The sequence below is a fragment of the Nilaparvata lugens genome, chromosome 1 (assembly GCF_014356525.2).
Source record: "Nilaparvata lugens isolate BPH chromosome 1, ASM1435652v1, whole genome shotgun sequence".
NCBI classification, from domain to species: Eukaryota; Metazoa; Arthropoda; class Insecta; order Hemiptera; family Delphacidae; genus Nilaparvata; species Nilaparvata lugens.
The window spans coordinates 68,136,187-68,191,283 of NC_052504.1; the positions used below are offsets into that span (position 1 = coordinate 68,136,187).

The window sequence follows — 55,097 nt, forward strand, 5'->3', positions numbered from 1 at the left end:
ATTGACAGAACCGTTGACTGCTCGACCAGTTACTCGAAATTGATAGTTGATTATGATGAATAAAATGGAATACTATTTATTACTTATACAAACGTTAATATTATATTGGAATAAAATTATTATTTAGGCCTATATTATCTGCCATATTACTGGTATCTGCCATACCAATACGCTATAAATAAGAAACTAGGTACCCTACTGTATAGGGACACATTATGTTTGAATGCATGATTAAAATGATGTAGCCTGTTAAATTATTCAACTTTTCGAGTGATCCTTCTATAGCATAGGCAGAAGCTGTATGTAGTACCTTTTCCAGGAATAGTAACAATAAATTAATGAAAATCTTATTACTACGAAATTCTTGTTCAATTTATTGTGAAATTTTATTGGAAGTTCGAGGTATCCTTGAGGTCAAGAAAATCTCATGCACTTAGATTTAATGCAGTTTGCTGGACCCTGCAAGTTACATTTTGATTTTGTGAAATTGAACTTGGCGGTTAAACTGGAAAGCAGTTTTTACCGGCAGAAGTACTGTATCAGAAACCAAAGATATTTACATTCAGTTATAACAGTTTAATGGCTTTAAAGCTATTGCTATTCACCTGAAATTGAATAACCTAAAATTGAATAAATGAATAGAACCCAACAACTAGTTGATTTCAACTAGTACAGTAAATATAAGTTATATACATGATAATTATGTTGTGTCTTCGAAAAATAACAAACAATATCAATATTGTCCTTCTTAATATTCAACCAACAATTTGAATCTGAACTCATTGACAAAATAATCATCTACAGCTCTGTAGAAAGATGCCACTTTCGACGAGTTGGAAAACGCTACCTACGTTTGGTCAATAGAATTTTACGGCCTGGGGTGGTGGATTTCCGCGAGTAAACCAAGCTTGTCGTGTGCGTGAAGCGACAAGCTGGATAAAAAAAAATACCTAGTTTGTCGTCGTCCTAGTTTGACGAAATAGCCCAATTTGTCCCATTTTGTTCTGGTTGTGGTGGTTTTAAGGGCAGGCGGTTCTCTGCGCCCCCTGGAAAAGGTTAAAGTAATGCATCCAACCTATTGTGAGGTCCACGTTATAATGGAAGTAAAGAAAGATAGGAGTGCCCAGCCTCTTAATTAAATTAACTCCATTTGGACACAGCTCAATTCATCCCATCCAATTTTATTCAATTGATCAAATTCATGTCAATCAATTGAAATTGGAATTTAAATGATTAATTGGAATTGAAATTTAAATTTAAATTGAAATTGATTAAGTACTGGGATGTGCTCACAACTGAAAATTTCATTTTTTATTGTATTCTTCTTCATTAGTTTGCATTTAGAAGATTTAAATGTAGGCTGTATGACTTGTTTTTGGTTATCACATGTGTAATTGGTTTTAACACGAAATTATTCTATTCTTATCATTGTATTATTTATAAGAAGCATTACTATAATATTTATTATATAGGTACGGTATATATTTTTTTCCATTTTTCAGTATTGCTATAGGCTACTTCGTACTGTTTGCTTTGTGAACTCACAGCTAGCGCACAAGTTTAACTTTGCTGGCTGTGTCAAATCATTTAGATCTATTATAATGTACATTTTTATTATGCATTTTGTATGTATCATTCATGTTTTGTAACTATGTAATTTTGGCGAAATAAACATTCATTCATTCATTCAATAAATGATTAATTGAAATTGAAATTTAAATGATTAATTGAAATTTCATGTCAAATTGATTAAACTCATTGATAGACGAATATCTTTTTTCATAGTTTGATTCAAAACTTTGTTTTCATAACTGCTGAGATCAGATTTTTATTCTCATTACAAGCCTGAAAAGGCGGCTAATTTAGATTTAAAAAGCTGTGATACACCAATCTCAAGAACATAAATTGAATTATCCAGTAGGTATTCTATTCCAATTTATTTAAAAAAATAGAATTATGGAAATCCTATTTACTATATAGTTTTGTGAACAGTATACCTCGCGCAGATATAAACCACAGCCTCCACTTATATTGTCCATCAGAGTAAATCCTGTCTGTATGCATTATCGGCGAGATATCGGTGTGAAAACGGCTAATGGCTGTTGGAGGTTGGTTTAACAAAAAATGCTAACATCAAAGCTTATCTCCTTCAAGACATACTGGCAACAGGTCAGCCCTACACTAACTATATAATTACCCACAGTATGGCCATTGACTGTCACGCTTCTGATTGGTTAGCTCAGTATATGTTACTAATCTGCCATAAAGATTCCAAACAAACTTTTAAGTCCTATGTTATAGCATTGAAAATTTTGAGCTCATCACTTCTTTTACCAATATTGGAAACATACAATGAACTTACAATGGGTTTGATAATCATTTTCAAAGGGAAATTGATTATACTTTAATATAGACCGTAAAGATAATTTTAAAAACACTAATAAAGCTTATAACATCCTGCCCTGGGACTCCTCACAGACCACTTCTAGAGCTTTTGCGGACAACTTATTGAGAGCAAGTGATCTAGATATGCAGAAAGATAAATTCCAATTTTATTGTATTTCCTCATCCTATTTATTGGATCAAACTTCAAATGATCCAGTTTCAAAATATTTTTGTGGCTCAATTGAGTAGGCTATAACATTTTATGAAATATTCGACTGAGATTAAGTGCTGATTAAAGCAGACGTCTTGACTTCTCTGATTGATTCTCTTCAGTACCCTATCCATAATAAGTTTATCACGTACACCCTGAGTAGCTTCAGAGGTGGGTGATTGATACCCAGGTGTTGCTCCTGGATGACTTCGCTCAGTCGTAATGTGGGCGGGGAAAGGAGGCAAGTCGAAGTTCCTCTTCCTTCTTCTTTGTTCCTCAGCTGGCGTGAACAGCACCTCCTGGTGCTTCTGACGGCGTGAAGGTCACTCTCTTCTCTGATGACACCACTTTGATGTAATTTTGTATCGGCCTTACGGCCTCGGTTCCGCTCCAGTGGAGTAGGAAAAGGAAGGACAGAAAGGATAGGGACGGCAGACAACGGTCCGCTGTGCCCTGGGGAGAAGGAAGAATCGGGACGGCAGACAACGGTCCGCTGTGCCCTGGGGAGAAGGAAGAATAGGGACGGCAGACAATGGTCCGCTGTGCCCTGGGGAGAAGGAAGAATAGGGACGGCAGACAACGGTCCGCTGTGCCCTGAGGGGATGGAAAGAATAGGGACGGCAGACAACGGTCCGCTGTGCCCTGGGGAGAAGGAAGAATAGGGACGGCAGACAACGGTCCGCTGTGCCCTGGGGAGAAGGAAGAATAGGGACGGCAGACAACGGTCCGCTGTGCCCTGGGGAGAAGAAAGAATAGGGATGGCAGACAACGGTCCGCTGTGCCCCGGGGAGAAGGAAGAATAGGGATGGCAGACAACGGTCCGCTGTGCCCTGAGGGGATGGAAAGAATAGGGACGGCAGACAACGGTCCGCTGTGCCCTGGGGAGAAGGAAGAATAGGGACGGCAGACAACGGTCCGCTGTGCCCTGAGGGGATGGAAAGAATAGGGACGGCAGACAACGGTCCGCTGTGCCCTGGGGAGAAGGGAGGACAGGGACGGCAGACAACGGTCCGCTGTGCCCTGGGGAAATGGGAGGACAGGGACGGCAGACAACGGTCCGCTGTGCCCTAGGGTGATGGGAGGTCAGGGACGGCAGACAACGGTCCGCTGTGCCCTAGGGAGATGGGAGGTCAGGGACGGCAGACAACGGTCCGCTGTGCCCTGGGGAAATGGGAGGACAGGGACGGCAGACAACGGTCCGCTGTGCCCTGGGGAAATCGGAGGACAGGGACGGCAGACAACGGTCCGCTGTGCCCTGGGGAAATGGGAGGACAGGGACGGCAGACAACGGTCCGCTGTGCCTAGGTGGATGGGAGGACAGGGACGGCAGACAACGGTCCGCTGTGCCCTAGGGGGATGGAAGGTTAGGGACGTACGGCAGCCAACGGGCCGCTGTACCAGGGCAGGAGGTCGGGGACGTACGGCAGCCAACGGGCCGCTGTACCAGGAGCAGGAAGGTTTGTGAGCGGAATGCTGTGGTCTGGGGCTCGTCCGGCCTTTAAATACTCCCCCAAAGTGGAGGGGATGGAGTTGAGCCGCCGCCAGAGGCGGTGGAAATCGTCTTGATGCGCGGAAGATGGTGCGCCATCGGTACCTCCCTTATCTCCGCGGTCGGCTAGCATTGCTGATAGCCGAGCGCCTTTCAATAATATTATTTATTATTTTCTCGTCACAATTTTACTTTGTGACACCCCACTCCTACTTGGTGGGGGGGGGGTGTTCGGAGCCCTCTATGGCACCACCTTAAAAGGCGTGAGCCATCTAGGCATCACCTTAAGAGGTGTACACCTTCTCAGGCATCACCTTAAGAGGTGTATGCCGCTCAGGCATCACCTTTAGAGGTGTATGCCACTGCCTATGAGCTTCATCTATACCTGGTCCACAGGTACATATTTACATCGTCCATTTGATAATCGGACTTTTATGCGTGGCTTGCCAGCCCGTTTATGCTTACCAGGTGTTGAGACTCGGTGACACAACACTGGATCCTTATTCCTTGAGAGTCCTGGTCTGGGATCCTGGGACTGTGAGACTACTTCCTTGATGGTCAAAGACTGTGTTGGCTCTTCTACAACCATATCAATGGGGGGTGGTACTAACTTTTCCACATCACTCTCGGAGCTACCACTTGTATTGGTGGCTGGGGCATGAATCGTGGCCTGCCGTTCATACTCAGTCATCTCATCCCTGTGATCCATCACAATGTTGCCCCAGGATTCTTCCCTTGGAATATATGACATCTCTGCCTTTCTATCAATCAAGGCATTGGGTTCGACTCTGTTCAAACCAAACTGCATGAATATCCTTTTGTCGCGATCCTTGTTGTCCTGAGATTCGGATTGTACAGCTGATATTGTTGGGACTGCTGTTGTCTTAGTCCCCAATAAGAGAGATCGCGACATTATTAGCGGACTTGTAGGATTCAGTTGGGGAGGATCCCACTCTACCTCTCTCGTGAATGTGTGAATATTCACCCTGTTTTCACGCATAAATTCCATGCCTAATAGCAACTCTTGTCCAAGTCCATCCAGTATAGACGCCACTAGTGGAACTGTGATTTGTCCTATGGTGACATTAGTTGTCAGCTTCCCATTTAATGGGGTAGATCGTCCATCAGCTAATATTGCGTGGTGATGAGTTGGTACCTTCCTTATCATCCCTATTTTTTGGAGATATTCATAAACCTCATTACTCATATAATTAGCTTCAGCACCACTATCTAGCAATGCCCGACACTTTTTACCTCCGATTGTCACAGTAATGAATAGTCTGTTGTCCCTTGATGACTCTTCAATCACAGGAATCCTGTGTGCCGTTCGCATCACTGCTGTCTTGTTCGGAGTTTTATTCTCCTTCTGCACATCACAGACACATTTCAGTGCTCTCTTTCCGCTCCTTTTACATGGTGGGATATCGGACAGTGTGATCTCCAGTGCCCCGGTCTCTTGTATTGCCCACACATGGGTTCAGACTCACTAAGAGATGGTCTGTTACTAGTAGGGGTTATAACTGTCTCAACCTTGAGCCTTGTAATCTTTTTCGTGTCCTCAATCATGTGAACTCTCGAATTCTGTCTATTCTGTTTCTCCTCTGCTTTTATTTGTTCATACTCCCTCGCGAATTTTTCCAATTCGTTTATACTATGAACATCTGATTGCCGAATATACAATTTGTACCGTGGGAGGAGATTCTTATACACTCTCTGTAATTTATTCTCGTCTGTAAAACCTCCTCGGCGCCTCATGAGTGTCAGTACATCTTCGAGAAATTCGTCAAACGATTCACCTTCCCTTTGCTTCCTTGCCTGTATTAAATTCTCGAGGTCCTCCTCATAGGTGAGTGGGTAGTAGCGTGATCTGAAATCTGTCACAAAATTGTCCCACGATTTCCACTGGTCACGACGATTACGCATCCATAGAGTAGCTTTACCAACTAGTAGCTCAGGTAGCGCGACTAGTAGTTGGTTGCCAGTGAGCCCATAGGCTTGTTGTAGCTCGTCTAGCCTTTCTAAGAAGCTGGGAGCATCTGACTGGCCATCGAATGACAGTCTCCAGCTTCTTACTTTGTCACATACCGCCCCTGGGTCCATGAGGGGGTTTGTGTGAATGTTGGTTCCAACTTCAGCATGAGTACCTGTTGCTGAGTGTCCGGATTCCTCACTGCTTCTGCTCACTATTCCAGGTCTTGGGCTGGGAAAACGTACAGCCATCTTCTTATGTTGTTCTACTAACAACCTTCTCAACTCAGCAAGTGTTCCAGATGACACTATGCCCCAATCTTGTAGAAGATTGAATGCTTCTTCCTTTTTCAATTTATAGATCCAGGAAACTCTGGGGTCGGCTATCACCTCGGGGTTTATGTCCTCGACCGACTGATCCTCTGTCAGCTCCTGGTGTTGAGCATCTGAATCAGACTCTCCCTGTTCACTCATGATTCTTACTTCGTTGCCTCGTGCCCCACGTTGGCGCCAATCTATCACGTACACCCTGAGTAGCTTCAGAGGTGGGTGATTGATACCCAGGTGTTGCTCCTGGATGACTTCGCTCAGTCGTAATGTGGGCGGGGAAAGGAGGCAAGTCGAAGTTCCTCTTCCTTCTTCTTTGTTCCTCAGCTGGCGTGAACAGCACCTCCTGGTGCTTCTGACGGCGTGAAGGTCACTCTCTTCTCTGATGACACCACTTTGATGTAATTTTGTATCGGCCTTACGGCCTCGGTTCCGCTCCAGTGGAGTAGGAAAAGGAAGGACAGAAAGGATAGGGACGGCAGACAACGGTCCGCTGTGCCCCGGGGAGAAGGAAGAATAGGGACGGCAGACAACGGTCCGCTGTGCCCTGAGGGGATGGAAAGAATAGGGACGGCAGACAACGGTCCGCTGTGCCCTGGGGAGAAGGAAGAATAGGACGGCAGACAACGGTCCGCTGTGCCCTGAGGGGATGGAAAGAATAGGGACGGCAGACAACGGTCCGCTGTGCCCTAGGGAGATGGGAGGACAGGACGGCAGACAACGGTCCGCTGTGCCCTGGGGAAATGGGAGGACAGGGACGGCAGACAACGGTCCGCTGTGCCCTAGGGTGATGGGAGGTCAGGGACGGCAGACAACGGTCCGCTGTGCCCTAGGGAGATGGGAGGTCAGGGACGGCAGACAACGGTCCGCTGTGCCCTGGGGAAATGGGAGGACAGGGACGGCAGACAACGGTCCGCTGTGCCCTGGGGAAATGGGAGGACAGGGACGGCAGACAACGGTCCGCTGTGCCCTGGGGAAATGGGAGGACAGGGACGGCAGACAACGGTCCGCTGTGCCCTAGGTGGATGGGAGGACAGGGACGGCAGACAACGGTCCGCTGTGCCCTAGGGGGATGGAAGGTTAGGGACGTACGGCAGCCAACGGGCCGCTGTACCAGGGCAGGAGGTCGGGGACGTACGGCAGCCAACGGGCCGCTGTACCAGGAGCAGGAAGGTTTGTGAGCGGAATGCTGTGGTCTGGGGCTCGTCCGGCCTTTAAATACTCCCCCAAAGTGGAGGGGATGGAGTTGAGCCGCCGCCAGAGGCGGTGGAAATCGTCTTGATGCGCGGAAGATGGTGCGCCATCGGTACCTCCCTTATCTCCGCGGTCGGCTAGCATTGCTGATAGCCGAGCGCCTTTCAATAATATTATTTATTATTTTCTCGTCACAATTTTACTTTGTGACAAGTTCAATTCTTCAGTAGCTATTGATATATGAATTTCGAGTTGCATTACCAGGAGCAGAGGTTGAAATTAGAAGTATCACTAAAATAATATAAATGATAATGGTTATGGGTTATGATGTGTTTTCTTTTCTAATATTGCTTACATGTTTATTAAATTCATCAAGTACTGTATTACTATGGCTATAACAATTGGCTCTTCACAGTTCATATCCAATGTTGTGCTTTTCAAAACTATTTGAATGTTATGGAATATATTATTGTGATGAGAATGCCATCATATTTCCACAGATAGATATAAGAACTTCTTCAGTTTTTGTCAATAAAACAAAATTTATTACAATATCATGACATATTTAATTTAAAAAGTTGAAAAAAAATTGGGAGATTCAGATTACAGGTTACATTACCTACCTTTTATTTTCACTTGCTATCATCTGCAATTTACTGTTTCAAGTTTCAAAACTATATTGGGAATATGGAAAAACATGGAAGAAATTATATTGAAGTTAATAATCACAAAAATATGCTTTAATAAGTAAAGGAAAGTGATTTCACTTATAATCACCTATAAGCTCCATTAATCGTAAAATTCAAATATATTTGGAATTTTCATGGCAGTGGCAGGAGAAAAAATCCAATGTCCATACTGTGGGTTATAATAATAGTTACTGTAGTCAGCCCAAGTTGGAAGCAGAGAAAGGTCGAGAGACTATGTTTACTTTCAGTTATTAATTGCATGCGTTATTGCATGCAATGAATAGTCCCCATGACAGCTTTTCATAAGTAACATTGAGATATTAATTTGCATGCAATTGATAATCCACTCGACATCTGATTTATGATGAATAATTCAAAGTCTGATTTTTACGTTAATATAGGCATTTGAAGGGGACTCCTTTTCCTTTTGTATCATCCTTAAAATGCAAAAATTCAAAAAACCTTATGCATACGTCGACGCAAAATTCAAAAAGGAACATACCTGTCAAATTTCATGGAAATCTATTGCTGCGTTTCGCTGTAAATGCGAAACATATTAACATGAATATAAACAAAGAGAAATGCAAAACCATCGACTTGAATCTTAGAGCTCACTTTGCTTGGTCAATAATAGGATAATTTCAATGGAAATAATATTCTGAAATAACCTTTAATTATTATATTTATAATGGTACCAGTAGGCCTAACGTATACTGGTAGCATGGACAAAGTCTAGGATGGTCGAAGTTATCAACTTTTAAAGTGTCATTTCTGGTATAATTTGTGTTTCTCATATGGTAATATCTGAAAATTATTTCTTTTATTCAAAAATACATTTTAAATAAACCCATGACTTGTGTGCTCAAGTATTTTGATAGAATGAAGTAAAAACATGGCGGCTGAGAACTGTTTTTTTTACATATGTACAGTCACTGTCAAAAGTAAAAACGAAAATATTTCTGGCAAACTGACAACATTGCAAAGCTAGAGAGAGATAGCACCATTCACTTTGTTGCATGACAGACAAGGATAGCAACACTATTGTCAAAGATATTCACCATTATAATGTGAACCTCACTATAGATAGCAGGGATTATGGTAGGGATAAGTTTAAAATGATTGAAACATGGTTTTTCATGGAAGTTGAATTCTTACTATAATGAGGTTTAAGATATCAGTGGAAAATATAGGATAACAGCATTGCCAATTCTCTATTTTTTAAAATGGATAGCTGATTCTGGTATGAGTAGATTAGGAGCACCATTTTTGGTGAGCAGAGGGAGGCCTAGGTCCCCTTAAAAAATACCTAGCATATCAAAAATAATGTCATGATCATTGCTCAAAATGTCTTGACATTGACAAACAAAATCATTAATTGAAAAAAAAGATCCTATAAAAATGATCCAGCCACTGATGAGATGGAGATATCCTCCCCATAATTTTGATATGTAATATATCTACTTATTTTGAGAAAAGTAATATTCAAAAGAAAAGCATGTTTTGAGATGTTTTCTATTTATCAAAAAACTTGAATTCCTCTTTAATCCTTCAACCCTTAAACATTTTCAGCACTACTGGAATATCGGGGACTATATTCTACATACAATTATGTGGTTAAATAAGAAATTTGAGAAAGTTACAATTTTACACCATTTGGCAATGGTGTAGTCTCTTTAGATGGAAGGCAAAGTCTCAATTTTATAAATTTATTTTATAAGATCTTTGGTAGTCTTCTTTTCAATTCAAATAGGTTTCCAATCTAATGTACAGAGGGAATTGATACAATTTGAAATTTTTTTTTTTTGGTTGCCTGGATATAGAAATATTACATGAAAAGTAATACCATATTTTTTTTTGTTTTTATTAATTTGTTCAAAAATAGCCCATGTTAGTGAAGTGTTTTCATAAAGATTACATTCTACTACAATACCTATTCCTTACTTTTTGGCCACTCTTTCTATTTATCATTTACGGTATCTTATAATAAAATATGAACAAACTACTGTACGGTACTTGTTAAAAATGGATAACATTTATCTATATCAATTTTATTTACTATAATTTTAAATATTCATAACTTCATATAGGAAAAATGATGGATATAAATAAATCCTTAGGTGTATTATTTTTTGGGGAAAACCCCCGGACCCCTTCTGTTAGAGGTAATAAAAAAGCACCACAAAAGCAATAATAAGGGTAATGAGATTTAATAATAAGAGGCTGAATAGATGAATGTTCATAACAATCCCTGGCACTCAAGAACATAATATTTATCACAAGTCTCCCAATCCCTATAGTGAGGTCCACGTTATAATGACAGTATTTGATCGACTTTGGTTTTGCTATCCTTGTCTATCATTCGACAAAGCTGGTGGTACTATCCATTTCTAGGTCCAAAACGTTGCCAATTAAGTTTTTGACAGTGAAGAAATATAATTAAATAATTTAGAGAATCGGCATGGCTATTTTTCTATCTTTATCCACTGCCATTATAACGTTGACCTCACTATAAATTCATTATTCAAAATCACATACTTTTCGGATGATTCTTAATTTATCTACTCTTTATTGAAGCAGTTTCAGGTTTTCAAAGTGATGCGTAGGCCTACAGACAGATTGTGCTCAGAAGCAGCCTGTTTTTAAGTTGGCAAGAATGCTTCTACTGTTCTAGAAAAGCAGAAACAGACGAAAACAGATGAAATCTTTGTTAAATTTAGGTTATGGTTATGATATGTTGTATTTTGATAAACTTCTAATCTTGAAATAATTTAAAATTTCAATTACAATCAACTTTATATGATTCAATAGCTATAATTGTATAAAATGAATAGTGTTAGTCCTTCGCGAGATTCACATTCTCATAGAAGTCGCAAAAGAAAGAAGGAAAAACACAGCTCTTCTCATGAAGATGACTTTATGGATCACAGAAGAAAAGAAAGGGAAAGAATTACTTTGGTTGGTGTGGATCAGGTTTGGGGTAAATCGCCTGCCCATGTTGACGAGTAAGTATCCATTTACACTCTTGAAAATATATTTTAACATCATTGTTAAAAATGGATAACATTTATCTATATCAATTTTATTACTATAATTTTAAATATTCATAACTTCATATAGGAAAAATGATGGATATAAATAAATCCTTAGGTGTATTATTTTTTGGGGAAAACCCCCGGACCCCTTCTGTTAGAGGTAATAAAAAAGCACCACAAAAGCAATAATAAGGGTAATGAGATTTAATAATAAGAGGCTGAATAGATGAATGTTCATAACAATCCCTGGCACTCAAGAACATAATATTTATCACAAGTCTCCCAATCCCTATAGTGAGGTCCACGTTATAATGACAGTATTTGATCGACTTTGGTTTTGCTATTCTTGTCTATCATTTGACAAAGCTGGTGGTACTATCCATTTCTAGGTCCAAAACGTTGCCAATTAAGTTTTTGACAGTGAAGAAATATAATTAAATAATTTAGAGAATCGGCATGGCTATTTTTCTATCTTTATCCACTGCCATTATAACGTTGACCTCACTATAAATTCATTATTCAAAATCACATACTTTTCGGATGATTCTTAATTTATCTACTCTTTATTGAAGCAGTTTCAGGTTTTCAAAGTGATGCGTAGGCCTACAGACAGATTGTGCTCAGAAGCAGCCTGTTTTTAAGTTGGCAAGAATGCTTCTACTGTTCTAGAAAAGCAGAAACAGACGAAAACAGATGAAATCTTTGTTAAATTTAGGTTATGGTTATGATATGTTGTATTTTGATAAACTTCTAATCTTGAAATAATTTAAAATTTCAATTACAATCAACTTTATATGATTCAATAGCTATAATTGTATAAAATGAATAGTGTTAGTCCTTCGCGAGATTCACATTCTCATAGAAGTCGCAAAAGAAAGAAGGAAAAACACAGCTCTTCTCATGAAGATGACTTTATGGATCACAGAAGAAAAGAAAGGGAAAGAATTACTTTGGTTGGTGTGGATCAGGTTTGGGGTAAATCGCCTGCCCATGTTGACGAGTAAGTATCCATTTACACTCTTGAAAATATATTTTAACATCATTGTTATAAATGGTACCTAGGTTAATAATTATTACAGCCTATATTAAAATATTTGTTGTTTATTGATTTTACTTTATTAGTAGGGACTTATTTAAATGCTTCTTTACACATTTTATGATATATTTTCTCTGTTTAAAACGTTTTAGTAGAACCAACAACAATAACTCTGTCGAATGACATTTCACATTGCTGTTACTAAACAACGCAGTCAGAGTTTGTATATAGAGAGGGTTTTTTGTGTGATTTTTTTCTCTTACCATATGAGTGTTATAACTTCTGACAATTCATTGACCGAGCGAAGTGAGGTCTAAGATTCAAGTCGACGGTTTGGCATTTCTCTTAATGTTTATATGTTGCGCATTCACGGCGAAACGCAGTAATAGGTTTTCATGAAATTTGACAGGTATGTTCCTTTTTTAATTGCGCGTCGACGTATATACAAGGTTTTTGGAAATTTTGCATTTTAAGGATAATATAAAAGGAAAAAGGAGCCTCCTTCATACGCCAATATTAGAGTAAAAATCAGACTATAGAATTATTCATCAGGAAACTGCAACCACAGAATACTGTTGAGGCCATTTGAAATAATTGTATTCATTTGCTCATTGATTGCCAGATGGCAGGAGAGTTTCTATAATTTTATAACATCTATAATTGCTCAATCAATTTATTGCGCGGGCATCGGCCGGTTTGAGTGTCAGTGTGAATTTAGCTCTCGTACTGCTATATAGCATTCCCTGTCGAGGCTTTAAGATTCAGAAAATTCGTCCTGAATCCGCCTAAATATTCATGTCATTTAATATCATAGGAAATTCGGCCTATACATTTTTTCGTGTACATAAGTTGTATTATTTCGTTATAGGTGAAAAGTTACTCATGTTTTGTAAGTTATTAAAAGTGAATGCCAGAACGCAAGTTTAGTTTTTTGTTTCTATTCATATTCAAATCTTAGTGTTAAATATCCAGACCATAAATTCCATCTTGGAACCGGGAAACAGCAAGGAATCAACTTTAATAGTCGCACTTTCGGTTTGCATAATTTCACCCATCTTTTCCTCTCATCTATCCTATCCAACTGTCCACCTTTTACCTCAAATTGAAGTAGGCAAACAATTCGATTCAAAAATTTGGGATTTGTTGAGTACCTTTACTGACGTTCTATATGTTCTATGTATATGGTTTTTTCTGAATATATTATCCAGCACAACGATTTGATTCGTTATACAGTCCACATCAGAGTAACTAAAGCTTTTATTTTGAGCAATTTAAATTTAAAGAACCAGTATTTACGTACCAGATTCAGAATGGAAACTGTCAATCAAACGTCTATCTAACCAATGCTTTTTACATGGCCTAAATACTAGACACGTCACGTGACCTTAGGAAGTTCCAATCCTGGTCTTCTGATTGGCTTGCGGCAGTGAACGAGATCAATTGATCCGGATCAGTAAAGTGATCCGAACCTCCCATCAATACTATTACAATGCGGAACTTCCTAACAAGATGGCGGATTTTTGCGACAGGGTACTAGCCAAGTTTCCATACTGTATGTATACTGTGCTGCAACGCTCCGCTCTAAAGCTACCTATTCTGTGCTAAAGCTGGGTTTTCGTTTATGCGTAAATGCCGTCGTCGACCACGACCAACGAGCTAAAATATAGTAAACTATAGAGTGGCTGAGTGGCCGCTATTCCTGTTACGAATTGAACATTGGCAGCCATGACAGAGAGAGACAAGAAGCGGCGGAAAATTTGAATGGCCCTATTGATATAATGGAAACTTGCATAAAAGACAAGGTGCAAATCAGCTATATTTAATAAATACTACATTGAATTTTTATTGAGCATTTTAAATATATGTATTACAGTTGTTATGCATCCATAAAATTAATTGTTTTAATTGCTTTACTTGAAGCCTTGGTGAAGTTAATGTAGCCCAAGTTACAGTGTTAATACTGCTTAGCCGTACAAGTGCTCTACTAAGTTGAAATGCCATACCGTAACTGCAAAATTATGATTTTGGAAATTGGACTATTTTTATGCTATCTTGAGTAGGGAATTCGAAAAAACTAGTTTATGAAGACGTTTCTTTGATACCAGCTTACGGTACTTATCTACATTAAGTTCAAAACAAGAAGGCAAAGTATGATAGTCAAAAAATAACAAACTAAGGCCGGTATTAGACGGTAATATTTCTGTCATATGCAGATAATATGAAATAAGTTGTACGAAATCATATTTTCATGTTAGCGTATACTATTACTATCTAATACCGGCCTAACATGATCATATAATAAGCTGATGTCTATAGTTCATTCCAGTCAAGTTTGCAATACCATCATCATCATAAATATAATAATTAGTCATAGAAATCAATTTAACTCACAAAAACACACCTATTCCTGCAGTGGCAGACTGACAATAGAGGCTCTTCTTGCCTCTCTCTGTCATGGCTGCCCTTAGTTCGCGTGTAACAGTCATATTGAGAGCGCTGAAAGCTCACCAGCAGCCGCTCTTTGGTTTACTATATTTTAGCTCGTTGACCACGACAGGGAGAGAATCTCAGATTGGGTAGATATCAATTTGTGTACTTGACCTGAAAGATTGTGTTCAATTATGTTTTAATGGGGCGGGTTGAACTTATACTTTTTATATTTTTAAATGGCAAATGTTGATATTATTAGAAATGTTTAATTCTGTAATAATAGAGACAAATGATGATTTGATCAGCTGATATACTTCTGCAGTCGACGACGACAAGCATTGTTGGCATTCAAATTGTCCAGATGTCAAGTGTGCTAAAACAAAATCAGATATATCAGGAATTTAATAATAGCATTGCAGTTTCAAATGGTGATTTACTTTCCTTGCCCTATTACCATAGGTAAGGAAAGTATTGCTTTCCGAAAAAATTAAGGTACCCCAATTTCTAAATTTCTTACGTTTCAAGGTCCCCTAAGGCCAAAAAAGTGTTTTTTTGGGTATTGGTCTGTATGTGTGTGTGTGTGTGGTGTGTGTGTGTGTGTGTGTGTGTGTGTGTGTATGAGTGTATGTGCGTCTGTGTACACGATATCTCATCTCTCAATTAACGGAATGACTTGAAATTTGGAACTTAAGGTCCTTACAAAGGTCCTTACTTAAGGCTCCAACAATTTTGATCAAATTTATACCTGAAATAGTCATTGATAAGCTCTATCAACTGACACAAGTCACATATGTGTGAAAATTCCAGGAGCTCCGCCCCATCTATGCAAAGTTTGATTTTAGATTCTCAATTATCAGGCTTCAGATACAATTAAAACAACAAATTCCAAGTGGAAAAGATTGAGCATAAAAATCTCTACAATTAATGTTCAGTAACATTTTCACCAAAAATTTTAAATAAGCTCGAAATTAGAGAAAATGTTATTATTTCAATTGCAAACTGTTGGCAACTGTTGATTCTATTAGATCATTCACTATGAAGAGATATCAGATCTCGTGTGCCTGTTATTGTCCTGTCACCAGCTGGCTCAGATCTTTGAATAGTAAACTAGTATGCACGGAAACACTAGCGTCAGGTGATCAATTTTCATAGCGGCAAGGGAAGTTGTGTGAGTGTGCGACACCAGATTTTTTCTGTTGGCATCAAAATATTGTTGTACAGCGTAGAATGGTGACTCCACTTATATTTTGCGTCACAGTGTATTTTTTTATTTGATTATACCATTATACAGTATTGCTGTTTAGAGCAATTTGTCTGTCGAGACCTAGTACTATAGTGAGGTCCACGTTATAATAGCAGTGTTTGATTAGCAATGGTATTGCTATCCTTGTCTATCACTCAACAAAGCGGATAGCGCTATCTCTTTCTCACTTTGCTCTGTTGGCAGATCGTCTTTCAAGAATGTAGAATTTATAATTAATTAACAAAATATTTTATCTCAATTATGAAAATTCATTATAAAATTACTGAAAAATATATTTTCTTGCTTGATAAAATATATTGATTATTTTAAACGAGAATGAACAGTTAATACTGCATCAATAAACATATATCAGCTACCTTCTATAGAAGGCATTGACATGACAGAGAATCGGCAACGTTGCTCTCCTATCTTTCTCCACTGCCATTATAACGTGATCCTCACTATAGCACATTGTAATCAATCCCCTGACTTATAATGAAAACTTCATTCTAATTTGAAATTTAATATTGGATTGTTTTTCTTTTTCAGTTCAGACGATAATATTGCTGTAATTGATGATCGTTTGAGAAAGAAATATGTAGACTCTGATTTTAATGATGAAAAAAGAGAAAAGAAGAAAAGAAAGAAAGATAAAAAGGTAAACTTGAGTAGGTTTTTCAAGTCCCTGGGACTTTAATTTCCTTAGAATACTTATTATATTCATATTAAAATACTTATTTTGGTCTTCTACTGTTGATGATAAACGATTTGCACCTAGATGGTTCTAGCTTGATTTTTCCTGATAACACCACCATCATTGGTCAGGGCATGATGCCAAATTCGAAGCTCAGGAGCTCTTTTCTGAGGCCAAGATGTGGTTGTCCAATAGTAAGTTGAAATTGAATGAGACCAAGATTCAGGAAATTATGTATTCTCTCAGCAGAACAGATATTCTTGATGCCAAACCTGTGACCGTACTTGATTTTTGTATTGGTAGCAAATTATCATGGGAGTCTCATTTACCAAAGTCTGCAAGAAGCTCTCAAGAGTTGTCATCTAGAAGATGAGGCGACTACTTAGTGTTGAACGCCTGCTGTACCATGCAGTATTTGCCTGGACAGTGATGGCAGTGCTGAACTGCCTGCAGAACTCAGGACGCGCCCAGTCAATGTGTTTAAAGGCTCATTATCAGAGTGGCTCATTAGAAGTAGCGAGTATTAGTTAGACGATTTTTTAATGGAAACTTTGCTGGACTGATGAACTAAACCTACAGTTCACATACTTTTTTTTAAATTATTGGACACGATCTATCCAGGAAGACCTGACCTTGATCATGACATTGGAATTCAATTATAATACTTATACAATACGATTAAATAGTCGGCAAGCTTCAACATGATCCTTACTGGATGCTGGTCAATTTGAAGAAAAATGATATAGTATGCATATACAGTTCTAAAACTTGCATGGTAGAATAAACTTTTATTTGGCGCTCAAGCCATACTACTATGAGTTGACACTCCAGCCAATTATCCATCAGAATTACTTGAGAATTATTTAACACATCGTTTTATCGTGTTAGAACTATATCTACAATCGTCCTTGAAATATTCTTCAATTCAGAAATTTATCCATGAAATTATTAGGCTTACTACTCTTCTGCTCTAAACGTGTACGATAAACCGTAGCAATTTCCAAGATCTCCACCTTTGGCTTTATCGCAATTTTCAACTGGTTATTTATACTTCATTAGCATGAACCTGTTGGAACTATTCTCGAAGGGTTGTGTATTTTGTCAAGAGAGTAAATTTGTTACGAAATAAGAACGTATTCTGTTAATGATTATATTATCCTAGTACTAATAAATCATAGATTTCAGCTAGGAAAAGCCATCGTTTCCTACACCAGATTCAACATACCTTTCAAATGACATAATTTCACCTTTCAAATAAATATACTTTTCAATCAGTTTGTGAACTTCAAACTTAATAATGTTTCAGAAGAGCAAAAAATCAAAAAAAGAGAAAAAATCCAAACACAAGAAAAAGAAAAAGAAGCACGTCAGCTCAAGCAGCTCTTCTGGCTCCGAGGAAGAAGAATGGGTTGAGAGAACACGTGAGTTATTCAGATATATTTGTTAAATATCTCCCAGTCAAATCATCACTACTTATTGAACGTTTTTGTTCTACCTCCATTTACTCAGTTCTGGATAGGTTCGAGTGTTACCTGTACTGCATTTTTTCCGCGAAATTGTCGTGCTGGTATTTCACTTTCAGTCTATTGAGGAAAGCCATCGCAAACTGTATTATTAAAAAGAGGCTGCTCAGTTCATATGATTTTTTTTAACCAAATTTTTTATTGTTATATTACTTATCAGTAGTATAAGTAAAAGTTGCTGGCTATGATATTTAACATTGTTAATGCAAGTACATTATATTATAATCAATGTCAGATTACATTGTCAATGAGTGGATCGAAATTTGGGCATTGTGACAGCTTTGGGCTGAATTTGCTGACCATTTTGCAATTATTCATTCTATTTGTATATTTATTCGATATAAAATAGATGAAAAACAGAAAAAATAAACTTTCCCTACATAACAGTGTAGTTTATCAAGTTAATTTTCAATTCAAAACCCCATATTTTAAAAGTCTGGAAATCGGCGAATGCGTTCATGCACTAAATTGGGAAGTATCTCAAAAATCAGTTATATTGTGCCGTTTTTCTCTTGCAATGAGACTTGCATTTGACAATGCATTCGATCAAGTACCCCATTAATTTATTTTTAATGTTAATTTCCTATGCCATTTAGTTTATAATCAATCAATGATTTTAATCAAATCAACACGAGACACAAAATTAAACAATATACAAAAACAAAATACAAATTAAAAAAAAAAACAGGATTTCTCGTGGGGTGTGGTGAAAAGAAAGAGAGGAGGAAAAATACCTATGGTTTCCCATGTAATAGGCTAGTAGAGGGTAAAAAAGAAAGGAATGAAGAGTGAAAAGGAGCGAAGAGGGGTAGAATGAGAGAAGAAATTGGGGGAAAAAGAGAAAAAAAATATAAGCGAAATTCGTAGGTGAGTCCACCTCTAACAAATACTGTATATCCAAAGAAATTGCATTGCGATGAGTAGTTTGAGCAGAAATCTCAAGCCATAAGGCTGTGCAAAGGTTAAAAATAAACTTTCTACTGGTGATATTTTTCAAAGTTTTTCGTATATCATCAAGCTATCAAAATGAAAAAGTTTTCTCAGGAAAACATTCTTTTTCCGATCATTACTTTTTGAGATATGAGCGCCTAAAGTTTAAATTTTTGGACAGAACATTTCAAATTCGGTTATAGATAAATCCATGAGATTCAGAGGATAAATTTTTCATGGTATTGTTCGTATATGGTATTTTAAACAAAAATTTTCAAAAAATATAAATTATTGAGAAAGTTATTCAATTTTCCAAAAATGACAAAAAATAACTCAACTGAAAGTTTTTTTTGGTCATTTTTAGTAAATTTGATAACTTTCTTAATAATTGATTTTTTTTGAAAATTTTGTTTTATTCAATCAACAATACCATGAAGAATTTATCCTTTAAATCTCATGGAATTTAAAATATTCTGTCCCAAAAATGTAAACTGTAGGCGCTCATATCTCAAAAAGTAATGATCGGAAAAAAATGTTTTCTTGTGAAAACTTTATCATTTTGATAGCTTGATGATATCTTCAAAACTTTGATGATATATCAAATCGAAAACTTTGAAAAATATCACCAGTAGAGAGTTTATTTTTAGTCTTTATACAGCCTTATATGTCGATATGCATGAATAAGTTTCTGTGAGTCCAGTTTTTCAAATCAAGTCAAGTTTTTCTATCAATCTTAGAGTCTGTGAGAAAGTGATCCGGAAAAATGTTTATTTATGATATAACTAATTGGTTGTTACAGACGTAGGCTCTGGATCAGAGGAAGAAATGATAGGACCGCTGCAGAAGGCACAAGTGACCCTCTCGTCCAAGGACTACGGAAAGGCGCTGCTGCCTGGAGAAGGAGCAGCGATGGCCGCATATGTGGCCGAAGGCAAGCGGATTCCACGCAGAGGTGAAATCGGTCTCACCTCCGATCAAATCGCATCCTATGAATCTGTCGGATACGTCATGAGTGGAAGCAGGCACGTATTCTCTCAAATATGCTTCATTTTCTTTGGAAACGTTCTCATAGACTGTATTCAGCATAACCCCCAACCTAATCAAAACTTTACAAAAATATGAATGAAGAAAGAATTGTAATGTCTGAAGAAAGAATTGTTCTGTCAATAATTACTAGAGGGTGTTTCACGACGGACGCGACTCGAAGAAGATAGTATTAATACATAGGTAAAAGTTTTAGGTCCCCAAATTTCTATTTTGCAAAAGTTTATTTAATGCCAAATGCAACTGTACGTTACAGAGCTAGTCTTTCATTAGTTCTGTTTCAGGTGTCATTTGGTTACGATGTGCCAGAATTTTTAACTTTTTTTGCCAAGAATGTTCGCGTATTTGTTTTAGAGACTTATATTGTTTGTAAATCTCACAAATCTGGACAATATACTCGTAGTTCTGAATAGAGTTTTTCCATACTGTAGTTTTTAATGAGTCGACAGTAATGCGGTTGATGAATAGATTTCTTATAACTGGTTTTGTGCAAGATGATAAGAAGCTAACTCGCCTGCCAACAAATTTAACAGCGGAAGTTACCGAACAATTGTTTGTTGTAATTACAGTAACTATATCACCCACAGTATGGCCATTGACTGTCACGCTTCTGATTGGTTAGCTCGGTCACATGGTACAAATCCGCCATTAAGATTCCAAACAAACTTTCAAGTCCTATCTTATAGCATTAGACATTTGGAACTTATCACTTATTTTACCGATTGGAAACATATTATGAACTTAAGATAAGTTTGATATATCATTTTCGAAGAGAAATTTATTATACTTCAATATAGACAAAAAATAACTTGAAAAAAAAACACTAATAAAGCTTAAAATATCAATTTTCCTTCCCTCGGACTCCTCGCGGACCACTTCTAGAGCTTTCGCGGACAACTTATTGGGGACCAGTGATCTATATAAATATGTAGAAAGATAAATTTCAATTTTGTGTATTTCCTCATCCCATTTATTGGATCGAACTTCAAATAATCCCATTTCAAAATATTTTTTGTGGCTCAATTGAATATAACATTTTATGAAATATTTAACCATGATTAAGTGCTGATTAAAGTCGTCTTGACTTCTCTGATTGATTCTCTTCAGTACTGAGTACCCTACCCATAACATGTTGGTACAATAGCTATTGATATGATTTTCGAGTTGCATTACCATGAGCAGTGGTTAAGATTAGAAATATCACTAAATATAAACAATAATGGTTATGTGTGTTATTTTTCAATTTCTTACATGTTTATTAAATTCATCAAGTAGTACTATGGCTAGAATAATTGGCTCTTCCTGAGTTTATATTCAATGTTGTGCTTTACAATATTTTCGTCAGACTTATTGGCTGAATGAAACAAATTATTTAAATGTTATGGAATCTATTGTGATGAGAATTCCATCATGCTTCTAGAAATAGATATGGGAACTTTATCATTTGTCAATGGAACAAAATGTATTACAATATCATGACACATTTCAAAAGTTCTATGGTATTTTTTTGGAAATTCAGCTTTCAGGTTACGTTACCTACCTTTCATTTTTACTCGCTATTATCTACAAATTACTATTTCAAGTTCCAAAACTATATTGGGAATATAGAAGAAACAAGAAATAAATTATATCGAAGTTAATAATCACAAAAATATACTTTAATAAGTAAAAGCAAGCGATTTTACTTATAATCCCATATAAGCTCCATTGTAAAATTCAAATATTTGGAATCTTCATGGCTGCGGCGGGAAAAAAATTCCAATGGCCATACTGTGGGTAATATAGTTACTGTAGTTGTAATCACCTTGAAAGACTCGCTGAGAAGGTTATCAATCATCACAAGGTGGAGTGTCATCAACTACTACTGTCACAAAAATTCAATGTATACCCATCTGTAGTGCTATAAATATTGTCATTCAACTTGGGTTTGCGTCCCTCGTGAAACACCCGTTATTGTTGTAAGGGAGTGGTTCTACATTCTAGTTGATACGTTTTGGAATCTTGAAAATTTTTAGTTATGTTTCAGTAAATAAAGTTCATTCTTTGTTGACTTCAAATAAAATTTCTTGACCTAACCTTTCAACGTTTGTTTCTTTAATCATTATTTAAACTAAATTTATTTATAATTTGCATTTTAAGAACTTGATTACAGTCCTCCTAATTACATATTCCATCTAAATTAAAAGCAAATTGATACCAGACCTGAGCCAGCCAGGTCACTCGATATTATTATTTATTAAAAGCAAATTATTTCCGAACTATTCAAGAAGTAATAAAATCAAATTATTTATGAACTATTCAAGAAGTGACTTATGTTCAAAAAATGTGAATACTGAGTTATTTCTCTTTAACTTAATCAATTATTGTAAGGCAACTTAGTCAATTTTTACATTGCATACTTCCATCTCTCAAAAAAAAATCGTTAATAAGAAGGTGTGTCATGATATAACCGTATAGTTCCGGTCATGCTTTCAGTCGAAAACTCAATCTGTTCTACTCTTCATAAGCTGCATAAAGACTTAAGCGCCACGAACTCGCCCTTAAGCTCTTCATCAGCTGATGCTACGATTATTATACTATTTGTATCTTCACCGATACAGATATAATCAGCTGATGAAGATCAAGGCGAGCGTTCGCGGCGCATAAGTCTGTACGCAGCCATACATTCTGACCTTCATTCGTTTTTTTCTAGTAGGCCTAGTATTTTGTTTTCTAATACAATAAATTATTTATCATTCCAAACATTATGAGTTCCAGTTTTTATAATCCAGTACTTGAAATCACTCTTTCATATAGTAATTGAACTGTAAAATTTGCCAATGAAATAAATCTTTTTCAACTATTTAAATTCGAGTGGTTTACATTATGTTTGTGATATCTTATGATTATTAATTATTCTCTCATTGTTGTGTTATTTGTAAAACAGACATCGGCGAATGGAAGCTGTTCGTATTCGTAAGGAAAACCAGATCTACTCGGCTGATGAAAAGAGAGCGCTGGCAATGTTCAGCAAGGAAGAACGACAGAAGCGAGAAAACAGGATACTCACACAGTTCAAGGAAATGGTGCACAGTAAGCTTGCCAACGAAAATTCTCAAAGCTAAAACCTTCTCAATAACTAATCAATGTCAATGTAAACCTGGATAATGTTCCACAAAGTCAAAAAGTGGTTTGCTTATAGAGACAATTTTTGAATAGCAATGGTTCTTCTTCCCAATTGTTAATAAGTTCAACAACTAGGAGAACATCTCATCAAAATATTAATTGTTATTGACGATTGGTGATAATCCAAAACTCTCTAATGCTTGAGGTAATGAATGAGGTTTGCATTTTAGTTTAAATTGAATACTCAAGTTATAAATGTTTATAATATGTCATCTCCAATTCCTTTGGTACGTAATGTATTGCATAAATTCCAGAGTTGATTTATACTTTCTCAAAATCAGTGCAACATTCAATAAAAATAATTCACTACTCATATACCCGGTTACTCGTTTATCATAAAATAAATCCAATAATTTTATAGAAGCCAAAGACATGATATTTGCGTTTCCAGAACACTCTGAATCTACTTCATAGAGCCATTAACTTATAAAACCTATAAGCAACATAATTTTATTTCGTAAATGCTCTAATTATCGGTGAAGTTTACCCTGCCGTGCTGAATATAATTGCGGTAAGTTATATGATGTGTGGGCTCTTTCATAAAATAGCGAAATAAGTCAATATGTAAATTTGAAGTGATGTCCTCAGCTGGAAATCTTTTATAGAGAGATCACAAAAAGGAGTTTTATACAAATTAGTTTTCAAACTATTTTCAACATAAAAATAACCATTCTAGTATTCCAGAAGCATTCCAGTATAGCATTAGAACTTTTATTCACTTGACTAAATTTTACCGAAAAAATGAATTAGCATTCTAATGGTCATCTGTTGAATACAAGTTTAAAAAAATTTACTAGCTTCAATAGATACATCCCAATAGCTGATCATGGGACTTCAAAGTAGAAAATAAAAATTTATATTGAACGGCTGTGTCATTCTTGTACTAATTAAAATAGAGGTAATGTAGATACAGTATTGTAAGAGATGTTTTCCTTTAACTTAGATCAAGAGTCATTTCATTTATTAAATAATGGTAGGATACCTTAGTTCTCACATTTTTCAATTATACCCGGCCAGTTGAGATGCCAACTGTATTCTGTTGTGTTGATTGTCAGTTATGTTTTTCAAACATTATAGTTGTGATTCCCATTAATCCCATACAGTAAACATCCCGTTAGTTTCATTATTATCTTATAAAATCATCATTTTCCCAAAGTCTGATATGTGGTTGAATTTAATATTATTTTTTCCAAACATTGATTAAGTACCTAGTGAATCTTTAGTACCACCTTTAGTACTTTTACATTATCGTGTTGTCTGATTGGTTATTCATCAACAACTTCCTATTAAAATACTCATTTATTATAACTTATCTTAAATCACGAATGTAATAATTCAAAATTAACGAACTCAGTCTGACTGTTGATGGATAATGTAAAATATTATTGATTTTGTACATACGTATAAACTGGAGTATTGTAAATAGAATAGGACTAAAATAAAATTGAATGTGAGTGTGTAGTGTTCTTAGTGTATAATATAATTTATTATTAATTAATAAAATGTTGATAGCTCGTAACTGTGACGGTCACAATTATTTCAAAATACACCTAATTAAATCATGTTGCTTCTCGGGCTTTATCAAAGTTGTCGGCTATTATGCTTTTCAATATTTCTGACGTAAACCAAATTTAATGTGATTTGTTAAGAAAAATACAATCCAGCAAGTAAGATGCAACTTACGGACCGCTGGAGGGAGTCTAACACACTATTTTACTAAATCTATAGAATGGACTGAAAAGAGAAAAAGAAGAAAGGAGGGATAAAAAAATTTGGGCTGTAATAAAAATAGAAAATTAGAATTTAATTATGGAAGCGATGATGAAAAAAAAGTAGAGAAAGCAATAAATCATTTTAAAAAAATTGAGATTCATATTATTATATGAAAATATTGAAGTATTGATTTATGTTGACCAAAAACGGTCAAATATGAAATCAAAGGCTATGAGATCTTTCAATTTATTGCTTTATGATGTTCGTCATCAATGTAAGTTTTTGGTGTAAGTGAATACGAAAAAATTATTGTCTCGTAGGACGATAACAAATGAGGTCTAAAACAGAAATAAAGATCATATTTAATATTCTGTACATGAAAAATCATATTTATTTCTCAGAAATTTTCACACAAATGAGTTGCCTTATAATTAATTAGTGGTTTGATATCTTAACATAACAGGAACTGCTGCGGTAATTCTAAATTAAAATGTATCTTAAAATTAAATGAAAGTAATAAACATAATGATGTATTGGTAGAGTAATAAATTCAAATCAGCCAATAATTCTTGAATTGAAAATTTTTCACTCAAATATTCAAGATTATATTCGGTAGAATTTTAGTTATATTGTGCATTGAAAAATGTCAATGGTTGCAATATTATTGATACAGGTATTCTACGGTAAATTTTACAGTAAAACTTTACTTTGTATTACTTCTAATTTGATAAATGACGTACGGTCCCCATGAAACTGCTAATAGTTCTGTATGTGATGGCTTGAAGTTTTCCGTGTGTTACATGTTATTGAAAAATGTCTCTCTAGATAGACAAGACTATCTAGACTGCAACGCAGTGCTTTGTAAAGTTATTTGAATCATATTTCATTTTTTTTTAAATCTACCCGAAAACGATCACAATTTGAATCAAAAACCTTTAGCTTAGAGTAGATATCTTGCACTTTGCAAACTTTACAGTTTACAAAATGAATATTTTTAAACGTACGCAATTGAATGCTTGGCCAATTTAGAGTAATACCTAAAGACAACAATTAAAACCCGATGATTGTTCAAGGATTATATACTTTCAAATTATAAGACTGCTAGATGAAAGAAAATTTTAATAATATATCTTGATTTGTGATTGATCAAGAGATTGAACACGAAAGAAGGATATGACTTGTACTCGTATTCTAAAATTCACCTATTTGTTATTTAACATTTTTATTCAAGGGGACATGATGGATGACGACAAATAAATTAATTTATATGAGATCATGACTTGTTGCCGAATATAGGCTCCAATAAAAATACAAATTTTTATTAGAAATGAAGGAATAATGATGATAAAATATTAATCTTATATGGAAGCACACATTATTGTGATTTATTGAGTCTCCTCAATGAGAATCACTATCATTCGAAGTATAAATGAGACTGAGGGCCATATGCTAACATTACGTTTAACGCTAAATCACGTTTACTTGTAGATATGGTTGCATTTATCATGATGTGTTTCATACGGGGTTTGAACGAACAGCTGACATTTCTTCGTTTAAACCGAGTATCTGCATACTAAAAATTAATTTCCCTTAAACACTGAGAATTGGCTAACTTCCGTGGTAGCTTTGGTTTTCAATTTTGGAATCCATAAAATTTCTCAATACAATAAAGCAATACTCACGATGTTAATACTGAATCATCTTGATAAAATACTATATATTATAATTGAATTCATACAAAAATCATGCTCTTATCTTGTAAAAATTACTAATATCTAGTTATCAACAATATTTGTAAGTTCTTAGAATATAGGTAACTATAGGATATTTCTAACTTAGTTGACTTGTTATAAGTTTGATCAGTTTTATGTTTAGGCTCCCAACTTGTGGAGAGTCTCGTGGATCCATGGAGTGAAGTGAGCCACTCGTGTGTACACACCGGGCCGATTTTTCTTCGCACAGCCATCTCCCCAAGACACCACTCCAGTCAATATGAAATGCCCTGAAAATAAAATGTTTCGTTAAATAAATTCAACGGAATATTATAGGATTGTCAAATAAGAGTTTATAAATAAACTAGTAGTTCTGTGAACAGTAGACCTCGCGCTCAGTATGTTACATTGACCTGTTATTATGTTTTCTCAAAAATTAATAAATAATTTATCAATTTAAAATGTCTAGAAAAAATCCTAAATAAATATAGAGCTTTCTGTCCTATCGTACCGTGACGTGTCGTCCCGGAATGTGAGTGTGAGCGCTGTTATCAGGTCTGGCAGCAACTGTCTACAACGTTGATGGAAAGATACAATTTTCAAGATGTTCGATGTTTTTGAACGGGTAGTATTATAGTCAACTGTCTACTAACGTTGATGGAAAGAACAATTTTCAAGATGTTCGATGTTTTTGAACGGGTAGTATTATAGTCCACTAGACAGCTGATTTATGATGAATAATTCTATAGTCTGATTTTTACGGTAATATTGGCGTATGAAGGAGGCTCCTTTTTCCTTTTATATTATCCTTGAAATGAAAAATGTCCAAAAACCTTGTATATACGTCGACGCGCAATTTAAAAAGGAACATACCTGTCAAATTTCATGAAAATCTATTACCGCGTTTCGCCGTAAATGCGCAACATGAAAACATATAAACATTTAAACATTAAGAGAAATGCCAAACCGTCGACTTGAATCTTAGACCTCACTTCGCTCGGTCAATTAATGGATAATAAATTCAGTAATTAGATATTAGATACTGCTATGAGAATACTCAAGATTGAATTATTGAATTTGATGGAATATATGTGTTGATAATAATTCAATTAGTTCTCTGATGTGTTACCGTACCTTGTATTTTGTCATCATATTCTCATACTCTTTATCACTATCCTATCTCAAAAGTAGAATGAAACTTATTTATATCTCTTATACATTAATTTATTGTAAATAGAATGTTCGAACGAATTATAAACCCATTTGATTCAAATCAAGAACGTTTTTCTAACTTAAGATGTACATCAAATTCTATTATTTTATAAGTATTGCAATTCTTCAATGGTACAGCACAGGACCTAATAATATTTCAATCACAATTTGAAACGTACGGTACATTATGTTTAAACCTCCATTACAAATTTGAAGAAATGTTATCTTGCTTCGCGGTCATATTTGAATAATTATATGGAAAGAGTTTTCAAAACAAGCAGCCTGCTTCTCCCCTCCTACTCGAGAGTACCACCGCCGGCGCGAGCTCAGTGTGACATGTCTTGCTAAAAAACGCCCGCTAGCTCGCTGCCGCCAGCGGTACTGGCGGTAGTCGGTGAATCAAGGCCTTAAAGGTCCGGCTATTTTGGTAATCATTGAAAAAAAGTCAAGCATGGATAATTAGATTGATGTATTGTGGAAATGAGTTGAGATGTGCTTACCGTCAACTTGACAAGCGAGAGGTCCCCCCGAGTCGCCCCCACAGGCATCCACCCCTCCCTCAAGAGGGCCGGCGCAAAGCATGCTGTCCAATATGGACTGCACTCTGCCGCCGTACACTCCTGACTGCCGGCACGTCGACAGGTCCAGCAGAGGCACAGACGCTGCCTTTAGTACCCCCGACAGACTCTCCAAGTCCTCGGCTACACAACACATTAGATCTTAGTAGACACATTTATTCATTCTAGTGGTTCTCTCATTCCATTTATTACAATTCAATTCCAATCAGCCTCCCCATTTGTTTGATTTATATTAATATAGTAATAATGTAAATTGTTTTTGTTTTTCTAATTAATTGAAATATGTTATTTCATGCCTGAGCCTTGAATGAGGTTATTTCAAACACTTCCTTTCTAAAATTCTGAATATTGGAGGGAATTTTGAAATAAAATCTCAACTTTTCTGCTTGTTTGGATGATAGAGCTGTTGTTTCCCTAAAGGTATCTTTACGCGTAGCATAGCTGTCTTTGTGTTTGGAAGACGTAGCCGGCCTATCTACCAATTTTAATCAATCTGCTGTCCCATTTGACACCAGCGTTGCGTTGATTTAACATTGGAGGATAGGACGGCTACGTGTTCCGAATGCGCACTTCCAGCTACCTTTACACATGCCATTGTCTCTAAAATAAGATAAATGAATGAATATGTCTGTAACATGAGATTTGAATTGAATAGTGGATAAAAATATGCTTTTACTGTACAAAATGCAAGCATAATCCAAGAAAAGCATTACTTAGGGAAGCTTCAATATTATTAATCAACTCTCAACATCATCCGTCTCATTACCCACTCACAAGCCTACAGCTCGTTTGGGCATCACCCAAAGCAAAATTATTTTAAAAAATATTTTAAGCAGTCAGTGTAGCTTCCGGTTAGAATATATAATAGAAAATATAATAAATTTAGACTTCAGTAAAGAAACAGTTGTGACAAGGTACACATTAGGTTTCTGACATCTACAAAAAATATATTTCAGTAGGCTTACAGTTTTAACTCAATGAATTAAGGATAAAAGTCAATAATAATAAACATAATTTACAATTCAAGAGATTAATTAGTACTTACGTTTCTGAGCGCCCCACCCGGTAACTGTACACCATTCGCCGACTCCTGCGATCTGAGAGTCTTCTTCTGGTAAGCAAATGGGCTGCACGTGCGAATTGAAGGTGAATCCATTGTCATTCACTGCTTTCACTTTGATCAGAGCTATGTCGTTGCTATGTGGTCCCACTGTAAAAAGTGTTTTATTTTAAACACCTCATTACTCAATTCTGTTCAATAAGTACTGAAAATTAACAGAATATTCTACGTAAAAAGGGCCCAGAATAATCTTCATTGATGGAATAGCTTTAAATTCATCAGAATATCAAGAAAACTGCATTTTAGAAAAGCTTAGACCTAAGTGGTCTCTTCATTTTCAATCAACAATAATCAAATGAGAAAGAAAAATTGACCTTGTGGTAATAGAACTTGTGGTTAAACTCCAGGTCTACATGAACAAAAATTACCATGCTACCTCACCAACATCACAAATTCAAAAACTACTGTTATAGAAATTATATAAAGCTCTGTGATAGTATATATGACGTATTACTGATCTTTTATTCGTCTATATAATATAATGCATTGTTACACCAGTACACCAGAATTCGTATTTAAATATTCATATTTAACTTCATATTTCAGTACTCTGGTACAGTATTCAGATTAATAGTTTCATTATCACTTTTAAAAATAATGTCTATACCCTATTATTGAAATAGGCTTTTCTCCAACTCAATACTGTATTTATTATATTGTATTTTGTCAGGTTATAGATATTTCAACCTCTCATTTCAATTATTATTTTTCAATTGATGAAGTGTCATTATATTCCTATTAAACTATTTTGAATATGAGATTAATATATTAAACATGTAAATATAATCACAATCTAGTACTCACTCTTCCTGAACTGTGGATGGATGATAGTTTTTTCAGCCTTGAACGACCTTTCATGGTGATCTTTCTGATTGAGGTCGTGCTTACCGACGATGAGGCGAATCTTGTCAGCATGCTCGAGGTTGGTGATGCAGTGGGCGGCTGTCAGTACGACGCGCTCCCCCACCACCGCCCCTCCGCAATGGTGCTCGAATTTCCTTTTTTCTGGTCGGTAGGCTTGAATCTCAACCTGCAATAAACGGAGCACATAAATCAAATTATTTTATCATACAGATAAATGTTCACAGCAGTTTACTTGAAACATTAAAACCCAGCACTCGAGGAGTACCTATTGTTATTTGCAACATCTAATTTTGGCACTAATAGGCTATTAAATGTATTTTCTTACTCCGATGACTGTGATCGAAATATAACTTTAATATAAATATAATTATTATAAGATAATTACAATATGAATATATATTGACTGCTATGCCAGTTTTATTGAGTACCTATTAATACTTCATTATTCTCTTTCAAGACGGAATGTTTTTCTGGAGGGTAATGCCTGAATAAAATTTATCTGCTCAATGAGTTTTGCCCATCAGGCCTTTTGTTCAGATAATTCAAGATTAGAGTTCCATAACTCTATTGTGTTATCCCCATCATTACATGGAAATAATTTTTGACGAGAACTCATAGACCAACAAGAATGAAGTTTTCTTGTCTCATTTGTATCTATGTTATGGAGTCGTTTGTTTTTGTGTTTATTATATGATAATTACAATATAAATAATTTCCGGTATTTTGTACTAGCTCAAAGTTTATATGCTTGGATAGACTTATTCAAATGACTGAGACAAATGCACAAATGGGATGATGTGTACCTGCCATGGGTAAGCACCGTAGTTGGCAGCTGATCCTCCAACAATCTTAGCGGTGGCTCCACCGGTGCGGAGGGGTTGATGGCTGACCGATCGGGTGCCGCACTGCAGCGAATGCGAGTTCCATTGCGGACTTGGCTTGGACGGTGGAAATTTCGGAAATCCTCCATTGCGGAAGCTCCAGCCTACAAAGACATTTATCAACCTATAATTGGAAATTCACTTGTATAAGTTGGCAAATGTAAGATTGGTTGTCACACCTTAATGAAATGACCAACTTAAATTAGAAGAGTAGAAGGAGCCCTTATTTCTCTTTAAAGAAAATTAGTGTATCTGCTCACACATCCACTCAAATGTCAAAGAATGGAATATTACTTTTTCATCAGTCGTCAATTTGCGTATTTTATCTACTTCCGTCTTGCTCATATTGAAACGACAAACCATCTCAAGTACCACAATGATCAAGAGGTTGCTGTCTGGATGTATCAAGTGGTAGTGTGATTAGTTGATTTGCAGATTGACAAGAAGCAGAAAGTTTGAATTAGAAGCGTACCGTAACTCACTTGATACTATACTTTCATAAACAGTACCTATTAGACAATAAAAATGTTACATTGCTTTCTTTAGCTACACTATTCGAATGCAGAAAGTTTGGATTAAAATTGTAACTCACAGAATAGACAACATAGGCTACTTACTATTATAAACAATATTAGGCAATAGACATGTTAACTATTATTTTCAAATACACTATTTGAACTTATTCGAATTGAATTTCATTGCTGATATAGGATACCTAGGATTCTTCATTTCAATGATTTTATCAATTAACAATATCACTAGAATTTTCAACGAAGGGTTCCGGATCAACTGCTTCATATTTGATTTATAGAGCAATTCAAAGTAGTTATTTTAATACTCACTGGAACTGAATTGTGGGGAAGCTTCCCTTATGGCTGCTAAGAGGAGAATGCTTGTGAATTGAATCATTTCTTTTATATTCTGGATCTTGCAATCTGAAATTGTAAAATATGTCTTACATTATTACATTGTGATAAATTACATGATAAATCTTAAATTACATGATACTAAATAATATTTTTTTCGGTTTTCTTTACAAAAAGCTTTCTTTCATCTGTTCATTATTGCTCATCAACTTGTTAAGTGGATGGATGAGAGTCTACCCTTAATTATAGTTTTCGGTCTCATTTCAAGTGCAATATATATATTTAACAGACTTAATAAATTCGTATGATTTTCTAGTTGGAAAAATATATGTGCAGGAGACACTATAAAGAATGAGCATTGTAAATATTATAGGAATACTATTTATATTTATAATATCCCTATTCCTTCAGAATTTCAATTCTAAAAACTTATGAATTTATTTGAAAAATTATTATTATGGAATAATAAACTCATTATAATTGATTTTCACAGATTTGACGCTTAGTGAGATCGGGCGCCCCTATATTATTCGCTGTTTAATATCAAACTATATCGAATTATATTACTTTTACTCGAGAAATTAATTCTCCATTGATTTATTTATCCATTTATTGATTTAATAATACACGTTATTCATTGAAATGGCTTATAGATCACCTCTAATATGATTATTTTATTTATTCCAATCATAATCACCTATAAAGAGATGAAAAAGAAATATTTGTAATCATAGCCAAGACAAAATTATGGTTAGATTTTCGATAAATATGATTTTACCTGTGAAAATTATGAAGACTATTCAAGGAGGACCTTCAGTCTGGTAACTGTTTGGAAACTTGATCATCTCCTCGTTTAAAACATATTTCGAATCTGGAAAATGAAATTGCCCATTAATCCATTTGAGAACGGATTCTCAAAAATCTAAAATGTAAATAGGCTTACAGTAGGGGTATTGTAGAAATATGATTTTGGAATGTGTGGAATGAGGATAGGCTATTACTGCATCCTTGAAAAAATTGAGAAAAAACAATACTGAAATTTTATCAAACTAATCGTTAAAACAATGTTACAGAGTCTGCAGCACATAAAGAAGATTCACAAAGGATTTTATAAAAAATTAAAATATGGACTAAAATTTCTGAATAATAGATTATTTAAGAAATAAACTGAAAAATGAATGTTCAATTTTGAATGCAATTGTGCATAACATTTTTCCTTGTAATTCGTTAAGTGTTCATAAACTCTAAAACAATAAATTGCAAGTCCAATACATTATCCACCAATAAGTAACCATCATGGGATCAACTGATTATATTTCTGATGTTTGATAGTTTTACAATACTGTAATACAAAAATAATAATGAACTAATCAAGAATTATTGGTCATATTATACCCAATCATTCAACTTCAACCAAGTAATGTAAATGCATCAACTATCTAATTCAATAATATAGGGTGGAATAAAGAATATAAAAATGTACAAGGATTTTGGATAGCGGAGAAAGTTGCCATCACATTTGGCGCGAAACTCTCTTATCCAATAGCAGTCCAGTATGAGATGTTATGCAAATGTCGAGGAACAAGTAACAAGGTCAAGTGCGCTACTGCCATCCATCTACTCTGCAAGCCAGAGCAGCAGTGAAACTCGTTAGTCAGGAGGAGACACAATCAATGCAGCAGTTTCAGTCAAATATTGAGACAAATTGGGCGGTCGGGATCCTTCCTGTGTATGGGCATCTGACATCTGAAGCTTTGACATATCATTCTGCCGCATAGTTGAGTAGAAATCGATCGATCGAAACCTGCCAGTGTCAACTTTGTGCCATTAAAACTGGTATAATGCTATCTGATCACTGAAACTCTCCATTCACTGATCGATTGACCGGAAGACAAATCAGTCCAAGACATCATAAGTCATGCAAACCGAGACAGCGCAGTTCCTGATGACTGTAACCATCATCGTTAAAAATATGAATTATATATACAAAAGGAAATACGGTATCATAATCATAATCACTTCTCCAGATGCAAATCCTCTTCACATTATACTATAACATTACATTAACATTATACATGATACATAACATATACTATCACATTATAATAAAGCTCGTGAAGAGCTTTAAAAACGCTCTTTTACATTCATATCCTGTAAATCTATCTACATTATTTTGCACATTGTATAAAAACAGTATTTTAAAATATAATAATTTTACAAGACACTAGAGAAATCTAGAACTTCACCACACACAATAATATCACGAGCAAACTAAATTTACTTACTAAACAGGTGATGAACTTTTGAAACAATTATTTGTTGTGATGAGACATAATTATTTGTTATAGGTCATGTCATGTTTGATAGCGGTAGTGGTTGTTCTACTGTACCGGTATATGCATTGTGTGCATGAATGTTTTTACGAATATTCTTGATCACATTCCATATTATTCCATCCATAATTCGGTACCTGCTTATTATTTTAAGAGGTGATAAAAAGAGGAATGGTATCAAAGATTATTATGTCATAGTCTTGCATGGAATGCTACTAGATAGCTGTTTTTTTATAAATTTATATTCTGCCTCCGGTAATGACCAACTTTTCTTGAAAACCAAGATTTCTCCAATCAATGGATATATATAATCAATTTATATATATGAATTTCGTATAGGCCTAGTCATTATCAAAAAAAAAAAAAAAAAACGCCGGCTTATGAATAAACTATTTGTGTCTTGGATGAGATGGATATAGATGAATATAGGAAATCTTTTTTAATTTCATTAAAGAGTAGAAAATGATGATGATGATTATAAGTACCATAATTCTTGAGAGTATGGTACACCTGACAAATCAGATTACAAGAAAAAAATGTTCATAGAAGAACAGGGGCGAAGTGATCGTGACCTGGATGATCGGTGATCGCTTCCTGCCACACTGTTCCACTGCACTTCACTGGTCTGCCTCTGTCAATGGCCTGTGCCTGCAGTCATTCTCACAATGAGAGGCGCGCGCTCAGCAAAATTTCGTAATTGGCACACTGAAACGGCCTTCAAATCACTTTCACTGTTCTGGCTGTGGTCACCTGCTTCATCAAAACACTGCCACTCATCGATGACTAATCATCCATCTACTAGGCGCTCATTCTAGTTTATAGAACTCTGGTTGAGACAAGCCAATCAATGTAAACAAAGGATCTAAGGATGTTTTGGTTTTGGTGATGGAGGCACTCAAGGTTCACTTGTAACTCATTCATACATGATTCCATATGATAAATACGTTTCTACGGATTATTATTTATGTATGTAGAGTAGAGAATTTCATGAAGATTGACTGATCCGAAACTTATAGACGATTAATATTTTCAATATAAAGTGAATATGAAAATATTTCAACCATTACTGATAGTCCTAAAGATAAGATTATTATTTTACAATGTTTTCGATTTCTTCGATATACTACATGAACTTGGATAGATGTAATTATGATTTCTCACGACAAGATAAAAATAGCATGACTCTGTATTACTGTCTACTCTGTATTACCTACTGTATTGTGAAAATTACTATTTTTTTCTCACTTATATTAGATAGGTACCTCATTTTCAAAATATTTATTGGTAAAAATGATCAGTATATAGGCCTATAGTAAGGTGGGCCTTCAGATTTTTTTCTGGAATAATTGTGAGATTACAACCTGTCCTAGTAGTATTCCATTATTTCATACATCGAGCTGTATTTTTAAAACTGTTAACAAGTGCAAAGGAGAAAGGCACACATTTTTTTGTCAAAATTTGATACTTGCTTGCTACCTGACATAACAAGTCTTGATAATTGAACAAAAATGTGGAAACAACAAAATCTGTGAGTCAGAAATCTACTTTATATTATGATTTGTTTTTCAAGGAAATGTCAATGAGCGAAAGGAAAGTAAGAGGCTAGCACAGTTTTGAACTGCATAGCAACCCAATCAATTGTAGGCCTACAGAAGGTACATATCTCTTCAAGCATCATTAGTTTCACCGTCTATAATTATTTATCATTACATAATGCAGACTCATTCATCCGTTGCATAATGGATAAAGAAGTTCTATGGATTATCATGAGTGTACAATGTTTGGTTGGTTATACAGATTGACTAAGTTACCGTATGCTAAGTTATACAGATTGACAAAGAATAAAAGCATCAGGAGAACTAGGATTTCAAGATTTTGTTCAATGAATTTTCTTGGAAATATTTCAAAAAATGAGATTTTTGAAATCACGTTCTATACCCTATCTAAACCCTAATATATATTATTGGTAACATTTTGACAATAATATTTAACAAATTCATCAATATCAGTGAGAACAATTTTCAGTAGACTCATGATTAGGAAGTATACAAATACTTTGAAAAGTAACAAATTAGTAATTGGAAAACAGTGTTGTAATTTTATTCTTTTTTGGGATGTATTTGTTTGCTTATTCCAATATTAACTAATTATAAAGTACAATCCCAGATATGAAAAACGATTTTATCAATTCAGCAAAGATCTCCATTTTAAAATGATATTCGTATTACGGTATTAGATCAAAATTAATGAGAAAGATTGGATTATATTGAACCTATGAAGTTTTATAACGATCCAATGCTTCTTTTCCCTCCAATAAACAAATAATTACAATAATAAACAATTACAAATATCACAATAAACAATTGTGATAAACAAATCTATTCAATCCAATAGTTATTTGGTTACTTCCATAAAGTATAATAAAAAAAATAAATAATGATATTTCCATTTTGATTTACATGATAATTTTTTTTTCAAATTGAAAACAATGGTTTTTATCATTTACTTATGTTTATGTTTAGTAAATGGCATTTGTAATTCATCAAAAAAGATATGACTAATAAGAGAGAGAAATCAATTCAAAGAATTTCTAAAATACAGTATATCAATTTAGATTTGTGAAAAATTATAGAATCATTATTTTTGTTCGTACAAAACTGAAAATTGAATTTTCATTATGTAGGAGAGGTTGCTAACAATAATGTTATTTTAGAAACATCTAACTTATCAAGTACCTTAAATGTTTTATCTCAAGCAGTATAATTTACGAATATTCTTTGACTGTTCCTAGAAAATTTAGAGTTACGAAAATGAACAGATCAGAGTAAGTAATTGATATATTTATAATGTATATTTACATTCAAGTTATGAAGGATTTTAATTACAGAATAATGTGAGCTCTCTCAATAGAATAATCAATTTCAACAGTGTGCTTTTTATAGTAGAGAACTAGAATTTTAGATGTACTGAAAAAGAAAATGGATTATCAATACTGCTAGTTGAAAGATTATCTTTAAAAATGAGAAAGTTCTTGGATAATTTAATGAAATGCTGTTGGTCTGAACCTCTGCACGGCATCTTGTTTGGTTGATTCAATTGAATATACTATTTAGAATGTAATAGTAATAAGGGATGCATCCTTGAACCCTTTGGTAGGTGGTAACAGAATCTAAGAAATTATTCAAACACTGAGAATTAATCTAAGTCTACTTGCCAAGCAGCACACACGAACCATTTCCACAACCGTTATCACACTGATTCACTGGAATAATTCACTTCACTGATAGAACAAGAAACGTCCACTGTTAGCCGCGAGTAAATGTGATGGATGATACAGATAGTAGATTTATATTAAAAATGTAAACAGAAAGAAGCGTGACTGACCACGTGTAGAGGTAGTCAGTTGCATCTCCCCCTCCGAAAGAACAGCACATAAGACACCTTGTGATAAGCGAGTCGGTGGGTGACTGAAAGCGCGAGTAAAAGCTTTTATAGCCGATCGAGTGGCCGCGTGTCCTAGATCAACGCGTCCATCCCCCTCCCGCCAGTCCTACCCCCTCCTCACCACCAAAACATCATTCATTCACAGGACTCATCGACAAATTAGGCCTACCCACCCCGCCACGCTTACAACATTGCCCGTCAACCCATCGCGTAATGTCCCTGAATCTTTCATCAGATGCCAGCTTGGGATACGATCCATGATCGAGTGGGCTCACTGGGTCGGCCACCCAACTGACCTGGGTCAAGGAGCATCGTCACCTGTCCAATAACTCTTTTGTAATCACTTGGTCAGATTTAATTTGTAGAGTCATTACCCAATCTCTGAGTCAAGTCCGCAGATATTTGTTTTCATATGAGGTGAAAATTATGCTATTTACTTATTGATGTTACATACAGATCCAGTAGTACATGTTGGTACTCATGATGGGACAACTGGATGGACACTTTCGTTACGGCGGTATTATTTTTTCAAAGATGTGCCAGCTATTGATTAAACCTCGAGATGGATCTAAAGAATAGTAACAAAAAAGTTACCGATGTAAGGTAACACATCCTATTATATTAAGCGAGCAATTTCTGTATATCTGATTATATGGTTATTTATGTTCAACGGATCTCAAAAACGGCTCTAACAATTTCACGCACCAGAATCACGCAGGGTTTTCTTTGGAGGGCGCTGGAGAACTAATTTTTTGACGTACAGCGCATGAAGATATATCGTTCCAAAGTTGAAAACACAAGCTAATAGATTCAAAATTTCTCTGTATCTCTTGCACAAAAAAAGTTATAATTCAATTCAATTTCAATTCAATTCAATTCAATTTATTCAACCAAAACACAAAAACAGTACGAAGATGTGACAATCAGAAAAAAACAAAAATTATTATTCTAAATATCTATATAATCTATTATGTAAAATACGGCTGGAGGTGAAGAACTACTGGCATAAGTGAAACACTTGTTCGCCAGTAGGAGTAGAGACTTAACTGTTTCTAAATCTTAAGCTAATAATCTAAAATGGAATCTTTTTATTCAAACAATGGTAAGTATATTTAAAATAAATGCTATTAATTGTGAATTAATCCTGACAATAATGAATAGTTTTAAAAGCTGAAAAAATTTTGAACTCATAAAATATTAAGATGGAAGTATCCAGTTTTTAATATATTTATTGGTACAAACTTTAATGGAATTAAATTTGAACAAATTTAGAAAAAAAGTTTTTTTTTGCTTTTGAAGGTTATAACTGAAACAAATATTCGTTTTAGAGGAAGATGTTATGAAATAAAAATTGTAGAGGAAAATATTTTCATCTGAAAAAATGGTTGAATATCTTGAACGGTTATTAAAATACAAGCGATATAGCAAAACCCTGGAAATTTTGGCGGCCATCTTTTTTCCGAGGTGTTGGCCTGTGATTTCGACTTATCATCATCACGATCCTTATTATGCTAGACCTAACGAAGAAATTGAGACATCTTTCATGGCTGTTACTCAAAAATGACCACGGAATGACATTTGCGCCCGGACTATTGTAGAGTGAGAGAATATCTATGATCAAGTTTGTAATAGTTATTTGTGCAACTAGTGCGCAAAGTGACAGTTTGCTGCCCCGAAAGAAACGTTTACGCCTGAGCTGTAGGCGAGGGCGGAATGGCTTCTTGAGTGCAGCAGAGGCACTTCATACAGTTACTATTGAATATGAGAAGTGGTTGATTATGGGTGAAATGATGGCTGAAATTCATCAAATGTTTGTGTGTGATGTTGTTATCAATAACAACCTTAATTCATTTAAAAATTAATAATCCAATTGAAGTTGAAAATTCTCAGCCAAAGTTCTCATTTATATTCATTCAAGAATCAGAAAAAATACAGATAGAACAAAAAATTCGCATTCAAAATACACGCAAACAGCTGATTGGGATGACTGCAAGATGGCGAACCGACAAGCGCGCGACCTAGCGGGAAGAATCGTACCTAAGTTTGTTTCATCCAGCTAAAAAGTACTGAAACAGGATTCAGAAATTTAAACTTTTGCTCAAATTACCAAGGAAAATGCTCAAAGTAAACTAAAAAATATTTATAAAAATAACATAGACAACAGAGAATATTTATTGTAGTATTCTTATGTTTTTTATTATTTTTATTTATATGGATATCGAACGGTAATCATTTAACCTCAAAATTCGAATTTTATAATTTATATTTGCTACTTTTCTCATTGCTTGCAGTTGAAATAATAATTATCAATAGAAAAGAAATATCATTTATTATTAAATGATGATTATTTAATTATGATTTGGATGAACATTATTCTTGTTTTGGATTTTATCATTAATGTAGGGTAGCCATTGAAATGATTCTTATCTAAATCTAACCACAGTCATTGTTACCAACTTAATTTTTGTTTTCGTGCACTAATCCTCCATATAAAGGAAACGTATTTGTTGCTAGAAAGAGAGGCGAATAAGATTGGCTTGATAGTGAATGAAAGAAAAACGAGGTACATGAAAATATGAAGTAGTCAAGCAAGAAGAGTTCCACAAAACCTCCGAATTGGAAATAAAATCTTTCAAGGTGTAAGGAACTTCAGCTACTTGGGGGTTGAACTAAATACCGAGAACAAGATGGGTCACAGCATAAAGCAAAGAGTATTGGCTGGAAATAGAGCATACTTCAGTAACATGAAACTTTTGAAGAACAGGCTCATATGTAGAAACGCGAGACTTAAAATATATGAGAGCCTAATCGACCTGTTGTAACGTACGGCTGTGAATCTTGGACGTTAACAAAAGAAGACAAAACCATTTAGGCGTTTTTGAAAGGAAAATCCTAAGAAAGATCTATGGTCCAGTTAAAGAAAGAGAGGAGTGGAGGAGAAGAACTAATTCAGAGCTCGAGGCATTGATAAAAGGCCGAAATATTGTAAAATTTATAAAGGCACAGCGGCTTAGATGGTTTGGACATATCTGTAGAATGAACGAAAACAGAATGCCTAAAATAATATTCAAGGAGAGGCTACATTCAAGAAGAAAGATAGGAAGGCCGAGAATAAGATGGGAAGATGAAGTGAGAGACGATCTCCAAAAAATGGGATATAGAGGATGGAGACAATTAACAGAGGACCGAGAAGCGTGGAGAGCTGTAGTGGAGGCGGCCAAAGCTCATATTGGGCTGTAGTGCTGAAAAAAAATCCTCCATATAACCCACTAACTATTTTGTGTTGCCATGTTGCAAATCTGGAGTACGCAAAGTAATACTTTGCACACTAGAGCGGAAAAGTGATTCTTTGCGTTCTGTAATCAGTGCAGGAATGGTCACTTTTCAAGGTAACTGTAGGAAATAGTTATTTGTGCAACTAGTGCGCAAAGTGACAGTTTGCTGCATCGAAAGAAACGTTTACCCCGAGCCGTAGGCGAGGGCGGAATGGTTTCTTGAGTGCAGCAAACGAACTTTGCGCACGTATTCACATTAAATTTTTCCTACAGTTACCATTGAATATGAAAGTGGGTATTATGGGTAAAATTGCCTGAATAATGTAGTAGTGTTTGAATGGCGAGGGGCTGTGTGGTGTGTGCTGTGGTGGCACTGTGCTGTCGTTGTCCTTGGTTATATATCTACTTGATAATTAGCGCGTTGTGCTTCGTTGCACCTCTGCTCACTATAGCAGCCCACTCACTGTTACCAACTTAATTTTGATTCTGCTGCACTGGTGCTCCATATAACCTACTAACTATTTTGCGTTGTCATGCTGCAAATCTGGAGTACGCAAAGTACTCACTTTGCGCACTAGTGCGGAAAAGTGATTCTTTGCAGCCTGCAATCAGTGCACAAATGGTCACTTTTCAGGGTATCTGTAGGAAAAAGTATTTTTCATCATTAAAAAACAATATGGCGGTAGAATCTTATAGACTTTTACAATATTGAGCTCAGTAGCTCACGCTAGGCTATATATAATATAAACCAGATCTATTCATCCAATTATATAGTCGATTCCATTCAGTACAATTCTGTTGAAAAAGTTCCGGTATCATCAACATTTCCATAATCAACGGCAGTATTGTTAAAATCTTCAAATTTCTGCAGCCATCTTGGTTTTTCATTGTGACTACTATTTTTTATATTGCCATCATGGATATTTTCTTTCTACACATGATAACGAAGAGATTGATACCATTTCCAAGACTTTTTCCAATGACGCTCCAGAAGTGAAATATAGACGTACAGCCCTCAACTAGATGTCATTTTAAAGCTTTGGGAATATTCTACAACACAGTCTTAGTAATAGTCAGTTATGTTCACTGAATACATTTACAGAGTGGAAAGTGAAATATCGTCCTTGAAGATTGTATGTTACAAGTTTTTGAAACTGAATTAATCATGTAAAGAGTAATTAAAATGAGATTAATATCTAGAACATTATATTTTGGGTAGTTATGAACACTTTGATGGTAGAATAGATCCGATATCTCTTACTATAACTGAATGGAAATCGATATTAAAGATTTAATCAGTTATGACAGCCAACTTGAATTTATCAATTATGAAAAATATATTCGTTCCTTTCCTATCAATATTCTTATTTGGCTAGTTGTAACGAAGAGATTGAGACCATTTCCAAGTAGTCGTGAAAAAATTGATTTTATAATTCAGTTTTAATGATAGTTAATGAGCTCAGCGGCTAGAATGACATTAAAAAAATCATAACTCCAGAACAAAAGGTGATAAAAGCTTGAGACAAACGGGAATAGATCATAAATTGTATTTCAAAGAAGTTTTGTTTTGCACATTATATCCAAAAATTGTCATTGAAAGTAGTTATTCAGAAAAAAATCTCGTGAAAAATTAAATGTTTTTGAAAAGTGCATTTTTGTAGGTTGAAATCATGTTTTAGGTGGAAATGTGTGATAACCAACTTGGTAGAATAGTTTATTGTGATTCGATTTACGTCCACTAGAGGTCTTTATCATGGATGGTAACCATTCTATGACCGTTTTAATTAATGCTGGATCCGCCATTTTGAATCGGCCATTACGTGGCCCAGTCGCGACCCCCAAATGCGCATCAAGTGGTTCGGATATCCTTAGGTACCCTAGAATCAGAATTATTTGAGTCTGTATCCATCTTCATGAAGTGCCCACGAAACCCTGTTTTTGTGCCATAAGAAGTCGGACTGCTACTGTTTAAGGTACTCCAAATAGGAATCAATTCGATAGAGTACCTAGACGTTAAAAACTGAAACAAGAATGTAATTGCAAAAGAAATACAACCATATTGAATAATTTTCTCTCCTATTTGGTTCGAATAAATGTCATGATGTGTCCTAGTTAATTTTGCTGAGATTTTTCGTGTTTCAAAACTTGTAATGCATTAGAATGATTCCCACTCCTTGGATTTGAACCAATTTTTCATCAAACATATAGACGCTAAACTGGTATACCGTGTAGTGAGTTTGTGAATTTCACTGTTTCAACGTAATTTCCGACATCAATGAATGTGAAACAAGTTATCTGAATTTGTAAACAAACTTATTGGAAACCTGAGAAAGTTGTTGGTAACTGGACTTATTTGCATGCCTTGAAATAGAATGTTTGGTATTTTTATGATCGTCTGCTGCTAAATTATTCTATTTTACAAATTGACCAAGTTGTAGAGATAATATTATGCTACTGCGAACTTAACATTCAAATTTGAGAAACTTCTCTTTTGAAATCAATGAAGTTGCATTTCTTGAATTGAATTCTCTAGGTACCCACATTCAACCTATGATGTCATTACAACATTTTTCAATTGAATTCCAGATAACAAAGCATTCTGTCGTAGTTTAAAGTAATAATTGTATGTTTTTATGGAGAGCTAAAATTTCTCAAATAAAATTCAAATTCAAATCAAATTTATTTCATCAAATTGAAAGCAATACAATGGATAAAATGTATGAATCATAAACATGATACCGTAGATAAGTAAGAAATAGGCCTACATAAAAAGATTCCAATCAACACATCAATTCTTAAACTAAAAATAACTCGTTTCCAATCTGACATAATGCCAGCAAAACCTAGGTTAGAGCGCTGATTTACATAGTACATAGAGTTTATAAGGGAAAATGTAAACACTTTTATGTTCACAAAAAGAAATTATTTGAGAGCGAAAGAATGAGAAGGGATGAGAAAAAAGGATGAAAAGAGAAAGAAAGAACATTTAAAAAAGTTATGTATACAGAAGTTTCCAATAATTACTATTTATTTCTTATTATAATTAATTCATTTCATACGATTTCATTGAAATTAGAAATAAGTGTGTTTTCTTCTACATATTGTCCCTTCTATCTACAATTTATGGAAATTTTAAGTTGAAAATATATTTGTCGCGGTCAATGAATGCTTACTCTATAGTGGTCTACCTATATACGGTACTCTATTAAACTTTTGCTATGGACTAACATTTCTCAAATAGCTTTCATGTTCTCAAAGTTAAACCCATTAATTGTACAAGTGAAATTCTAACCTTATCTTGGACTTGTCACTTATAAATTTGGAAGAAAAATAGCACAAGGACTAACTTATTATTTCATCTTTCAATATACATCGACATCTATGATTGTGAGGTACCGTTGCAACTCGTGTGATAAAAGTTATAAAGACAAGAGTTGTTCATATAGACATCAGAAGTACCGTATGAGTGTGGTATGGAGCCCCAGTTCCAGTGCCCCTTCTGCCCCCATCGCTCCAAACAGAGAGGCCATTTGAAAACCCACATTGGTCTCAAACATGGTCCAAAAATGCTTCACAATCACTCTTAGAACCCTTCAGATCGTCATGGAAAAATTAAATTAACTATCTTTATTACACTAAACAGATAGACAACTTTGTGAAAAAAATAACAACTGCTCCATCTTTATTGTGTTAAACGTCCAAGATGTAAACTTGAAATTCATTTTGATTTAACCTGGTGTGTTACACCGTTTTGGTTCTGCAATTAAAAGATCAAATTAAAAAAGATCAAACATTAATCAATCTCCTCCTCTCAGAAAGCAGAACAGACAATGGGCAAGGAGTAGTGATGAAAAGGCACAGACCTTTGCAAATCATCTTGTAAACGTTTTTCAGTCAAACAACACAACAGAAGAAGACACTTTAGAAGCAGAGGAGAACATCTTACAGCCAAATCAAGAAATAATGCGTGTCACAGTAGAGGTGAGAAGAGAAATAAGAAATCTGAATAACAAAAAGACCCCTGGATTCGAAATGATAACTGGCTTAGTCCTCAAGCACCTACCAAGAAAATCTTTAGTTAAATTGACACACGCATTTAGAATGCCTCTTTCAGACTCAAATTTGTACCAGGAATATGAAAAGTAGCAGAGGTTATAATGCTACTCAAGCCAGGTAAAAAGCCACATGAAGTATCATCATATAGGCCAATATCATTGTTACCTGTGCTAGCCAAGTTGTTTGAAAGGATTTTACTGAGTAGGCTAACACCACATTGAGAGACAGCACATAATTCCAAATCACCAATTTGGCTTCAGAGTGTAACACTCAACAATAGCAATAGACCAAGTGCATAGGATTGTGAATGTAATAGAGAAGTGCCTAGAAGAGACAAACATTTGTTCAGCAGCTTTCCTTGATATAGGGCAAGCTTTTGATAAAGTGTGGCATGAAGGTCTTCTTTTCAAACTGAAAAAAATGCTACCAAAGCAATTTACAGATACAGTATATTTAAATCCTATCTGACTGACAGATACTTTAGAGTCAGGCATGAAAATTCATATTCTGATTTGAAGGAAATAAAAGCAGGAGCTCCTCAAGGAAGTGTTCTAGGACCATTTCTCTACCTACTCTATACCAGCGATATTCCCAGCCTTGCTGAGAATACTACAGCAACATTTGCAGACGATACAGCCATATTATCAGTAGACAGTAATATTCATATTGCAACAGAAAAACTACAGAAATCCATCAACAAAATTCAAGATTGGACTAGAAAGTGGAGGATGAAACTAAATGAAGCAAAGTCGATTCACATCAACTTAACCAATAAGAAGGCCCATACCAATAACAAATAACAACCAAGTTCTACCATATGCCAATGATGCCAAGTATCTAGGTATGACCTTGGACGCAAAGCTTCGCTATAAGGCTCATGTCAAGAAGAAGAGAGAGGAGCTTGGAATCAAATAAAAGAAGCCGTATTGGCTGATCAGTAAAACCTCCAACCTATCAATCCGAAACAAAGTTCTTCTGTACAAACATATATTAAAGCCAGTATGGACGTATGGTATACAACTTTGGGGGTGTACCAAAGACAGCAACATCAATTTCATACAACGATTCCAGAACAAGGTGCTGAGGAACATTGTGGATGCTCCTTGGTATGTCAGGAACAGCGATCTTCATAGAGACCTGCACGTCGACCTGGTGTCCACCGAGATCCGGAGGCATGCGGAGAGGCACGAGGGGCGACTCCACCAACACGACAACATTGAGGCGATCCAGCTGCTAGACAATGGAGGGTTGGTGCGGAGGCTCAAAAGGAGGAAACCGTATCAACTAGTGTAGTGCTTGTTCAATAATTATTATTAGTGTCCAGTGAAAGAGCAGAGCAGTGATTGAGTGAATCTAGCTTTTACAGTACAGTCAACAAGTGTACATATTTATTGAATAAACAATATTAGTAAGAATTTCTAATGAGATATTCGCTGTTAAAATTTTCAATTAGTATGTTAGGGTAGAAAAAATTAGCTCATTAGTCTCCAGACTAGATAGCTATTGTATTGACAATAATAAAAAAAGTGTTCTCAAAGCCTATTCAGTTGAATAATGGCTCAAAATTATTTGTTCAGTTGTCTTTATATTTCTTATTAATTTTTATGTTTATATTTCTTACGTACAGTAACTTCAATTTCTTTGTGTAGGGAAGATTGGTATTCTATTAAATATTTCTCAGTACCGGTACCTACCTTAGTGGTTATGTCATGTGATTCATTCAGATTTCAGATACAGCGAGGAAAGATTGGAACCTTCCAACAAAAACTAGAATTATCCAATTCAGACGTTAATGATCAAAAAACTAATTTTTACATCAATTTCTGAAGTATATGAAAGGCACTAAATAGCAAAGAATAGGATTAAAGGAAGGGAATGTGATTGATAATAAGTATTGTGTACGATGTAGGCACGGCACCCTATTATTGGCTACAACCAGCATACACGGTACCGAATACCGGTAAATTACTTCTCTTCTTTTGCATTCATAAATACTGCAACAATATGATATCATAACTATCAAATTGTTTCATTCAGCTCAATTCAATCAATCACTCAATTCTATACAACCAATACAATGAAATAATAATATATTAGTAGCATCAACCTCTCATAATAGGTAATCATAAGTTTTTTGCTTTAATCAGGGAAGAAGCAAAAGACGGTGGAATCGTACTGTGAAGTCGCGCTAGGAGGGCGTAGCCTTCTGCCTTCCACTGGTGAGAGGTGAGTGGTGAGTGGTGAGAGGGTTTCTGAAGAGATTTTCCCGCCACATTTCACTTTCACCTTGGCTTATTTATTAACGTGTCTTCAATGTCACGTGACTCCTTTGCGAGCTGCCAGCCTACAAACAAATCGACCGGAAAGCGTGTTATCGAAATTGGGTTTGCTCTTTGCTGAGAGGCCTTCATAGTTGATGGCTTCTTGAGCCCGCACCATCAAGTTCGCTTTACGAAGCCAGGTTGGGTTTGAGATTTCCAGAGTCGACATAGAGTTTGCAGATTGTCGAGAGTAAAGAAAGGCAGTGGGTGAGCCGCAAGCAGAGGCGACCCGAGTGTCGTTCATGGAATAAATTGTGGAATAATGGATCAGGGTCGATTGTGCGCCGCACAGATGTAGGCAAGGTCGCCGCTGTCTGCCAGGCTGCCAGGCGCCAACGCGCTCTATGCAAAAACTCAGCGTCCGTCAACTCCAATCAGAAATAACAATGGAAACTGCATTACTGTTGTTTGTCACTGCCGCAGCTGCATCCCACCGCGCGCGACTCACGTCCTTGTACTTCAAGCTCCAGGTCAAGTTAAAATCAACGCCTCCTGATGTCCTTCAATTGATTCATTGATTTTTCAACGAAAATTCTGCGATCAATATGCTAATTTTTTGGATTACCTGGAAAGTATCACCATGGCCATCAACAACTTAATGTAACATGAATTTAATATTCACGTTATCGTTCCTGGAAACACTGCGAAAAAAGTTCCTTTGAATCAACAGATATAAGCCTACATTTCCAAAATAGTTTTTCAAGTATGACTAATGCTAAACTATTAATCACAACATACTTTCTCATTTCGTTATAATTAAAATTAATTCACCTTACCAAGACATTTGTCATATAAAAGAGTAGTGGAAATAGGCTACTTTGGAGAAACCGGAAAGAGAAATGGAAATGCATTCATCAATTACTCAGAAAACCGTTATGGGACATGGTGGATAAATGTTATTCGCTTTTTTTGGGCCCTAAGATATTAAAGAAATGCAGATGTTTGGGGCAGCAAATCAAACTAGAGAATATTGGATTGAACCCTTGAATTAAATAATCATTTAAATTCTTAGGTAGAAGAGATTATTTAAAAAATAATTTTAATTTTTAATACAGTAATGTTTGATTGGGTATCTCCAACTTGAACATAACATTGAATGATGATAGAAATAATGAACAATAAATTAAATAAATGAAAAAGTCCAACTTTGTACATCCCATCTTCTACTTTTTATTACTTATAGTATTAACCGTGGTTATTTTTACTTCCATTTCTTTACCGTATTATATTGTACATCTATATAGGCTATACCTCGTTTAAATATACCGTAGCTCAGACATGCTCACCTTTCCTAATAATAAAAATCAATCCCTTACATCAGCTACTCCGTTGCATAATATTATAGTACGCCAAGTTCATTTGATGAATTAAAATTATATTATGGGAGAAATTTTAATTTTCAGGGTCGCTCAACCCTCGAGTACCAAGTGCATGAACTGTCATTATTTGAACAGAGTGCAGAATTATGTGCAATAAGAGTTAGACATTGGCTTACAAATTTAGAACAATTGCTAATTATAAGATATTTACGTAGAGCAGAAACTCATTCACTCAGGTCCTTCACTCATAGGAATGTACAGGTTGTGGATTACAAACTTTTTTAAAAGAAATTGCATAATTTTCGTTTTTTTTATTTTAATTTTGTGTTCCATCTTCATTCAAACTTACACTTCTGAATTTCCGCAATCAATTTAATGGTGATTCTAATTTCTCAACACTCTATCACTAGTAGTATAATGTTTACAATATTGTTCTAGTGATTATTTCATCTCTTCATTTTCACAAGATTACTATCAGCTCCTAGTTTAGAGTTTATAAGTATTATCATTATCATTTTAAGTATGCTATATTATTATCATAGTTATATAATAAGAGCTCTCTGCTCAATAATGCATGTAATTATATGAATACTATATTATATTCTGCTCTACTTCCAGGCATGTCATAGTATATTTATTATGTTGAGTGGGATAGCATTTTTCTAAATTTATCTATAATTCAGCAAATCTCAAAGATGACGAGTTACTATAGGCCTACTATCCTTAGGAAAACAGGAGTAGTGATTGATTCGACTGATCTTCAATCCTAATAATTAAAACTCATTTTTGAAATTAAAATCAAGTTGGGCTACATTTGCAGTGGCTCTCGTAATTCTCATCATTCTACGACGTAGTAAATTGTCAATCCCACAAGGTAAATGAATGCAGCGTCCTACTTTTTAAATCAGATCATTTGAAAAGTGCATTGGTGAAACAATTTCAAGAGAAAAGTAATCAATATGCACATTATTTAACCTACATTTGTCAAGAAATTAGGTTATCGTAGCCCCTATTATTTGTCTCTGTTTGTTTACATCATCATTATTGTGAAGTTTTTCAACAGAGGACCCAGTTCTATAAAGGATGATGCATGACAGGACCATGAAACAAACAATACATGAATAACCTTCCAAAAAGTATTAGCCATTTAGAGGTCCTAAGCTATAATTCACTTTTTAATTCACAAAATATAACCCAATAGTTGACAGTATATTTGTAGAAAACAGCCATGACATAGGTAGCCGACATTTGATGGTCGTAACCTCTAGATTAGGCCCATAGAATAATGCTGAAAGCTCTTGAATATACCTCCCAAAAAAGTAAACATGTTTCATGAGGTTGCGCTACGGTATTTTAAGCTGTTATTAAAAAAATGTTAATGACTTAATCCTTATAGATTCTATTAGATTGAACGGAACTTGACAAACACATATATGTTCATCATGTTTATGATGAGTTATGTTCAATGTAATAGAATCTATAAGGTTTAAACGCAGCTTAACACTCTTATCCTACAGAAACATCTAATTAACGTATTATTATTTACAGTAATTCCAAAATACTCATTTATTAACAATAATATTATTAAATGCAATAATCAATTCAAATTGGTGTCTTCAAAACAAAAATTAATCTAGATATATATTTTTTAAAACTACAGTGTTTTTTAAATAACTAGCAGGTAACCCGTGCTCTGCACTGGGGGAAATTCTGTGTTGTAAAATGCAATCTCCCCAAGTCCAGGAAACATGGAAAACTACCTATTATTTTGTCAAAATTGCCTGGATAGGATAATCCCCATCAGAGTTGAAAATCTCAGCCAAAAAAATTGTTTGATTAGTCTCGAACCCGTAACTATTCATTTATGAGTCATCGCAATAGTACGATGCAACGTAACCGATAGTATCGTAATAGGAGTTAGTGCTACCAACTAAACTATGGAATCACTTGGAGAAAGCTCTGTCTTGTTGGGCTTATTTATAGTTGCGTAAACTTTGAATCACAAATTTGTTTTAAATATTAAATTAGAATTAATTTATTGAGAGCGATGAGAATAAGCCTATCCTAGGTAAACATTAGAGAAAAAGATGGGGACTCAGTGTTCTGATCAGAGTTTTATAGTGTCATTTCATTTGGCGTGACGTTACACTTTCCCGGGTTCAATTTCTTATTATGTTCTTCTGAGATCTTGCTTTATTCCAGATCTCAATTCTTAAAATCCTGATATTTTGAGGACATTTATCCTTACTCATTTGAGTCCTGCGACAAATTGTTCAGTTTTGCTTTGCGTAACTGATAATACTACTTGTGATAGCAGTTGCTATGACGTTAGTATTATTAGTTGGATGATTTAGTATTATTTACCCATACGGTAAATAAGATTATTTTCAAACTAGTATTTAACTTATTAACTTATTTTCAAGTCATTCATTTTCAAACTACAAACTACAGACAGACCCATACGGTGTAAACTATAACGTTCTAATTGATTCATATAGACCTACAAGGTTTGTGAGAATTATAGAAATAGCTTAATATTTCGTTTCGAAAGATAATTCGGCAGTAGGTTTCATTGGAGATCCTATCCGAATTGAAAAACTACTTTTCAGTAGCTACAAAATTTTGATCCGCCATATATATTGAATTCAACTTTTAAGGTTGTCATGTTATGTAATTATGGTTATGTAATGGTCATGGTATGTAATTAATTTGATTATTTCAACTGTGTAAATGCTTTTTGCTTTCTTTTCTTTATTTACTATATTTCAAAATGTATATAAGTTAAATTGTTGTTTCATTCAATTGTGTAAATAAGGCTCTTTATGGATCTCTGTGAGCCTTTGTATGTAAAGAAAATGAATAAATAAATAAATAAATTAGTTATGTGATCAGGCCCTGGGCTTAGGTGACTGGCGCCCTGAGCAAAAGATCTACTGGCGCCCCTTTTATATCTGTAATGTGTAATCTGTGCTTAATTTTCCACAACACAGTAACATGAGAAAATTCAACTTATCTGAAAGAGCAGAGCTCTCATAATTCTTTAAACGATTCAAAGTGGAAAAATCCTCTTTCTCCAGAGCAGTTGATGACAGCAGAGATGACAGAAATAATCATAATAATATAATAATATTAAATAATATCAACAGATTATTAATATTAAATAATAATAATAATAATAATAATAATAATCATAATAATAATAATAATAATATTTCTTTACTTTATGATGACAGGTAAGGCCAGAAAATTTCTAACATTCACTTCAAGATTTGGGAAAGTTCTATGTGATTCATTCTATATTATTTAATCATACAGGTCATGGACTCCACTAGGTTTTTTCTGATCCACATCCATTTTGAAGAGCAGTCATTCATTTTCAAATTCAATTCCAATGTCATATATTAGGGTAGGAGGCATAACGTTTGATTGCATCTTGTGATATGGCCTATTTCTGTAATCTTTTTTGAACAAGAGTAGTCAGTATTTCAAATGTATCAGCCAATAATGTTTATAAGCTAATTTTCGCCTTGATAAATTTCCAATCAATGAATCAAAAAATATGATCTAAACTTGAATTTAAGATGTGATAAATGATTTGAAAACAGAATTTTAGAGAAAATAAATGGTGGAAACCACACATCGATATCTTACCGTTTCAAAGATATTTACATTTAAGTATACTTATTTATCATACGAGTTGTCCAGTTTCAAAACTCGTTAACTCCAACCAAGCATTTTTTTCACAAAGGGCAAAAAACTGTGGTTAAATTATACAAGGCAATAGCACTTTGGTAATATTTTTAAAAAATGTAAAAAAAAATACTTTTATTGATGTATCAGGTCATAAATCATTGATTTGGAATTTTTCAGTAATTTAAAAAAAACATTTGCACATAACAGGTTTTGCAGCAGTATTAGCATTATGACGGGTTTTGCACCATTATGAAAGATAACGAGTTTTGTTCCAGTAATTCTAAAATTGAGAAAAACTTATTATTTCACTATGAATTTAACTGTATTTGCAAATTTTATATTTTGTTCAGACCTTCTTATTGTCTGGGATGATAAAAATGCATATTCAGCTATAAAAAAGAAGTTTATCAACTAACAAACATACCGGTAACCAAGCACACATAGCCAAAATGTTGCATCATAAAAATGAATCAAACCAATCTATAAATATAATGAATGTCTGTTTGTGTGTTTGTTTGTGTGTTTGTTTGTGTGTTTGTTTGTATGTTTGTTTGTTCCCTATAGACTCGAAAACTACTTGACAGAACGGCATGAAACGTTGGGTATATGTTGTGTGAATATTGGGGATGGTTTCTGACCAGAAATTTTAATAGGGGGGCCAATAATATTTTTTATTGATCCATTTTACAGACCTATGTTTTCGAAATTTTCGGCCGAGCGGCTACCGAAGAACGGAAACATGATCATGATTCAAGATCATATGATTTGGCATCTAAAGTTACCAGCTGTATAATAAACACGTCACCCTGTGATAAATTGTGTACTGGAATTATAACGGTAGTTTGGAGTTGAAGTTAGTGTACCGTAGTTGATTGGTACCAGCTGTAGATAATCATTCCTCAGGCTAGACACACACCAGTTAGTAAAGAAAAGACAAGACACGTTCAGTCACAATACTTCACATAGTTGCTTATGAAGACATGTCTAATTGCAATGACTAATCGGTGTGTGTTGCTTCATAAACAACTATGTGAAGTATTGTGACTAAACGTGACTAGTCTTGTCTTGACTAACTGGTGTGTGCCCACCCTTAGAAGAGCTATACAAATAATTATCACTCCCCTATCATTGAGAAACTGGGAAATGTTGGAAAAAATTATTCACCTCATGAATTTACTTTCACCTTTTAATTAGCTTTTAATTATCATTCACCCTTTGAATTTAGCTTAGCTTTATTCATCCTAAAATGGAAGATGGAAAGAATATGGAATTCTGTGTAATTCATGTACATCACATATTTCCCAGACCATCTATTGACAATCAACAACTATCAAAAAATAAATTCATCTTTGAAACACTGATTTGACCTATCTTTTTTTCTAATTCAACACTTTACTGATAGATATCACTACCAATTGATTGAGAAGAATATGTTTTCGGAATAATAAATGCTGCATGACTAAGCACATAGGAAGTCCGTATTGAGATGCAAATGAAAATATTGATTGTCAGATAAATTTCATGATTCACCAAATAAAGTCTAAAGTTATTTTAAAAAGTTTAATTCAATATGGCGGACTAAAATTTTGAAGCAACTGAAAAGTAGTTTTTTAATTCAAATAGGATCTCCAATGAAACCTTCACCAACTCTGTATAATAACAGGTTGAGAATTTCAAAGATCTATACAACAGTTAATGAGCGAGTTCCGCAACCCAGGAGTCACATCTTATTATCACTAGTGTATATTTTAATATAATGATTTCACAATCACTGTTGCATGTTCATTGGTGCAACTGATTACAATTATTGACTGTACAAGAAATCTCATTGCTACAAAAACCTCCAGGTCATGAAGTTGTCTTCATGAAAACCTCCAGGTCATGATGGTATCAGTCACTGAGTTGAAGTTGCATCTCAAAGGTGAATGATACTTCAGGTCTCAACGTAGTGCTTACAGATGTACCATAGGACTCAGGCGGCTAGGGGGTGATAAGCCTATGGAACGGCTCTCGGTCCGCACTGGAACTCTGATTGGTGCTGCCGTCTAGGAGAGAATTATGAAACTACTTGGAGATGTTCAATATACATTGACTAGATGCAGAATAATATTATTGAATTTCATAGCCCATTGAAAACGCTAGCAGGCCTTCGGTACAGTAAAATAAGTAATTCCGCTAGCCCCCAGTTGTCAGCGCCTTTGATCACAATTTAGAATCTCTTAATACTGCTCTAATGAATCTTTTTAGATTTTTTTATAGATGCTTATAATATCCATCATTAACTGGTTACATATATGGCAAGTTTGTATGAATCCTTCATAATCTTACTTATCTCATAATAAGATTAGTT

At 35.0% G+C, this 55,097-nt stretch overlaps 2 protein-coding genes across 6 annotated transcripts; one reads left to right on the forward strand and one right to left on the reverse strand.

Annotated features, from left to right (window-relative positions):
* The first annotated feature begins 10,939 nt into the window (after positions 1–10,939).
* LOC111045868 (NKAP family protein CG6066) lies at positions 10,940–24,879 on the forward strand. 2 transcript variants are annotated; one of them, XM_039440956.1, is made up of 5 exons: positions 10,940–11,265; positions 16,554–16,662; positions 18,005–18,119; positions 19,951–20,173; positions 23,122–24,879. In XM_039440956.1, the coding sequence occupies exons 1-5, from the start codon at positions 11,087–11,089 to the stop codon at positions 23,297–23,299; spliced, it is 804 nt and encodes a 267-aa protein (XP_039296890.1). In that variant the 5' UTR covers positions 10,940–11,086; the 3' UTR covers positions 23,300–24,879. The 2 variants fall into 2 exon arrangements, with proteins under 2 accessions (XP_039296890.1, XP_022187037.2); XM_022331345.2 differs by lacking the exon at positions 10,940–11,265 and adding an exon at positions 11,949–12,295.
* Positions 24,880–25,959: 1,080 nt separating this feature from the next.
* On the reverse strand, positions 25,960–38,108 carry LOC111045867 (serine protease 27). 4 transcript variants are annotated; one of them, XM_022331341.2, is made up of 8 exons: positions 37,872–38,108; positions 33,085–33,177; positions 32,283–32,375; positions 31,363–31,544; positions 30,500–30,725; positions 29,621–29,785; positions 28,498–28,698; positions 25,960–27,075 (listed from the first exon to the last, which is right to left on the reverse strand). In XM_022331341.2, exons 3-8 carry the CDS (start codon positions 32,347–32,349, stop codon positions 26,945–26,947), a joined length of 972 nt encoding a protein of 323 aa, XP_022187033.1. In that variant the 5' UTR covers positions 32,350–32,375; positions 33,085–33,177; positions 37,872–38,108; the 3' UTR covers positions 25,960–26,944. The 4 variants fall into 4 exon arrangements, with proteins under 4 accessions (XP_022187033.1, XP_022187034.1, XP_039296842.1 ...); XM_022331342.2 differs by having other exon boundaries at positions 38,024–38,104; XM_039440908.1 differs by having other exon boundaries at positions 37,854–38,104.
* Positions 38,109–55,097: the final 16,989 nt, after the last annotated feature.

Bases quoted from the DNA above. Each gene is read 5' to 3' on its own strand.
- LOC111045867 (XM_022331341.2), bottom strand. From the start codon at position 32,349: ATGATTCAATTCACAAGCATTCTCCTCTTAGCAGCCATAAGGGAAGCT. The intron at 29,786-30,499 runs GTGAGTACTAGA...CACTTTTTACAG, and splicing joins CCATCCACAGTTCAGGAAGA to TGGGACCACATAGCAACGAC. The intron at 27,076-28,497 runs GTAAGCACATCT...TTTTATTTTCAG, and splicing joins TCTCGCTTGTCAAGTTGACG to GGCATTTCATATTGACTGGA.
- LOC111045868 (XM_039440956.1), top strand. From the start codon at position 11,087: ATGAATAGTGTTAGTCCTTCGCGAGATTCACATTCTCATAGAAGTCGC. The intron at 16,663-18,004 runs GTAAACTTGAGT...ATAATGTTTCAG, and splicing joins AAAGAAAGAAAGATAAAAAG to AAGAGCAAAAAATCAAAAAA. The intron at 20,174-23,121 runs GCACGTATTCTC...TTTGTAAAACAG, and splicing joins TACGTCATGAGTGGAAGCAG to ACATCGGCGAATGGAAGCTG.